Genomic DNA, 71,762 nt, shown 5'->3' on the forward strand with positions numbered 1-71,762 from the left:
TATTTAAGTTTCCTCAACAATTTGATTTTTAACAATTACACGACCTAATCCTAAAATTAAAGGCCATATTCCAGGGTATTATAATGTCTCCTTCAAGGCTATGGGTAATTGTTTTGAACTTTTATAATCCTTATTTTAATGCATAAAAACCTTATTTAAAGAATTACAACACCTCCTCCAACCCTTAGCCAACCTACTTTTATAATCCTTATTTTAATGCATAAAAACCCATATACCTCACTTGACATTTGCTAAAGTACATTGCGTATTATATGCATTAGGCAGCCTACTTCATGAAATCAAGAAACCAATTTTTACCATTAAAATGCTTACTTAAATGATAAATTACTTATAGAATGATTTTTTTTTAATTTTTGAAAGGAGTTCCCAGGAGCAAGACATAGTTTCTTTATGGCATTTGATGAAAAATAGAATATCTCGTTTTGGATCATTAAAATCAAATTCGATGTGTAAAGATGATTTCAACAAGTGCTTGTACGGATGCCAAAATCCTGAAGAATTCCAAACATGTTGGGACAATATGGTGTCGAAGTATGATCTCTAAAGTGATAGTAGCTTCTTCAAGTGGTTTAACAGGCTATACAAGATACGAGACAAATGGTGTACTGCATTGGACAAAGACTTGTTCTCTACGGGGATTTTATCTTCACAGAGAAGTAAATCCACTAACAATGCAATTGGTTTCGAAGTAAAAAAATGCACTAGCCTCACCCTTACCAAATTTTCAAGAGGGCTATTGCAAGATGGAGAAAAAAAGAAATAGATGATGAGTTTTACTGTTCTAGAACAAAACCAACATCAACCTTTAAACTTGTTCGTTTGTTAAAACATGCAGCTGAGGTGTACAATACCTCTCTATTCAGAGATTTTGAAGAGGCGTTTAGAATGGCAATTGCGTGTACAGTGTATCAAATTTCTTCATAAGAAGCAGCAACTGAACTGTACAAAGTATCTGACTCTGAAGTATCATGTCAAATAATAAAATATATCAACCATAACGGATTAATTAGCGTGGTTTGTACTTGTAAAAACTTTGATGTTATGTTAGTTCCATAAAAGCTTAAAAAGGCTAAAAAACGCAACTTGGCACGTAATTTCAAGCATATGCCTATTTTTTTCAATTCTAACCATTTCAAAACAACAATATATACTAGTTAGTTTTGTGTGCCAAGTTTCATGGCAAACAAATCAAGTTTGAACTACTTAAAGCGAGTTAATGCCATAAAAGCTTAAAAAGCCTTAAAAACGCAACTTGGCACGTAATTTCAAGCATATGCATATTTTTTCAATTAAAACCAATTCAAAACCATAATATATACTAATTGGTGTTGTGTGCCAAGTTTCATGCTAAACAAATCAAGTTTGAACTACACTTCACTCCTTTAAGTGTTCCCATGAGATCAACATTTTCAGTGTCAGTGATGATAATATCTTATTTGTTTATGGGTTTCATTTCGGCTTCTACAACAAAAAAATACAATAGGCATGTTACTTAATAGACAAAATTTAGTCATGTGTTGCAATGTAAGTCATAAAATTGACAGCCTAAGTAATGGAAATGTTAGTTTAAGTCATGGAGTTGGATTCTTACTGTTATATATATGCTTTTATTGTTATGATTTGGAATAGGCGATGTAAGTCATAAAATTAACTGTTTAAGTCATGTAAATGCTAGTTTAAGGCTTGGAGTTAGATATTTAATCATTTATATATGTACTTAAAGTTAAACTTTGGAATAGGCTATGTAAATCTTAAATTAGGCATTGTAAGTAATGGAGATAGTAGCAATGTTATACAATCGTGATCTGAATTGTAAAATCGTCCGATTTACGATTCTAGCTATGCCAAACATCTTGAATCGCAAGCGAAATCGGAACTCAACAAAATCGCCCACGGAATTGGTAGAATTGGGTGAAATCGATGGAATCGTGCGAGTTTAGCGATTTTAACGATTCCAACTAAATGCTTAAAAAAACCCACATGGCAGATAACTACTAAAAAAATCCTAAAGTTGCTCCCCATTTTCCCTAAATTCAGACTTTCGTCGATTTTCAGCAGCCAACAGTAGCAGATCTTCAAAGACCTTCGTCCATCATGTTGTTCCTTGTTTTAGCAGTAGCCAGTTCGCTTAATTGCTTTTTAATTACTCGTTTCATCGTGTAAATCATTTAATTACTTTGGTTACTCGATTTTTAGCAGCAACAGCCTGTTCTATTATTTTGGTTACTCATTTTAAATTGAATACTTTAATTAATTCATTTTAATTGATTCATTCTTAATAGATTTTGTAGTAGTATTGATTTATGGAATTATTTCTATTATTTTGAGGAGTATTATGTAATTGATGAGTATTTTGTTATTGATTTATGATTATTTTTGCTCATGAGTATTTGTTTGGTGTGGTTTTTTTTTGTTTAAATCAGTATTGTTCTAAAACTTATACTTGACTTTATTAGTAGATGGTGTAATCTATATTGCTTATCATGTAATGGTGAAGACGTAAAGTCATGATAAAGTAACTACCTTGACTTTTGTATTATTGTAAAACATATTGATAATAGTTGAAATTACGTGTTTCTTTTACAAATAAAATGTCATGAAATTAAATACAAACTTCAAAAATTACTTCAATCTGCAGAATTGTTAGAATTGATCAATTTTACGATTCGGTTTTAAGAGCTGCTTCCGATTAAAAGTAAAATCCCGATTTTAACAACCTCATGGTACTTTAGTATCGGTGTTGGATTCTTAATATTCTGAAAGTGCGTTTGAACTCATGCTCTTGGAATCAAGAATGTAAGTCATGAATACGGTCCTTTAACTCATGCAATTGTTGATTTAAGGCTTGGAGTTGGAATCTGATGCTTAGGAATAGGCAATTTAAGTAAAGAAATAGGCAGTTTAAATAATGGAAATGGTACTTTAAGTACTGGTGTTGAATTTTCAGTTAAATCAATGAAGTATATAATTAGCATATTTAACGACATTTATTATAATTGAAAGAAAAGTTCACAATACCTCCATAAACTTCTAAATTATCCTCATCACACAATTGGTTGATTATCAATCTCTTGCATCACTTTGTCAATTAGAAAACCTTCATTTTAACTATTTAAGAAATTCATAGATGAATCATTTGATAATATCAATATCAGTCAATAGAAAAGATATTAGCGATCAACAATTAAGAAATTCATAGATTATACGCTTGTAAATTCATAGTAATTCATAGATTAGAAGTCAATAGAAACCTCAATGCAAGTTTATAATACCTTCATCCATAAGTAAATTATCCTCATGTAGTACATTTTTTTCTTCATCAAACTCTTGCATTATATTGTCAATAATAAAACTTTCATCCAAAACATAATCATAATCAATTGTTAACTTGACCAATTGGTTGTTAATTCCAGTTAAAACACATAAATATTGAAATGCAAATCAGAGTAAATACCTTGATCAAATAATGTTGATGTTTGGATTTGTATTTGATTTGATATCACATCAAATTCTTTCATCATATCTTCAAAATTCATGTTGTTTGTGAGTTTTTGATTCAATTGAATAAATGTAATAGTTAGCTTTTTAGGGATTACATTTGATGTGGAAGAAGAAGAAGAGTTTTTGGGATGAAGAAACAGATTATCTGTTTTGCTCTGGGAAGGAAGAAAATGGCTTTTAATTGAAGTGGAAGGAAGGAAATAACGTGTGTTGAATTAGGATGTAGTGTGAAGTAGGCTGGGCTGACCCGTCGCATGCATACACCCATCTCACAGGAGACTTTCTGTAAATATATTTTGATGTATTAAAATTAAAATTCTAAACTTATTATTTCAAATTCTAATCATACATTATACTAAAAAGCTTGAAAATTTTCAAATGTCACAATGAAAGAGAGTTTACCAAATGGAACTCATTTATTGGCTAAAGAAAAATGACATGGCATTTGATCTTGACCAATATCTCTACCATTGAAGTATCTTTGACTAACATTTAATTATAGTTAAATTGAGTAAATTAGAGAATCATAAAATTAACTAAAAGGATTGGAAAATTCAACATGTCATCCTCACAAAGGTTTACCACGTGAAATAATCAAATTAATATATTTAGAGTAAATAAGGTAAAGTGAAATTCATTCGATTTCTATATTGATAAATTGATTAAAATAAAATAGTAAAATTTAATTCGACAAAATAAGGAACTAGTATAAGTAACTAGTATAAAAACTCATGCAATGCACGAATTTTTCAATATTAACAAATATAAGCATCTGATATTTAAATAAAGATATAACTATATAATCGATATAATATTATTATAACAATTTGCTATTGGATCATTGTATGTGAACATTGATTCAATTTTATATATATAACTTAATAAAGATATTTAAATACAAAAAAAAAACATTAAATATGTTTAAGTTAAAAATCACATTAGTTTACAATTATTTCTGTTTGATAAATACGTTACTAAAACAAATGATTAAAAATCTACAACCGTTTCATTGGTTAGAATAGAGATTTATGAAGTTAATTTCACCATTTCTATGAATTTCCATATGTGCATAATTTTGGCTTAGACCTTCCAAGTACCTCTCTCTTGTGTAATTTAATTTAAAAAGTTAATAGCCATAATAGCTTTTAATAAGTGATAGTTTAGAAACTTGATTGTATATGACCACATTAGAGAACAAAGATCAAATCTTATAAGAAAGAATACATAAAGTGCAAGTGTAGATGGAAAAGAGGTGCTATTAATTATATAGATGAAATAGGTAATTTGATAATCTAACTCTAGAAAAAGGAGTAATAAATTAGTTACAAAATCTGTATAATTAATTTTTTGGTATGTAAATAACTTTTTTGTGCAGAATAGGTGTACATAATACTATTTATATTTGGAGATATAAATAACGTTCTTAATTTATAGAGTTGTATAATAAAATCTTTCTGAAAATCCAAAATTTAAGTGCAATAATATCACACTATTGAAAACTTAGCTATATAAGAATATTTGAAGCTATTATTTTTGCAATACACTTTTATCCTGTATAAAAGGTATACAAAATACTATTCATATATGAGTATGTAAATAACCTTCTTAATTGTAGTGTTATACAATAAAAATTTTCTGAAAATGCAAAGATTAAGTGCAAACGTATCACACATATTGAAAACTTAACTAAATAAGAATATTTTTATTCTATTATTTTCGAATAATAAATTATTTTTGGGTATGCAATAAACTTTTTTCCTGCATCATTAAGGTCATACCTATAATACTAATTACTAACAATTGGACATCTTCAAATCGCTAATATTTTGACATTTGGACAACCTTCTTAAAAGAGTGCCATGTGGAATTTGACAACTCTTTTAATAAGTTGTATGATATTTTGGTTGTAAAATCTAAACTATTTTATATAGGTAGCTAGCAATGCGTATCTTTTATAATATAAACTATTTCATCTAATTTAAATAATTTCAACATTATACATATTATTAATTTTGTTGGAAAATGACAAATGATATATAAAGAGCTTTGTCATGAATTTAATTTTATTCAGAATGAGTGAATTGTTAGATTATATGGATAGTAAGTTTGCAAGCGTGTCAATTTCGACAAAATTCTTTTTTTCACAAAATCGTTTATACCATAAAAATAGCTGCTTTTGGGCAGAATATATAATCAATAATTATTTATTCAATCAAGAAATAATTATGTTGTTATAAAAACTTATCTCAAATATTACATAATTTTTATTAATATTATAATTTGATAACTATAATATACGATTGCATCTCTTTAAAATTTATATTTATAGGTATTTTCATACTAGCAAACTTCGTGCATTGCACGAGTTTGTATACTAGTTAAAATATAAAAAAAAAATCAAATATCTAATGAACTATGTTTAATTTAAATGGAGCTTATTACATAACATAAAGATATAAACTGCTATAGCATGTATTTATATAAGATAAGATAATTAAATAATTTTATTGTAATGAATATATTTACCTAATTTAATTTCCTTTTTACTGTAAATATTTTTTAAGAAAATCAAAATTAATTTTTTATTCATATAAATCGGTATCATTTAAACAATTGTGAATTTTTAATATCTTCACTTTTAAAATTTATCACAATCAATTTGTTAACATTAGTTTATAAAGAAATTGTCTTTATTTATATGTATATGCACACAATTACATATTCGTGCATTGTACGAGCATATGAACTAGTATAATATAATGCATAATATATTGTTGACAATTTCCAAAATTACAGATTTAATTTATACGTATAACTGTCCAAATTGGTATTTCTACTGCATTATGTATCCGTCTTTATTTTTTTATATCATACGTTTATATATGTTGATACTAAAAAAATCGTGCATTGCACGGATTTCCACGCTAGTGTTCAATAAAAAAAAGGAATTTCTATATGGTAGCATTGTGGTTTGGCGAAACGTGAGTGGTAGCACTTTTTAAAGTTTTTTCCATATGGTAGCAACAATGTTATAATATTACAAATTCCAGCAAAATCCGTCAAAGAACATCCAATTCCGGCTAACGTTGATATTTTTTTATATTTTCCTTTTTTTGGGTTTAATGATATTAATTTTCTTTTTAAAAATGTCTTATTCGTTGTAGGAACTTTTCTTGATTTTTCTCGAGTTGAGAGACTTTTTGTCCGCGCTCTCTTTATGGATATGAATTGTCGCCTTCATTCTCTCCCCAGACCCTATTAGTTTTCTATGGGCGGGATACACTCTGTATGATGATGATGAATTTTCTTTTAAAAATGATATTTTCCTTCAATACCCCACACTGTTCATTCTACACTGCAAAATTTCCCTTAAAATTTTTTTAAAAAACCCCAATTCTCCCTTCCCTCCTCTATCATTCCCGACTTTCTCGTTTTTCTCTCTCCTCCATTGAAGCAGATTAGAGCTCTCTCCTCCATTGACATAGATTAGCGAACTCCCTCCTCCATTGAAATAGATTAGCGAACTCTCTCTCCTCCGTCGAATTGTACTATCGATTCTCAATTGAAGCAGCGACGCGTGTGAGCTTTCACTCCTCCATTGAACCGGCCTTTGAACTTTTTCTTCTCCATTGAAGAAGCTTTTGAGCTTTCGCCTCCATTGAATCAACTTCTGAGGTAGAACTTTTTTAACTAATCGAATATCAATTTCATAATCTAGGGTTTATCTATAATCTAGTTTCTGATTTAATTTCTGTCAAAGGAATCAATCCGAGTCCTTTTAGTTGCACGAAACCCTAACAATTTTCATCTTTTGCTTTTGTTGTGCGATAGCGGAAGCAAGGTCGATTAACAATAATGAAACAATAATAAATTCAATGTAGACAATAAGAAAATGACACGAGAGATTTAACGTGGTTCACTATCAATGTGATAGCTACGTCCACCGGCACCGAGATCAAATAATTTCACTATAATTGCAAAGAATTACAAGATGAATTACAATCACGCTCACAAATTATTGGCTCTCTTCTCCTATAACTAATAAGAGGGTGTTTATATAGTAAACCCTTTGTGAACGATACTTGGGTATCAAAGTATCCAAAAATATCCGACCACAAATAAAGGTAACCGTCAAAAAACCCACGAAAAACAAGATCCGCAAAAAACGTAAAGGAGCTCGCGGGCCGTGCATGGAGTCGCGAGCCGCGACTGTTTTGTATCCCAAAACAGTAGCTTTCTATTCTCCACTCGCGGGCCGTGCATTTCTTCGTGAGCCGCGACGTCCTTGATCCCGAGTTCGAGGCATACTAACAACAATCTCCACGTTGACGAGAACTCGTATTCAGCAAACGATCTCATCAACACATAGTGAACATATCTCAAGCCAAAACCCGATGCAAAGCTCATGCATAAGTCGTACATCCGATAAGTCTTCAAACAAGACTCATCCGGACAAGTCTTCAACCAAGACCCATCACATACTCGTCGTCAAGTATAACAACTTATAATGCTCCACCTGCATCACAAGCCCCGGGCAAGCTCCACCTTAAGGCCAACACGCCTACAACAGGAGCTCCCCAATACCGCCCCTAAGGGCCTATTACATCAAATAGTAATCAATATTTAAGCAAGTCTAAGCAATGTTTGAACTTACTAAATGGAACAGACTTAGTAAAGAAATTAGCTGGGTTATCAGCGGTCCCGATCTTCTTTACCTTTACTCTCTTATCAGTACGCAAGAAATGATACCTGACATCAATGTGCTTGGTCCGATCATGGTATACTTGGTCTTTAGCTAAGCAAATGGCACTTAGACTATCACAATACACCGTAGCAAAATCCTGTGCGATACCTAGTTCACCTACAAGGCCTTTGAGCCATATCGACTCCTTAGCTGCAGAAGTTAAAGCCATGTACTCAGCTTCAGTCGTAGACAACGTAACCGAAGACTGCAATGTAGACTTCCAACTAACCACAAAACCACCCAAAGTAAACACATACCCGGTCACCGACCTCCTGGTATCCACATCAGCTGCATAATCAGAATCACTATACCCAGTTACCAAACACTCTTTACCATTCCCATACACAAGACCAATATTAGCTGTCCCTCTCAAGTAACGAAAAATCCTTTTCACCCCCTGCCAGTGCTCTCTCCCAGGTCGAGCCATAAACCTACTCATAACACTAACAGCATGCGCAATATCCGGCCTAGTACAGACCATAGCATACATCAAACAGCCAACCGCGTTGGCATAAGGGACCCTAGACATATACGCTAGCTCCTCCTCATTTTGAGGTGACATAGACAAAGACAGTTTACAGCTCACAGATGTTGGTGTACTTATAGGCTTCGATTTCTCCATCCCAAAACGAGACAAAATCTTTTCAATGTAACTTTTCTGAGTCAAGAAAAGCTTACCCCTAGCCCGATCCCTGTAGATCTCCATACCCAAAATCTTCTTAGCTGGACCCAAATCTTTCATGTCAAATTCCAAGCTAAGCAACTCCTTAAGTCTAGCAACATCAGATTTATTCTTTGTGGCAACAAGCATGTCATCAACGTATAACAACAGATAAATCATGGAACCGTTATCTAACTTACTATGATACACACAGCAATCATACGAGTTCCTATCAAAACCATGCGAAACCATAAAAGAATCAAACCTCTTGTACCACTGCCGAGGGGATTGCTTAAGTCCATACAGTGACTTTAGCAATCTGCATGCATAGTGCTCTTTCCCTGGAATCTCGAATCCCTCGGGCTGCTTCATCAAAATCTCCTCCTCCAAATCACCATGAAGGAAGGCCGTCTTAACGTCCAGCTGCTCCAGCTCAAGATCATAATGTGCTACAATTGACAATAGCACACGAATAGAAGTATGTCGAACCACTGGTGAAAATATCTCCACAAAGTCAACCCCTTCTACCTGACTGAACCCCTTTGCAACTAGCCTAGCCTTAAAACGAACTTTCTCAGATTCAGATGACCCTTCTTTCTTCTTAAAAATCCATTTGCACCCTACAAGCTTTCTCCCCTCTGGTATCTTCACAAGTTCCCACACTCTGTTCTTGTAAAGAGACTGCATCTCTTCACCCATTGCGACAAGCCATTGCGCCGACTCACTACAACTAATTGCTTGTTTATACGCGGCAGGTTCATATGACTCTACATCATCAGCTACACTCAATGCATAACCTGTCAAATTCTCAACAAAGCAATTCCTTCCTTCCATCTCTTCAATCAACCTAACAGGCTTCTTGATAACTCGTCTAGGTTTCTCAAGAATAGTGTCAGATTGACTAGATGACCCCTGATTAGATTGCTCCACCTCCTCCCCAGAGTTAGGAGAAGATGGAGCAACCTCAGGTTTAGGAGTACTCGGCACTGGAATCTCAGCATCATCATCAATAAACTGCACTCGAGGTAAATCAGTAATGGATGACTGATGTATCTCGAGCATCCCATCTGTCTGTAGCAAGTTTTTCCCTTCCTTCCCCAAATTAGACGACTCCGAGCTCTTCTTGGAATACATGGTGCTCTCATCAAAAGTGACATCCCTACTAAGAATGACCCGACCTTCCGAAGGTGAATAGATCCTAAACCCCTTCACACCATCACCGTACCCAACAAAACACCCCGCCTTGGCTCGTGGATTCAGCTTACCCTCACTAACATGATAATAAGCAACACAGCCAAAAATCTTCAATTTAGGGAAACTAGGCAACTTACCACTCCAGATCTCAAACGGGATTTTGAAGTCAATTCCCGAATGAGGACCCCTATTGACGATATAACAAGCTGTCATCACAGCTTCACTCTAATACCTTCTCCCAAGCCCTGCATTAGAGAGCATGCATCGAACTCTCTCAAGCAGTGTCTGATTAACCCGCTCTGCAACACCGTTCTGCTGTGGTGTCATCCTGACGGTATGATGCCGACCAATACCCTCATCTGCACATAACTGATTAAACTCCTCTTTGCAAAACTCTAGCCCATTGTCTGTTCGTAGCTTCTTGATCTTCCTACCCTGTCGATTCTCCACTAAAGCTTTCCATTGCTTAAAAGTTTTGAAGGCCTCATCCTTTGACTTAAGCAACCTAAGCCATGTGTATCGGGACTTGTCATCTATAAAAGATACAAAATAGCGGAAACCTCCCATACCTTCAACTCTAGATGGACCCTAGCAATCTGAATGGATATAATCAAGCACATCATCAGTAATGTGAGCACCCTTGCTGAACTTTGACCTGTGTTTCTTCCCAAACACACAATGCTCACAAAATTCAAGGTTGGCAACCTTGATCCCGGATAGTAGACCCCTCTTAGCCAATAGCTGCATTCCCTTCTCCCCCATATGACCAAGCCTCATGTGCCAAATCTTGGTCATATCCTGGTGAGACACCGATGCGCAAACCGCAGAACTAGACAGTGTGACACCCTCAAAGACGTAGAGGGTGTTCCTCTTGATACCCTTAAGTACCAACTCCGAACCTCGATAAATGGACAACTCCCCATCCAAAAACACTCCATTGTACCCCAAATCATCCAAAGTACCTAATGAAATCAGATTCTTCCCCAAAGCAGCGACATGCCGCACCCTAGTTAATGTCAACTTTCGCCCATCACTAGTCCTCAATCTCATAGACCCAATACCCGTAACCTTACAAGGTGCATTGTTACCTACAATAACATTGCCCCCATTGCAAGACTCATACGTGTCAAACCAGTCTCGACGCGGACTCATATGGAACGAACACCCCGAATCTAGAACCCAATCATCAGAAAGAACCCCAGACTTAGCAGAACTTACTAATGCCAAGTCTTCCTCCGAATTATAGTTCTCCTTCGGTTTTTCCTCAACTACAGCAGCTTGGGACTTGCCCTTCCTCACTGGACAATTTGCCCTAAAGTGACCCGGTTCCTTACAGTAATAACAGGTCTTCCCCGCAGTCTTACCAGATCCCTCTTTGCCGTTTCCAACACCCGACCTAGTATTGTTGCCCTTGTTAACCCCTTTCTTCTTTTTAGATTTTCCGGACTTAACAAACAACCCACTACCACTCTCCCCGTTATCACCTATAGCTTTCTGACGAAGTTCCCTAGTATGAAGTGCTGCCTTCACTTCTTCTAAGGTCAGTGAGTCTTTACCAACAACAAAAGACTCAACAAAATTCTCATAGCTAGACGGTAGAGATACAAGTAAAATCAACGCAGCATCCTCATCATCTATTTTAACATCTAAGTTACGCAAATCTAGTAAAATAGAGTTAAGTTTTTCAAGATGTTCCCGTAAGGGAGTACCTGACTGCATCCGGAGGCTGAACAACCGCTGCTTCAGCAATAACTTGTTGGTCAGCGACTTAGTCATATACAATGACTCTAATTTCATCCATAATTCCGCTGCTGTAGCCTGATCAACGACCTCCGTGATGATATGATCATCCAGACTTAGCAAAATGGTAGAATGAGCCTTTTCCTCCATTACTGCTAATTGCCCGTCAGTTAGTCCGTCTTCCGACCCCGCAGTAGTACTCTTTAGAGCCAACGGACGCCAGATTTGCTGCTGTTTCAACAGAGCCTTCATCTTTATTTGCCATAGCCCGAAGCTATTTTTCCCGGTAAATTTTTCGATTCTTATTGTAGAATCTCCAGCCATTGTTTCACTCAAAAAACTCTCCAAGGACTTAAACCTGAGCTCTGATACCAATTGTTGTGCGACAGCGGAAGCAAGGTCGATTAACAATAATGAAACAATAAGAAATTCAATGCAGACAATAAGAAAATGACACGAGAGATTTAACGTGGTTCACTATCAATGTGATAGCTACGTCCACCGGCACCGAGATCAAATAATTTCACTATAATCGCAAAGAATTACAAGATGAATTACAATCACGCTCACAAATTATTGGCTCTCTTGTGATCTCTCTCCCAATTTGTGAATCATATCTCTTATAACTAATAAGAGGGTGTTTATATAGTAAACCCTTTGTGAACGATACTTGGGTATCAAAGTATCCACAAATAACCGACCACAAATAAAGGTAACCGTCAAAAAACCCACGAAAAACAAGATCCGCAAAAAACGTAAAGGAGCTCGCGGGCCGTGCATGGAGTCGCGAGCCGCGACTGTTTTGTATCCCAAAACAGTAGCTTTCTATTCTCCACTCGCGGGCCGTGCATTTCTTCGTGAGCCGCGACGTCCTTGATCCCGAGTTCGAGGCATACTAACAACAGCTTTGGAAAATTATTGTGAAATGAATATTGAGGGTCTATCACTCTATAGAGTTGAAAACGATGGCAAAATTTCCTGATGGTTGGTCTCCTTTTTGGTATTGGTTCATTTGTCTTTCGATGCATTGTACTCTACCATTGAATATATACTTGTTAGTTTGTGCTCCAGAAAAGTCAACAATTGATTGAATGTGTCCATGTGCTCCAGAAAAGTCAACAATTGAGTATATTAAGATTAGTATGAATTAATCTCAATTAGCATATGTTGATGGTGGATTACTGATGTGTGTGCAAGTATGCAGGACGGTGCCTAATTTTTATCAGCTAAGTGTCATGCTACTTAATAACAACTTACCACCTTGCTTGCTTGTCTTCCACTTTGTTCCTCCTCAACCTCTTTGATGCCCATAAATAACAGTTCATCAACACTCAAACTCACCATAAATAAAAGTTAGATTGGATTTTATTGTGTATCGATGATTAGTAGTGTTATGTTAGTGTTTGTGTACTCTTACTAGTTAGATATAACTAATTGACATACTTTTAGATGGAAATTTAAGATTTGAAATTCTATGTTTTCCAAACAGTTGTTGGAGTTTGAAATTCTATGTTTTCCCAAACAGTTTTTTGGAATTTAAATTCTCAAATTTCTTTAACATAACAATTCGAATTGAAATTCTAGAATCGAATTTAACAATTTGAAATGAAATCTAAATATCCAAATGCAACTGTAATTTGATAATTATTGATAAAAATTGATATTAATTATTGCTGAAAATGTATATTAATTGCTAAAAATTGGTAATTATTGGGAATATATATAGATTTTCTTGCATTTTCTTGGTATATATATTGAATCCTTCACTGACCTAACCATAGTATTAAACAGATTATTGCATTTTCTGATTTGGTAGCTTATTTATGTCAAGAATGTTGATTATTGGCTGATTTTTCAAGTATAAATTTAAATTGGAGTATATAGTGTATTAAGTGTGGAGTTTGTAAACTATTATTTAGACTTCTAGTTGGTTTATTGATATGTATGATCCATTTACATTTTTGTATTTTTATTCATCAGTTATGGCTCGGAATGGGAATTACCGAAGTGAGTTACGGGAAAGTAGGGGAAATGAAATCAGTCGAATTCCCGGTACAAAGTTTACGAAGTATCCTTTTGGGGATTGTGTGAGAGGTGACGTTGAGTTGCTTGACATACTTCGTCGCTATGTAACTAATCAATTGTCAAGAACCAACAAATTTCGACCTTTTAATTTCACGAGATTCACAATTGGAGATATCAAGAAATATTATTGCTCCAACAATTTGTCTGAGTCCCCGATATTCTTCTTATCTCATTGGGTTTTTCACCCAACGAAGTATGCTGCAACTGACTATTCTCAGCTATTTAGAGATAAATCTGTTATAACATACACCTGGAGAATGGTTCCAAATAGCATGATTGACATATATAAACCCAGTGTAGAGGGTATGGTGAATCAAGGGTATCGGGTGAAGTACCGTCTCTACGAAGCTAATGAAAATGCCTTGGATTTTGAAGAGCATCCGCAAGAAACTGTGTTGTATATGTATTGTTTGTTGGGTAGAGAATATGTTGATCCTGTTATAACTTGGAACAAGGTCTAATTTAGTATTTATTTATATATTTATTATTAACTTTTATTTTGATTAATTTAATCTAGTATTCGTTTATTTATATAGTTATATTGGTTATTTCAGGCGTCAAGTTGGAGTTTGTGTAAGCTGACGGAGGATCGGGAATTCCCTCAACCATGACCATTACCTGGTATGGCTAGTTGCTGTTACACTTTGTAAGCTTTTGATTGCTTTTGCATTGATTGACCATTAATTTTTGTAAGTTTTAATTGGTAAAATAGTTTTGTTGCTATAGGTTATTTTTGCGGCGGTATTTCTTCTAATTAGAGAAAAGAGAAGCTCATGATCAAGCAAAATAAATAAAAAAAGAGATGACAATAACAAAATTATCTTTGTTGCCTTCAACCAAATTTCAAATTTCAGCTTGCAGATGTGTTAACCAAAATCTTACCTTCAGCACAATACAAAATATTGTTGGACAAACTAGGCATGGTTAAAACCTATTCTAGTTTGAGGGGGATGTTAAGAATAAGAATGATCCCATATGAACAGGCTGCAAGTGTTCTGTGTGCTGTGTGCAGCGGCTATGCAAATGAGAAGTCCTCTGTGTGAAGTCCTCTGTGTGCAGCCAAGTGAAGCAATTGTATGTGCAGAAAATATATGCAGTATGCAAGGTGCAAGAAGGAGGAGGAAGTATGTGCAGTATACAAGGTACAAGAAGGAGGAGGAAGCTGATACATGCACTTCACAACAGTAGCTAGATATGGGCTGATCAGAGGCCCTTATATCAGTTGTATTTGTCATAGTGACATTTGTAAATAGGCTGTTATATGTTAATTAACTTTAGTTACCAGTTAGTTATAACTAACTCAAGTTAGTTATTTTATAACAACCTAAACATATCTGTATATATATGTAAAGACCTCCTATGTACAGAATATTGATTCAAGAAATGAATTACACTTTGTTCTCAATCCTTTTATCTTGTAATCTTTGATTCTTTCATAGATTTTTACAATAGTCAGCCTCTGCGCACCATATGTTGATTCTAGCCATTGCTCTGAATTGCGCAAATTACAGGATAAGTGACTGAGGTTGTGTTTGTGGTGGAGTAAATACAAAAGCAGGCCTTTCTGTTCATTGTGGGAAAACTGCCAGCAGCAAACCGTTCAGCACCAAATTCAACAACGGCAGCAACAACAACATTAAGCAGTAGCCGCAGTAAAATAAGATTAAAAAATGCAATTGACACATTAAATCAAATTGTTCAGTGAATGCAACAGCAAGCAATGAGGACAAAAGCTACACCAAAGTGAATCCGACAGGCTATAAAACGTAGAACAGTAGATGTTCTACATTTACGTTTGACCCATGTATTGATGGGACAAAAAAGGTGAATACCTTTACTAACAAACATGATCGATTATGTTGAATTAGAAGAACAAAATAAAAGGACAAAACTGAAGAATACCTGATTCCATGTCGCAAGAGATAATCTTGGAAACAGAAGCGATTAGATTAACATGTATTCGCTAGAGTGACGACCCTTAATGTTATCACTCGTAATTCTCTCTGATAATTGGATGGCAGGAGAAAAGGAAATATGTATATTCTAGGGACCATAACTGCTCTATATATATAATATTTTGTGACTAGTATTCGGCCCATCATAGAACCCAGTCATAAAACGAGTCTCTACATATTTAAGGCCCACAACCAATTGATACATTTAAGCCCAAACCCTTTAACTTTAATTAGATCACTTTAAGTAAGGCATAAAGACAATTTTAATTAATTATAACGACATATAAATATTTACATATAAACCCAACGTTGGACTTTGGTCCAACAATCTCCCACTTGGGCTATATGTAAAAATTGTATAAACTTATATCATTATAAAACCAAATTTGAGTTGAACCATACTGTCAAAAACTGTAATGTATCAGAAACCAATCTCGTCCATCAATCATATTAGCATAGACCAAAGCTGCCTTAGTTATATTTTTTGTAACTAGACCTCAATGATCATAACACCAACACAAAAGAATGACACAGATCATGAAGTGGATGTGTAGCATTGAAACAATGATCTTAACATGTCCATATCCAACTGGTCCACTTTAATAGTGAGATCAAACTATTAAAAAACATAACCATGGTACAAAACTAACTTTATCATAACTTTATTTCAGCAGAAAACTTTATAACCAAAATGTCAACACATGTTCAATAAATTGAATTTACAAACTCCCACTAAAACTGAACATCCTCTGTAGCAGAAACAACACCCATATGATCCATGATCCAGTCGTTCATTTTCATGATCTCAAAGTCTTCCGCCGCCATATTTATGCTTTGTTTTTTCGATTAAGTGGGTATGGAGTAATTAAATAGTTTTTTTTTGATAATCCGTTTTCTATCATTGGAATCAGAAAATTTGGTTTCATAATTATTTTGCTAATATTTATTAAGAAATCAATTATTTCCTTTTATTTCATTAATTATATTTGTTAATGGAATTTGGTTGTTAATGAAATTTGGAATCAGTTTTTTTTCTGGAAGTTATTTTTTTTTCGGTTTTCTTTAAATGTTTCCTATTTTTTAGGAAATTCAGTTTTTTTTAAGTGTTGAAATTGATTAATTGTTCGGTTATTGCAACAATTTAACTAAAATTATTAAGTTCCTAATTTTTTGGTTTATGGTTTAATTATCCCCTCTTTTAATGGAGATATTTTAGGAAATCAATTTCTTATAAGTTTTGAGAAACACGTCTTTTTTTTCTTGGAATTATGAATTATTAATTGCTCTCGTATTACAATAATTTTAATGTTATTGTAAAATAGGATATTCGGAATAATTTAAGTTTAATTATAGTATGGTTTTATATATACTGGAGGTAATTTGATTGAAACAATAAGTCGCCAAAGTGACCTCTTTTGTTAAAATTAAATTATTAACAGTATAAAATGATGATTCATATAAACTATATTATTATCGATCGGCTCAAAAGAAGGTCCCTAATATTATACTTGTGTGAATTTTTCGGGTTGTGATAAACATGTGATAATTATAAGGATTACATATGATTATTTAATCGTCCCAAAGGAAGATTTTATAGTGAACGTGTTATTTATTATCAGTGTTTAATTACTGAAACATGATGTCAATAAGAAGTTAGTATTTTCATCCAAAGATGGAATATTAATGGAAAATTGACGTAAATTAAACTTATTATTATTATTATTATTATTATTATTATTGATTTAAGAATTAAAGTATGTGAACTTATTATGTTTATTTTTTCTTGTTCTTAATCAGCTATGTCTAATCCTGCTAATATTACTTCGAACATCAATTCAATTCCTATATTGAATGGCTCAAATTTTAAAGAATGGAAAGAAAATCTTTCGATTGTTTTAGGAGTTATGGATCTCGACCATGCGTTAAGTGTTGACTCTCCCGCACCAGTTACTGATTTGAGTAGCTCGGATACCACTTGATGGGACAAAAAAGGTGAATACCTTTACTAACAAACAGGATCGATTATGTTGAATTAGAAGAACAAAATAAAAGGATAAAACTGAAGAATATCTGATTCCATGTCGCAAGAGATAATCTTGGAAACAGAAGCGATTAGATCTTCTAGATTAACACGTATTCACTAGAGTGACGACCCTTAATGTTATCACTCTTAATTCTCTCTGATTATGGGATGGCAGGAGAAAAGAAAATATGTATATTATAAGGACCATAACTGGAAAATTTGAAATGAATAGGCCAAAAAATAAAAAAAAAATTACTCAAATAATCTAAGTTTTAAAATTATTCCAAAAATAAGCGTGAAAATCCCAAACCTGAGGTTTGGAGCTGTTCGCAGTTAGTAACTGCGAACAACTATTTTGTCCTTTATGGCTGTTCGCAGTTACTAACTGCGAACAGTAAGCTGCACAACGCAGCAACTTCCTTCCTTTCTCATTTTCATGTTCTTCAAAACCCTAACACACTACTACTCCACACTCTCCACAAATACACTAGCTTGAATCCATCAATTGTTCTGTTTTTCTTTCAATTTAGCACTTCAAAATTCGTTTGGGATATTCTAGATCGATCAAAGGTAAATTTTTATGCGTTTTTTTAGTATATTTATGTATTTTTAGGGTTTTGATGAATTTTGGTTGTTTTGGCAAATATAGGTTACTAGTTGTTTGAATCAACACTCTTCTTAATCATCCATAAATATTCAAGGTAATGTGTAATTGTTTTCATAGCTTTATGTTGTTTTTTGAAGTATTGTTGTTGATGTGCATATTGAATTAGTTAAATTTGATGTACATTATGTGTTATTAGGAATGTTGATGTTTGTATTAGCAATTTTATTTATGAACTTATGAATTGATTTATTATTTGGATTTTATTTGTATTATATAAGTATGAAGTTAGTTATGTTTTGGACTTTGTTAGTTTTTAGACCAAAAAGGATTATAATTAAATGACTATAATTTGCTTGTATGGGCATGAAGTTGTTGATGATGTTGCTTTTGTTTGTATTAATGTAGAAAATGACATCATTTCGCGTGACTATAGTATGTTTTTGGAATGGTTGTATTCGAGAAAGTAGTGGCAAAGTTCATTATGTTGGGGGAAGACGTAAGTTGTTTGCATGCAATTCGAACATGGATTTGAACCACTTTAAACGTTTTATATGTTCTAAGATTGGATTGGACCCCACTAGAAGTACTGTAAATATAAGCTTTAAATATGACATGAGTGGATAATTGATTGTCTTTCCTGTTGAGGATGATGAAGCTATAAATGCTATGTGGGAGCATACAAAGTCCACCCAAATTGCCTCTTTGGAGTTATACGTAAAAGAAGTACCCTTAGAGAATGTAGTTGCTTCTAATCCTATTCCTACCCCTATGCCTATATTAACTTAGGAAACTCCTAATCCTTTCATTCCTTCCGCATCTTGTACTTTTTCTCAACCCCCTACGAATCAAGTTCCAATTGATTCAATGTTTAACTTAGGAGAAACTGTTGAGATGGGACCTTGGGATGATGGAAATGAGAGTAATGAGCTCATTGACGATCCTTCTGAGGACGATGTGAATGTCGATGAGGATGCGCTAGAAAATGACATGACCCTAGACAACATTCCTACAATCATTCCGCCTACACCTTACGCCCTATGTCCACCTTTAGACGAGTATGAGGAGGACAACTCATGGAGGACTTGGGCTTGTGATACCACATACATCGAAAACAGAGAGTTTGAGAAGGGTATGATGTTTGATAGCAAGGAAGCGTTGTTGGAAGCTATCAGAGTGTATCATATTCGCAGAAATGTGGAGTATAGAACGGAGACCTCGAACCAAACTGTCCTTACCTTGAAGTGTAAGCGGGGTTGTTCATGGAGACTTAGGGCTACGTTTGATTCTTATTTATCTTCATGGCGTATTGTTACGTATAAGGGTAAGCATGGTTCTTGTGTTTTGGGTAGTGACAATGTTTCGGCTGGACACATTCACCTGACATCTTCTGTAATTAACAATGTCATTATAAATTGTGTTGCTAAAGACCCATCCATTAAGGTATCTGTCGTATGGCAGATGATTAAAGATCGTTTTGGTGTGGATGTGAATTATAAGCGAGCGTGGTGTGCAAAGCAACAAGCCTTGTTGTCCATATACGGGACATGGGAAGGTTCTTACTCAGTCCTTCCACGCTTTTTAGAAGCTTTGCAACTATCCAACCCGGGGTTAGCACTTGAGTAGTATTTTAAGGAGGACAATGACACGGGTGTATGAGACCTAATATTAGGACCTTCCAACGTGTCTTTTGGGCCTTTAAACCTTGCATTGAAGGATTCAATCATTGTAAACCTCTTATCGCCATTGACGACACACACTTGTATGGTAAATATCGCCATACCTTATTGACTGCCATTGCCCAAGATGGTGATAAGGGAATCTTTCCATTAGCCTTTGCCTTGGTAGAGAAGGAGAATATAAGTGCATGGTCGTGGTTCATGGCTTGTATTCGTAAGCATGTCACACAGAGGATGGGTTTATGCGTTATTTCTGATAGACACGCGGGTATTTTAGCAACCATGGAAGAGCCGGAGTGGCAACCACCTAATGCTTATCATAGGCTTTGCTTACGCCATTTGCTTAGCAACTTCAATCGTGCTATAGGTAATTGTGGGACCCGTACCTTGCGGAGGCCTACACAGCTATTCCCGAGCACTCGGAGATTTAATCAGGTGCATGGAGGGCTTCTGTGCCACTCATATGCTTCGACATTGTCGAAGTACATCTACCAGAGCGCGTTTTGCGCCAATATGGGTTGGTATAGGGCATTCCACCGCCTTGCGACACTGAACGCCAGCTGCACCTGATTTCGCGCAAGAATTAGGGTACGGCGAACTGGATGGAGATCAACTGGCGCCACATCGCTAGTTGGGATCGTAGACTAGAGCTGCTGGCCCAAGGTGCGCCGATCGAAGCCAATGGCGCACCTACTACACCGGACTACATGCTTTGGTTCCTCTCCATCACGCGCCGATGGATGACACCACGTGCCATCATCGCAGCAGCACATTACGCACCTGTTGCGCCTACGATGACCCAATTTGTAAGTCTTCATTTGCATTTAAGTGATTAAGTTGTCGATTACATAATATAATGTTTAATTAACTAAATATTAATTGCAGGCACAAGGTGCGGCAACAGTCATGCAGTACAGCCACGAGGAGGCGATGAGGGAGATTGCGCATGGCATGCTCGTCAGCACGCAGTTCCAGCACTTCATACCGGAAGTCGTTGCAGAGTCCTCACCGACTACCGCCCATACGCACGTCTCATCTCCTGCTTATGACTATCATTTGGAGGAGATGGACCATTCATACCCCGTTGACGTTGCGGGGACCTCGCAGGCTGGGCCATCACAGTACCAGTCCCCTCCAATGCCGGAGCTACACCCGAACGCCTCTTACTAACGTAGGAGGCGTAGGAGACCAACTCAGTTGGATACGGTAGATGAGGGAGGGTCGTGAGCGCTAACGTTTAACTTTTGTGTATTTTGATAGACAATATATATATATATATATATATATATATATATATATATATATATATATATATATATATATATATATATATATATATATATATATATATATATATATATATATATATATATATATATATATATATATACATATATATATATACATATATATATATATATATACATATATATATATACATATATATATATATATATACATATATATATATATACATATATATATATATACATATATATATATATATATGTATATATATATATATATATATATATGTATATGTATATATATATATATATGTATATATATATATATATGTATATGTATATATATATATATATATATATATATATATATATATATATATATATATATATATGTATATATATATATATGTATATATATATATAAACATATATATATATATACATATATATATATATATACATATATATATATATATATGTATATATACATATATATATATATACATATATATATATATATATATGTATATATACATATATATATATATATATATATATATATATGTATATATATATATATATATACATATATATATATGTGTATATATATATATATATATATATATATATATATATATATATATATATATATATATATGTATATATATATATATATATATATATATATATATATATATATATATATATATATATATATATATATATATATATATATATATATATATATATATATATATATATATATATATATATATATATATATATATATATATATATATATATATGTTTATTTAGTTGTATATTTCAAACATTTGTATATATTTTGTTGTATATATATGTTTAATTACTTTATCATAGCCACCAAACTTTCACTTACGAATAATCGGAGTTGTGGCGATGAATCATCCCGCCTGAAACATACATTGACTTGTAATTACTTATTTTAATGTCTCTAATGCAAATACAACAAATAACAACTCAAAAATTAGCAAAAAAAAATATGAACAAGCTGTTCGCAGTTACTAACTGCGAACAGCCAAAATAGGACAAAATAGTTGTTCGCAGTTACTAACTGCGAACAGCTATTTTGTCCTATTTGGCTGTTCGCAGTTAGTAACTGCGAACAGCTCTAAACCTCAGGTTTGGGATTTTCACGCTTATATTTGGAATATTTATAATTCTTAGATTATATCATTAATTTTTTTAATTTTTTAGCCTATGTATTTCAAATTTTCCCATAACTGCTCTCTATATATAATAACTTGTGATTAGTATTCAGCCCATCATGGAACCCAGTCATAAAACGAATCTCTACATATTTAAGGCCAACAACCTATTGATACATTTAAGCCCAAACCCTTTAAGTTTAATTAGATCACTTTAAATAGGGCATAAAGACAGTTTTAATTAATTATAACGAAATATAAATATTTACATATAAGCCCAACGTTGGACTTTGGTCCAACATGTATTATAACAAACCGAAGTAAATTCTGGAAAGGATTTCAAATTGAAGTTGTCTAGAACAAGGGTGAATGTTCGTGTAAGTGTATGTTCGTGTAAAGATTGAGGTCAATTCGAAAAGACAATGCAAGGTCAATTCGAATTTGCTCCATTTAGAGGTGAAACGGATATTCTAGCTTCATTAGTTTACAGAAGGATTGTCACAATATTAAATGTAGCTTGAAGAAATCATCCGAATTCAAAAACAGCATTCCTTTCACTGAATCTGCAAATCACCAACATTATTATCAACATTAGAAAAACATCAATCATTAACATCATTTCAAAAACAGCTTTCCTTTTACTGAATCCACAAATTACAAACAATATGAACAATATTTAGGCTTTGCAAACGTTTTATATTTAGAGGATAAAGTTTTGAGTAGTTTACAAAAATAAAGAGTGAAAATATCAAATACCAAAGGGAGTGCAAATAAAATCGAAAAAAAAGCTCATAAGAAGAAGAAAGTCGAATAATTAGTCCATAATAATCAAATAATTAGTGCAGATGAATATTAAACAAGGAGTTCACAAAACATTGTCTATTGGAGAATCAACAACTCACTTGAAGATGTCACCTAAGGGTCCGTCATGCCAACAATGTTGTTCATTTATCAACTTCCAAGCAAGAGTTTAACGAGGTCAACCTTCCAGAAATGACAAATATTCTTCCTTCTTGAGCATTGTCTCGATCTTTTTGATGAAATAATTATCACCCATGAAGTTATGTTAATAATCTATAATCAATAAAAGCAAAAGGATAATTGAAAAAGGACTACCTAATCAAACCAAGCCACTAAAGTAGCAATGATTAACTTCTACAGCATAAACTCAATACCATGAACCAAATTAATTCCTAGAATACATGCAATTCAGGATAAGGATTAATTTGATAAATTTTAGTAGTCATTACCATAGCTATTAAGATCAGGATTCTACCTAGGATCGTTGAAGGGATAAGATTGAAATCGATAGAATCGGATCGTAGGATCATGTGATCCTACAAATATGCATTAATGTGCTTTAGATTACAAATTACCAATTATATTTGTTCTCTTTTTAAGTTTTAAGGTGTAAATAGAAACTTATTTGACTTCATCAATAAAATTTTGATAAAAAATACTTTTAATGATTATTTTTAAACTGCAAATCAAGAAAAATTTGAATTTCATAAAGGTATTAATATAACTATTTTAAATATACATTTATACGTAAGTGAAATATTTATTATATGATGTTTTACGATTCAAACTAGCGAAGTAGGATCGGATCATTGGATCGTAGGATCGTGTTATGACCCAACCACCTAAATTCTTGAGCTAATAGGATAGCACGATTCTACCGCATTAAGATTCTACCTACGATCCGGATCGGTCCCCTATTTTTAAATCGTAGTAGAAACGTAGATCAGAATCGAGATTCTGATAACCATGGTCATTACTTCAAAAGATCTTCTGTTGATCGGCAAAATTGAGTCTGAAATACAAATTGTAGAATACAAATCCAAATCGTATATTGTAGGTTTTCATCAAAAAGTCTTCGGCCTGTAACTTTTATTCTCCTTTAGATTTTTTCCTTAAGAGAGGTTACCATGATTTGAATCATTCCAACCAAAACTTTTAACTTCAAATAAAATGAAAACTAATCAAAGCTTAACTCAATATTCCATTTCTGTACAGGGCTGTTTTGATAACAAAACAGTGCTGCTTTGCCAGCCCGGAGAAGTCTCAGGGTCCGAAAACACAACCCAAATTGCAGCTTTTCTGTTTTTCTCAAGATTTTTATAGACATACATACATACACACACATATATTATATATCAAGTGAACACCAAATCATTGAAGTAAAATTCAACCAAAAGCATAAAAAATTACAACATTGGTATCAAGTGAACACAAAATCATTGAAGTAAAATTAAACTATATAAACAAAGTATAAACAATTTCTAAAAGACTTAACTAAGTTCCAAAGACTCAAAAACTCAATGATGATCACGGGATCAGACTTGGCTATTCCATGTTAAATCAAACTATATAGACAAATCATTTTACCAAACTATTGAAGGGAACCAAGTATGGCGTGGGAAAGAACTTCAAACATATTCAATACAATAAGTACGTTATGACAAGATTATCAGCCAATTTAAGCAAATAAAAGAGTAAGAAATAAGATGCCATGAATTATGTGGTAGGTTGCTGTCGCGCTCGCACAGTATATACTGTTTTCAGTCACGTCTTTCTCTTGCTCTGGTAAATCTCATCCTCATCAAACTACAATCAAAGTCGAATAGTAAAAAAAGAAAGATTCAATAGAACTCTTAGCAGCCTGTATCAATGAAAATATTGTTTTATCGTAAATATGAAGTATTTCACATGAGCGTTTATCTTTTAATTAATTATTTATGCAAACGATATGATATATTATGAACCAAATAAACGATATGATATATAAGGTAAATATGAAAAATAGAAGCTTAGTCAATTTCAAGCTCAAAATGTTGTCCTCTACTCAAATCTAAAAACCCAGAAAAATTAAAACCTTCCCATTAATCAATCTTAAAACAAAGCTTTGCAAGTAACAATAGAAGTTTTATAATGCAATAAAAGAGTCCAGCAATCAAGTATTTAATGAGCTTAGAAACACTCCTTTGTATATAAATATTCCAATTCCTTTAAAAAAAAACAATTAAAAAAATCAAAACGAACGAAACAGAATTTATTAATACCATGGTCAGGACCTTGAGGTTGTGGAGACGAACCATTTCTATCAGGATCGTCCTAATAATCCGACATCTATCAGCTAACATCCAATCAAACCAAAGGCATTAATTATAATAACGCCTAAAAATTTTCAAAAAGGAGAATAACTAACTTCCCAAAAAACAAAAAAATCAACCCTCTCTATTCTTTTTCTTGATAAATTCACAAAACACAGAAAAATTCGTAGAAAGAACATATATTTACAACATATACTAAAAACTTATTATAATAACCAATGAAAACGAAGCCCCAACAAAATTGAAGATCGAGGGTTAAAACAACCTGAATCTGCAAAATTAACTTGGGAAGTTCAAATGATCTTAGAGATTGAAGAACTGATAAAGAAAATGTACGGATTAGAAGATACCATTTCTCAATTACCAACAAGTTCACAAATTCAAATTTCAATAAATAACCCAAAAAAGCAAACTTAAAAATCACAAAAAAAACAATACAGAGTAAAGAAATACCAAGAATAAGTAAATTAAAAAATCTTTTTATTTTCATCAAGAGTTTTCACTGAACAAAATTAAGCGAAAACTAACTTCAAGATACTGAGAAGCTTCCAAGTTCATTGTAACTATTACTGCAGTTAATCCAATCAAGCCACACTGAAAAAGAATACCAAGAATAAGTAAATTCCCCCATAAAAAGAAATTTCAGAACCAAAAACAAAGAATTAATACCTTTTAATGAGTAGTGTTAAAATATAGTGACTCGAACAAGTCATTATATGGGATGAAGATTTGGGAAATGGATAAAGCAGGTCGCCAGGCAGAAGGTTGTGCGCGGGCTGCGGAGTTTTACGCGGGGCGCGGAAAAGGTTCTGCCTTGGGCAGATTGTTGGGCACGGGCCGCGGAGTTCTACGCGGGGCGCGGGGCATTGCGAAATTTTCGCAGGAAGTTGGTTTTGGCGCGTTTTTGGCCGGTTACTCTTAGTTTTTGACGGTTTCTTTTGTATTTTCTTAACCCTAATTTCTTTTTGTTATAAGGTATACTATATAAAGGCCCATGTAATTAGAATTATGTGATGTGATGCAAAACACAAAGTGAGAAACTAAGAGAGAAAAGCTTGAAAAGCTATTGTTGTGGTGTCTCGTATTCATCTTGTAATCTCCCAGTTTATAGTGAAACTTTATTCTCAGTGCTGATGGATGTAGATTGATAGTGAACCACGTTAAATTTCTCGGTGTGATTTTCTTTATTGTTTGTTTGAATCTTTATTGCTTTCCGTTATTATATTCGAGCTTTGCTTCCGCTGTCGCACAAGTAGACTGAGGGGAAAAGGTGAATTCATCAGTCGATAATCGTCTACTGATAATTTTAAGAAACGTCAATGGATGAGAGGTGTTTTTAGGGTTTTTCTGCGATTTTGCATCCTCGATTCTACTGATAATTCATCAGTTGAAGGGATCGAAGGGATTTTGCTTCCCGTTACCTCTTTCAATCCTCTTCTGTCTTGGATATACAATCAATGAGTTAGTATATTAAAATATAGAGAAATAAAACAAAAAAGAACAATTAGCGTAAAAGAATGTATATCTTCATGAGGAAAAGCAAACCTTGCATTCAAATCCAGAAACTAAAATCTTCTGCACAGATACAAAATAGAACTACATGTAAGAACAATTAATATTCAAATCCATAAACTTAATCTTATACAAAAAGTATCAAATTCCAATCTTTGCATATCATCAAATATGCAATAGACAAATAAATCAAAGTTGAAAAAAAAAACTAATCAAATGACAAAATAAAGGAAATCAGAGCGAATAAATGGGGAAATTGAGGGTGACACATACAGGTAGAAATCAAATGTAAAACTAAAATGAGAATCAGTCAATTGAAAAATCAAAACTAAAATGAAAATTTGATGAAAATAAAAACTTAAAAAAAAACCATTAAAATTTATTTAGCTTCATCAATGAAGTTGGTAGGACAAATTTAACTGGTTAATCAAACCTGGTTTCTAGATCATAGCTGAACCATAAATCAAAAAACCCATGAGCCAAAAATCCTCCAACTCTCAGCATCCTATCACCTTCAAGAAGAAAATCAGAAAAAAATTAATGCCACAACAAATCAATTAAACTCATAATCAACAAACAAAACCGACACTAATTTAGAAACAACATAAAAATTCCATATCAGCACAAGAAACAAAACTAAATTCAGTTCTACCTGATCAGTTGAAGATAAACCTAAACAAAATGGGAAAATCCTAATTCCCAAAAAAACTAAATGCATCCCTCAGAAATCCAAAAACTTGAAATCAGGAAGATTAAAATGAAAAGGGAAAAGATTGGAAAAGAGAAATTATACCAGCAAAAAAGCAAATTGCCATTTCGCCATTCGAGGAAAAGTAGAGAAATGAGGAGTAAAATGGGAAAGAGGATACTTGATGAGCTGCCTAAAATATGGAGCAGCCAGAATTAAATGAAGAGAGAAGTGAGGGAGTGAATAAAATTAGCTAATGGCCAAATGGAACACTATTCAGCAAAAGCAAAGCACTATATTTCAAAAAAAAAATAAAATTAGCAAAACACTATTGATTTGTGAATAATAATGAATAGCGAGGGAGTGAATAGTGATGAATAGTTGATGTCTTAGCCACTTTTATATAGGGAGTCCACATGTCATGAGTTTGCATGTATGTTATGTTGTAAAATATGTTACTTTATTTATAAAATACACAATATAATAAAGTTATAACTTTGTAAGAGAAAAAACAAATTACATTTAAGAACCATGCTTATGTATGCCGTCGAGATCTTTGAAAAATCGATTTTCAAATCCGAACAAAATAACAAGAAGATTTTGTTTGAACTTGATATTAATTCTAGGCGAAATGTTCTTTCTTAAAACATCATTTTCACCCTACTATGGTGCTTGGGAATAAATCGGAAATATGTTCTGAGATATAGAGAATTACACTAAATTCCTAGCACACGGAATTTAGAACAATGTAAGGAAAACTTAGAAGGATGAAGATACGGAAAATTACAAACGATGATTGCTAGTTCTCAATGTAAAGTGCTTGAGAAGAAAAGAAATCAGAAATTGCATGTGGAGAAAAACCACACAAGCATTCTATATTTATAGAATAGCTCACACCACTTCACGAAGCAACATGTTATTTCACGAAACACGAGATTGGTTCACGAACTAACGTCGTCTTTGAACCAAACCATCCCAATACATATGGTTAATATAACCATAATTAACCGTTGGAAGTTATATTATAACCAACAAAACGAGAAACTAACTTTGCAAAGGAAAAATCAGAAAACAGTGGGCAACTCGCGAGCCGCAACCTGTTGTTCCACCAAATCAGTAACTTTTCCTTCCTTCCTCGCGAGCCGCGAGTTGTTTCACGATCCGTGACCACTACTTTTGCTCAAAACATAAACTTTGCAACCTTGGGATATTATCAAATTAATTTATTTAATTTATTTAATTTAATTTCCAATGACCATTATACACTCTAAATGACAACAATCCTCCCCCATTTAGAGTGTATAATCCTTTTCTTCTTTCGCGATCCATAATCTCCAACCCATTTCATGCATCAATGCCAATGTCCTTCGGATTGAATTGACGCCTAGTACCACGCATCTTACAATTGATCATATCCCTTAATGTCCTTCCGGATTGAATTAAGCAAATATATCCAACCAATTGAAGGAGTAGTACACATGAAATAATTCATTAAACTCACATCTGTGACACGTTAAATGTCATGTGTCCATATTTATTCATAAGTTCAATGAGATCATAAGTATGCCCCTTGATTTCGTTGAGGCGGCCAAACCCCGAACTTATATAGGTAGCTTCTCCTGGTTACCATGCTTTCATGAATAAAGCACTCAATCTAGAGATCTTCTAAACTCTAGAAATTGGAGACCTCGAGGGACTACTCTACTACCTCGTTTTTAACATCACAAACAAAGCTAGTAAAGGGTCTCAAAATTGCTTCCCAACATCTAATGAGCGATCAATCCACATTGAATTCAAGACTAGATGTTTCTTCTAACGTTGAATTGGGTTTCGCTCATGGTGTTGAAGATGGGCATATTAAACCAATTCCTTGAGCCGAAAACTCAATGGAATTCCTACTCAATGGCTTAGTAAATTAATCTGCCAAATTGAGTTTAGTATTAACATAGTCAACAGAAATGACCTTTCTTTGATAAGACCATGCACAAGACTATGTCTTATAGCAATATGCCTTGACTTACCATTGTATGTTTGACTATACGCTCTGTTCAAAGCCGAATCACTATCACTATGAATAGCCACCGGTGAAATTGGCTTAATCAACAAAGGGATCTCATACATGAGATTTCTTAACCATTCTGCTTCCTTGCTAGCAGATGCTAAAGCAATAAACTCAGAACACATCGTACAATCAGCAACACATGTTTGTTTCTTAGAAGCCCATGAGATGGCACCTCCCCCAAACATTAATACCCATCCACTTGTAGAATAATTATCCTCTTTATTGGATGCCCAAGTTGTGTCAGAATATCCTTCCAAAACAGGAGGATCTCCACGATAAAACAAACCATAATCTTTGGTTCTAATCAAGTATCTAAGTACTCTTCTCACAGCTCTCCAATGGGTAGGACCAGGTTTTTGAGTAAACCTACTTAACTGACCCACTGCAAAGCTATATCTGGCCTTGTACAGGTCATTGCATACATCAAGGATCCAATGATCTTTGAGTATTCCAATTGAGAAATAGCTTCTCCTTTATAAGGTAATAGTTTCTCGCATGGATCCATGGGAGTGGAAACTGTAGATTTATCAAACATATTAAATAGTTTGAGAATCTTCTCAATATAATGAGATTGGTTCAACATAAGACCTCCATTATGTCTTATTATCTTAATGCCTAAGATAACGTCAGCCTCTCCCAAATCCTTCATAGAAAAGGATGATGACAAAACTTCCTTTGTCATTTCCACCTGCTTTATACTTGTACCAAATATGAGCATGTCATCGACATAAAGACAAATGATAACCCCATTTCCTTTATCATCGAACTTGCTATAAACACATTTATCGGCCTCATGACAACAAAACCAAAAGATAACACGGTGTCATCAAACTTTTGATGCCACTGCTTTGGTGCTTGTTTAAGTCCATAGAGAGACTTAATCAATTTACACACCTTTTTCTCTTGTCCTTTAACAACAAACCCTTCGGGTTGTTGGATATATACTTCCTCCTCCAAATCACCATAAAGGAATGCTGTTTTGACATCCATTTGATGAATCAACAAATTGTGGATAGAAGCTAAGGCAATCAAGAGCCGAATAGTAGTAGTTCTAGCAACCGGTGCATAAGTATCGAAATAATCAGTACCCTTCTTTTGTCTAAAGCCTTGCACCACTAATCTTGCTTTAAATCGAACCACGGACCCATCAGGTCTAAGTTTAACTGTAAATATCCATTTACATCCAAGTGGAGTACAACTTGAAGGTAGGTCAGTTAAGATCCAAGTGTTATTCCCCATGATGGAATCCATTTCATCATTAATAGCTTCTTCCCAAAAAGGCTTATCACGAGAAGACATTGCTTCTTTGTAAGTTGATGGATTGTCCTCCACATTTAAACAATAGGGTGTGGATGTACATAGAGAATCTCTTGTACCCTCTACTAAGTAGACTTCAAAATCTGGACCAACAGATTTGGCAATCCTTCCCCTCTTACTTCTCCTAAGAGAAATCTCTACATGTTCATCCTTTGATGAACCATTTTGAGATTCAAGTTGATCTTCATCAATTTCTTGAACATTGGTACTAACTTGTAGGTCTTTAGGCCTACCAATTGATGAAAATCGAGTTTCATCAAAAATAGCATCTCTAGACTCAATTATCGAATTAATTGATATGTAGTCATTAGATTCTATTACATAGAACCTATAAGCATGACTAAGATGTGCATAGCCAACAAAGACGCAATCGAAACCTCTTTCTCCGAGTTTCTTCCTTTTATTACCGGACACTCTTATAATTGCCCTACATCCCCAAACTCGAAGATAGTTCAAGTTTGGTTTTCTCTTGTACCAAAGTTCATAAGGAATAACCTTATTCCCTCTAGTGGGAACCCGGTTAAGGATGTGACACGCAGTCAACATCGCTTTACCCCAAAATCCTTCACTCAATCTTGAGTAGGATAACATGGAGTTAACTATTTCTTGTAATGTCCGAATTTTCCTTTCGGCAACACCATTTGATTATGGTGAATAACCCGCCGTAGTTTCATGGACAATTCCCATTTCTTGGAAATAATTAGGGTTACAAAAAAAAGTACCAGCTTTTTTTTAAAAACAAAAGTAACATTTTTTTTGTCTAAAAGTAACACATTTTCAGTAAAAAAGTAACACATTTTTATCAAGGAGATTGGTTCTCACGGTTCTCATATAAGCTTGGTTCTCACTGGAACTTGACCCTATATATATAAGTTTTACAATGCGGTCGATGCGATGCGGTGCTACCTTGTTTTTACACTCTGATCACCGCCCTGGCTCAATAGCTCTCTTAACCACCTTCCACCTTCACTCTACCTTACCACCACCATCAAGCTCACTCATCTCCCCACACAAGTGAACCCACCACCACTTGGTCTTGCTACTATTCAGACCAAATGCAGCCGAACATGAGGGGAAGTCACCAAAATTGTGAAGATAATCAATTACGACAATATTTCATTATCCCAATACCATAAAGTCATAAAGTCGATATCATCTTTTTGGGGTCAAGTGTACTCAATCTTATTGTTGTTTTTTTTTATTTATCCTTGATTATAAAAATTTAACATTCTGACGAGGAAGCAGGTGAGCTCTCTTGCAATTTTCTCACTATTGGAACCTTTTTTTGATTCGATTTCTCAGTCAAGGGATTTGCTGTGATCAGGAGAACGAAGGCTTGAAGCTGGTGCAATGGCTCTTGCTGATCGTGGTGTTATATGCATTGATGAATTAAGAATTTGGAGTTTCATCACATTCCATGGAACCAAACCGGAGTATTATGGTAGAACTAAGGAGGCATTTCGAGCAGGTAAATGAGATATACTAAACCCGAGTTTTATGGTAGGTAGCAAGTCAGCGTCTGTAGTCTATAAACCCGTATCTTTTACTCTCTGAAAAAAATGTGATAGTTAATTGCCTAATTATATTGCTTTCGTTGTATCATTTGTTGCTTTGGCGGGGAAGAATTTTAAAAGCTTGCTCACCGTTTGTAGTCTGTAGTCTATAAACCCGTATCTTTTACTCTCTGAAAAAAAGTTTGCTGGTGCTGCTGGACTTTGCTGCTGTTTGATTTGCTGAATGGTGTTCTTGTGTGGGGTGTTGTGTAGCTACAGTTGCTGCCTGATTTGTGTTTCTGTTGGTTGCACAGAGAGCACTGCAGAATTTTGAAATTGGTGGGGAACCAGGCGGCCTTCCAGCATTAGAATTCGAAAGCCAAGGAGGGAGCATCATTGTAGTCGAAGGAACAGCAGCCGGAGCAGTCACCAACGGAAGAGGATGATCACCGCCCTGTAAGAAGTCTCCATTAGAGGCTGGCATAGGCACTCGTTCTTTCACCAACTTCTCAGCAGAAGTTTCCAAAATATGATCGTATTTTCCCTCGTCGATAGGCTCTAAGCACTTAGCAGTCTCTTTGTTAGCCCTTTGTTGTTTCTCCTTGTACACCTCCCACCACTTGCCTAGCCTTTTAGCAGTACGACCAGGCACCTCAGCAGCGATCTTCTTCCATTTATTGCCGTGCTTAGCTTGCAGACGGATTAAAAGACGCTGCTCTTCTGCAGTAAGTGAGCCTTTCTTAATGCCAAGTTTAAGGTAATTCTTCCACCTCTCTAAACAAGACTTAGCATCTCTATCAAGGTGTGTGTTTATTCGCCGCGAAACAAGATGCCATTCTCTTGGACCGAATTGCTTAACATATGCACTTAGAATCGAGTCTTCCTCAGCAGTCCAACGCTGCCTCTCCTTCATCTTGTGGTGCAACCGACATTGCCCATTGCATCCAAATCTCCATCATGCACCTAACAGTTGCTGCATCAATTATTTTCTGCTACACCAATGTTTTCACCAACAGCAGAAAATTTAAATACCAAGCTAGGAGAAACAAAATCCAGTATCAGTAAATCATAAAAATCAAAAACTTATTGATAAAAAATTAATTATAAACACATCAGAGACTCCAAGAAAACCAATTAAACAATGGTGAAATCCTCCACATGGTATATAAAGCAATTTCCTTAGTTATGATAGTTGGGATATTGGAAAAGCAGCAATATTCTTGTATCTGAGAAGCAAAGTTTGTATACTTTTCCCCCTTCTGATGCTTTGGAGTTAATAATATGTTGAGTTGTAGTTATTTATCATTTTGGAGGTTATGACATGTGCTTATTATTGTATTTCATCCAAAGTACTTGCAAGCTTCAACTCATTTCACCTTAAAAAAGCCATCTTTAATCACTTGATCTATTTCTCCTCCCAAAAGGATAGAAACGTCAGAAACTAAAGTGATCTCTCTCCAGCTGTGCAGCAAAAATTGGAGAACCAGATAAAGGATGTGGCTGCAGCACAGGCTAAAGAGGTACCTGTATTATGGATTGGCATGGCTGAGGTAAGAAGAAAAATTCACCTGCACTTATTTGCTTTGACTTAATGGTATTGGTTTAATGGAATGTTGTTGCATTCAATTGCTTTGATGATGCCGAAGATATGATTCAACAGAACTACATGATACAATATATAACCAAGAACCAACATGCGAAAAAATTCCCATTTGTTATGTAATGTGAACTACATGATACAATAAATATTGTATAGCTGACTTTTCATGTTTTTTTGACTATGGTTTGATAACTTCTTTTTCTTTATGTTTTTAATAGATCTATTTGATGATTAATCATATGCAAGAGGCGCTTCTCAGACAATTCAACATCGTTTCGAATGAAGTATGAACTTCTCATTCAACCCTATTTGGTGTATAATTGCTTTTCAATTGATCAATCAAGGCTTTCTCTGGTCTGTACTCTCCTACAACTACAAGTCCGCATTAAGATTAACAATTTAACTCAAACTTTGCATTTTCTTCATCCTTTTTATGATTAGTTTTAGTTATGATAATGTATTAACTAAGTTATTTTATGAATTCGGATATTTGTATTTCGATTGGTGTTCAAAATGTATACAGTTTTATACCAGTGGGTTCCATTTTTGTTTAGACTTAAAATTGGTGTTTCGTAAGAGTCTTGTTCATTTATGAGTGTTCGGGAGCCTTGGAACATGGTAATTTCATAAACTACTCTTAAACTCAAACCATGAATACCTATCTTGATATTTAGATCACACAGGATGAAATATTTAGTTGGCTTGAGATAAAATTAGACTTCTCTCGACAGCCAGCAAACTCATAAAGGTATTAGCTAATACCTGTTCGTAATTTTCCAGGCATGAAATCAGCCCCATATCGCCTGCAGGGAAGAATTCAGGTTTTTCATTTTTCATTTCAACTGATACTGTTTATTGAAGCATTTCAAGTAAGCAAGCTTACCCAGAAGACTTGCAGCCTCAAAATGTTTTGCCTGTCAATCTTTCAACTACAATCGCAAGTCGCTTTTGCCACCGGTTCCTGGTTTTTTCGCACCTGAACGATGTGCAGGCCTTCCTTATGATCAACAAATCAGCAACCCAATTCAAGGAATTATGATTTGGATTATCGATCATATCCTTGTTCTACAGAAGGATTCTCTGCTGACTTAGCTGAACCTTATGAGTCTAACTTGCAATCTAGAAGCACCGTGCAAGCAGCTGCAAAATCGTTACATTATGGTAATCAAAGTCAATTTTCTGCTCCTGTGAAAACCTTTGGTGGTCCGTGTAGTAATTACTCGGGAAGTGATCACAATCAGCAGCAGAAGAATAAATTATATGTTGATTTTGCAAATTCAGAAAAGTTTCGGTTTTTGCTACTACTAAATTGATAATTATGTACTGAAACTGATCGATGTTCCTGCACTGATGTCTCTCACTCAGTGCAAAATGCAATGTTCATAACTCTTTAAAATCGAGTAGAATTTCAATCAAAATACAGAACTATGTTTGTGTAAGTCTTATATTTCATTCATTATTATTGTTCACTTTCCTCCCTTCTTTCACGCCTTTTACTTCTATAATCCTCTTCCTCGCTATCTTCTAGCATTTTGCTTTGCTCATCACGATCTGATCTCCTTTCCATCTTTCTCTTTCTTATAACTCATCCTCATCCTTTCTTTCCCGTCCTCTTCTTTCATGCATTTCTTTTTCCTTTTTCTCCATTTTTCTCCGATCATAGTCCTCTAGCTCCGTTCCCGCCTTCCTCCTTTCTTGATCAATATTTTCCTTCCTTTCTCATGCCTCCTGGGTGAATTTTCTTTTTTGTCATGCCTTCTCCTTTTACTATCTTCTTCCTCAAGCCTCTCCTTAACTTTATGTTCATGCCTCTCTGGCTCCTTTCTGTCAGTTGTACTTTTTTGCTCTTGCTCTGTTCTGTCCCTATATTTACCTCCACTGCCCTCTTCTTCCCGCCTTTCAAACTTACTGCTTTCCAGCTCTTCCTCACCTCTCCTTTGCTTTCGGCTAAAATACTTGTCTTCATCTTTCTTTTCCCAGTTCCTTCTTTGCTTACCATCATCTTCCCTACTTTCTCTCTTCCTTACTCCTTGTTCACTCTCTTCCCTTCTTTCACGCCTTTTACTTCTATAATCCTCCTCTTCCCTATCTTCTAGCCTTTTCCTTTGCTCATCACCATCTGATCTCCTTTCCATCTTTCTCTTTCTTAACTTATCCTCATCCTTTTTATTCCGTCCTCTTCTTTCATGCATTTATTTTTCCTCCTTCTTAATCTTTCTCCGGTCATAGTCCTCTAGCTCTGTTCTCGCCTTCCTTCTTTCTTGATCAATTTTTTCCTTCCTTTCTCATGCCTCTTGGGTGAATCTTCTTCTTTGTCATACCTTCTGCTTTTACTATCTTCTTCCTCAAGCCTCTCCCTAACTTTACGGTAATGCCACTCTAACTCATGTCCGTTAGTTGTACTTTTTTGCTCTTGGTCTGTTCTGTCCCTATATTTACCTCCACTGCCCTCTTCTACCCGCCTTTCTGAGTTACTGTCTTCCAGCTCTTCCTCGCCACTCCCTTACTTTCGGTTAAAATGACATTCTAAAAATGAATGTTGCACTAATAAATATGCAATATCAATATCCATGAAACAAAGGATTAGATTTTGTATTGTATCTAATATATAATAGATGAATCATGTTAGTGCTTGGCACCCAGCTGCGTATTCTAAAACTCATTATGAAACTTTAATTCGATTGTAGAAGTGAAATCTCTCCCCTATGCCACTTTTTTTTTATGTTGTACATGATCATGGCGAACTTTGGTCGAGAGAGATGAACAATATGCCAAATGCAATCAAATGTTAGGCAATCATGCAAATGTCATCAATCACAAGAGCAATTGTGCAAATTTAAAATCTTTAATAAGTTGCTAGACAGCTCTACGCAGCTCCTGATTCAACACCAGAACAACCTTTAACGCAGGCCAAAACATCACCTTCATAGCCCCAAAACAACCCTGTATCGACCTATATATAAGTACAATGCACACCAAATTTGCATCCCCTAACACAACTATGTAAAACCGCACAGAGGCATCCATACAGATAAGTTTTGCAGCACACATATTGAAAATTTAGTTATTTAAAATCTTATTGTTTTCATTGCAATACATTCCAGTACTTTATGAATTGACATTGATCATTTGTAGATGGGGTTAGGTCCGAAATAAGCAATTCTTATCCTTGTGATAATATAAAAGTTTTTCTCAATCGACCCTAGATCGCAAATATCATTTGCATCTTTGACCCTCTAAACTTCCAAAAAAAGGGGAGAGCTATATTTAAGAAGGTTAAAAGTATAACGAACAATAATCTTAACATGACTGTTTTCTATAAGATAAATCATCTTAACTGAAAAAGTCAACTATTACGAACTAAACTTAATAACATATCAAGATAACATAAAAGATGTGAAATAGAATTATAAGATAATATAATTAAATAAAAGTTCAAGGTAGCTGAATAACAGATCAATGAGAAGACTGCATAGTATGCTGTTTCACATGGGATCTGATGGATTACTTTACAGTTTAGATGCAGAGTTTTCACATGAAAGAATTCTGAACAAGAAATAATTAATGTTTCTTACCAAAATTGCCCCTGGAACTGTTTTGGAACTACGAATTGAAGACTGCATAGTATGCGCCAACTGATCTGAACTATCTTTATTTGGTTCCCTTGTAAGAAGAAGAAGATACGGTGATGGATCATCTAGGATGTTTCTAGAAATAGTGGATTGGTTTAGAGCTCCATAAGAGGCCCGAACCATCGTACAAGTCATAACTCCTAACTAAACCTAAAAAAATTTAGTATAAAACCCATTAGGACTAACAGAAGCAAAATAGCAAGGTCCCTAATTCAGTCAACTTTACTCACTGTTTCTAGAAAAGGGTGCGATTGAATGTTGAGTCCTTGGCCACCTTTTCTTGGGTTTTTGGCCTTGTTCGAGCTCCTTTACTTTATCTTTATGGCATTGTTTGGATCTTGATTTCGAGAGTTGATGTTTAGGTTTTACAATCGTCTTTTCTGCTTTAAAACCAGAGTCTTCAATATCATTGTTCCCGAAGTGTCTACATTCTTTACTCATTGGACATACAACACATTTTGGATTTTGATTTGTGCAGAAGACCTTTACAAAAACATTAGTAGCTGCTGATAATTCAAACTTGATAAACAAAGGAAAACAAGATCAGAACTTTTATATTATCTCATAAACTTGATATACAAAGGAAAACACACGAGAGTTCAAGGTAGCTGATACAAATTATACTATTTCTAACTTGAGAAATTTAGCACACTGAATAACAGATCAATAAGAGGAAAAGTAGCTGAAAATCAATGAAGTCAATTCAAAGTACGATAACCCAATTAATTTTCCTTCTCCCTTTAAGCTGCCTTCCTTTTCAAGTGGGCTTCTGACTAATAACTCTAGCCTACCAGGGGTAGAACAACAAGGATCAGCTTCACTTACTAATATCAAGACGAAGCTGCAATGACAGTGAATGCTCAGTAACTTGCTTCAACAAGCTTGAACTTGCAAGCATCAATACATATGGTGTCAATGCATTATGTAAAATGTACTGGCATTGCGGAATTTACTTGGTATTCATCGAAAAACATCTCAAAGTATTCTCAGCACGAGTTCTTTCAGCCGAATCCTGTGAATTGTATAGTCTCTCCCATAATGCCTCCAATTTAAGAATAATTACAGAAATAGCATACAAAATTTGTTTACAATCCCAGTAACATCAAAAAAAAATTATTAGAACCTTACACCAATCAACTAAATGGAGGAAAGTGACAATCAACTAAATGGGGGAAAGTGACTTCAACTCATCAAAAGCTATGGATCATATAACATGATTATATTGCAAGCTTTTCTGCAAGCAATCAATCTTATCTGAGCAATCAATATTCATACATAAAAAGGCATATCTTATTGAATCAACTTAACATTCAGCTAAATTTCATTGAACCAAAGATGATAAAGCCAATAAATTCAATCACCAAAGCAAAACATGAGACCTTAATTAAAGCATCCAAGCATTATTTAAAGAAAATGTAAAAATGAGAGATTAGTGAGTCATAAAGTACTAATAAAGTTGGTTTCAGAACAATATTAATGATATCCATTACAGATCACAATGGTGTAACTATAAAGCAAAACCATCATAAACTGAATTCTAACCCTACTTAATTAACTTTTATCTTCTCTTGGATTCTCAAAAGCTAAAAATCAATATGCTAAACTATGCTAAAAGAAGGGGGGTTAGGACTACATTTAGTCAGCTGCACTTATGTTACATATCACAGATTACACATAATTTCTTTCAGGTTTTTTTTCCATACTTTTCTTGTAAGAACTGTGCATTTGCTTTCTGCTGAATCTCCATTTGAAGCGTCCCGGGAGAGGCATATCATTCTTGATATCATAGTTGTACCTGCAATGTCACAACGAATTTAACAAAATTAAGTATATTATTATGCCAATAGCTGCGTATGAAGACATCATCATCATCATACCGAGCGTATCCCGCTCATAGCAAAAACTATGATTAGGGTCTGAGGAGGGGAGAAAGATGGCACCTCATAACCATAAAAGAGAATGCGGTCAAAGAGTCCCTCATCTGTTGTATGAAGACACTCGGAAAAATGCAAATAACGAAAGATAATTACTTCTCAAGGAAATTAATCTGCTGGCTATTTTCAAAGCCAGCAAAGAACTCCTCCATATTTGGGTTTGTCGGTATTGTTCTTTGTGTATTCCTAGCTCTTCGGTTCTCTACATTGGAGCATGATGGTCTGGTAGTTGATCCAGGCGTTGCTATGTTTTCCGAGTCTCTAATCAAGGTGCAAGGAGTGCTCTCTCGGGTGCTCCAGCAGTTAACATGCGCAAAATTTTAGACACACCAACAGATCCGTAATCCTAAAACCAAACCCTACCAGATAAATTTTAACGTTAAGAGTACAAAGACAAGAGCAAATTCATGCAAGAAATTGAAGGACACGGCCTTAAAGACCAGCAGAAAGTTGCATAAAGGAAAACACAAAGGACATCTGCATCTAATTAATGGCATTTAAAGATAGAGTGAATATTTTTTGTATATACATAAGTACATTTTCAGATTTGGAACATGGTCCCCAACAAGAAGTTGATTCATTTTGAACCAAAAACACATGGCTAATGAGTTATTGCCAACATATCAAGCTATCAACAGAAATGATCTTTCTTCTCGTTCAGTCTTCAACACCATTAAAACCCTGTTAAGGATTCATTAACACACACCAAAACATTTTGAATACTACCAATCAACATTAACATGTTCGGTCTAACCCTCTATTACAGAAAGAAAGGGTTAAAACAACATTCAAAGCATAATCAATTCTACTTTCTAAATAAATGTAGGCTACTTAAAAGTCTCTAATACCCGAAAAGACGAGCATAATTTCAGTTTGTTTGCACCAAAAAAGGTCTCACGGTTTTGGTCAGAGTGTTACAAACAAACTAACACGGAGGGGTCTCGATCTTTTTGATGAAAAAATTATCACCCATGAAGCTCTATGTTAATAAAGTATAATCAATAAAAGCAAAAGGATAATTGAAAAAGGACTACCTAATCAAACCAAGCCACTAATGTAGCAATGATCAACTTCTACAGCATAAACTCAATACCACGAACCAAATTAATTTCATAGAATACATGCAATTTAGGATAAGGATTAATTTGCTAAATTTTAGTAGTCAATACTTCAAAAGATCTTCTGTTGATTGGGAAAATTGAGTCTGAAATATAAATAGTAGAATCAAACACTTGAATTACTATCTTTACTCAAACACTTGCATTTAGATGTAATTACATTGTTAAGAATCAACATCCAAACACTCATTACTACTCTTTCTTAATGTTGCTAAGAGATGGAGTTTCGAATCCGAAATGGGTGTCCAATTTGTTCTCATCCCTGGACACTGAATACTTAGTCTTCCAGGGCTATTAAAACCTTGTGCTTTTAAACAAAGGTATGAACCCTTAATTGTAAGGCTCTTTTCAGGTGTGTAAGTCCTAGTGATAGGATTCTAAACAATTTCCAAGTTGAACTCCCATCACTGGTTTTCTTTGGATGCAAAGTCTTGTTGAAGGGTGATATTGAGAAAGTTCAGGGGGTGGCCTTGATATGTTCACATGTAGCGGAAAAACCTTGGGGCGTTGGTCATCCATAGACAACATCTTATCATTACGCTTTATATTGCTCAAATTCAGAGAAAACAAGAAACTTGAATTAGGCAGTAAATTTCTACAAAAACAAAATAAAAAGGGATTAGAAATACCTAGAAAGATTTGGATATTCATGGTTTCAAATTGATGTGCAAATTTGAAGTTATTTAATCAGCATTTGATAAAATTTCATACCTAAAATTTCAAAAACATCAACCCAAAATCAAAAGTCTTTGTCTGAAAATTTAAATCCAAGTAAGATGATGTTGGCCCTCTTAGATTTTGACGATTACTTCACTTTATATAAATAAATGTGTTTTAGAGATTGTTTGTAGGACCATATCCGATTTTGTTATAAATCGTTGATGGAGCCTAAAACTTGGTCCATGGAAGTTGTACGTGTCAAAATTATAAGAAAGTCAGATAAAGAAGATTGCTTAGGATGTTAGATGTAGACAAGAGGTCTACTGTTCCCAAGTTTGATGATTTGATGAAAATTGCTGATGAAGATAGTGCAGTGTTCCCAAAACTGAAGTCTGGAGAAGACGTCAGCTGAAAAATAACGTAGATTTTATTTTCTATTTTTAGCTGATGTAATGGTTAGAAATTAAGTAGGTTGCATAATTATTTGATGAGTTAATTGGTAAAATAACCACCTAAAAATAACCGTAGAATAATTCAAGTGTTGAGAATAAGTCTCCTTATTTCTCTCCACAATAATAGGAGTTTAATTTGGGCTTTAATTAAAATAAACCTAATTGCCTATTTTTAGTAAAAAATAACCGAGTATTTTGCTTGGCTTCCAAGCATGTGATCCACTCTCCTAAATTTTAGGATTAAGGAGAGAGTGGGGAGTTAGGTTTGTCATTTGCTACGGTTGCTCCTATATAAAAGGAGTGACTTTGTCAAACGGTTTTGGGCGTGTCCAAGGGAGTCCATACGAGAGATAAAAAATAAGAAAAATATTTTACAATTTGTCAATTAACTTGTAATATTTTTCTTATGCAACTTCTCAGTTTTTATCCTTTTTAGAATATGGCCTTGTAAAGGGTTTTTGAGTGTCTTGTTGTAACTAGACTTAGAAAAGTCTAGGGGAGAAGAGAAAGCTTAGAGTAAAGCGTGAGAAAGAGAAAGAGAAGGAGAAAGAGAAGGAGAAGAAAAGAAAGAGAAGTAGGCCTAGTATTGTTTATTGTTTTATGTAATTGTAATTGATTGCCTAAAACATAGTAAGAGAATTTTGAAATCCCGAGGGGTTGTGATTTTTCCTTCTTTTAGGCCAAGAAGGTTTCCACGTAAAATCATTGTCTCCTTTGTCTTTTTCATTTTAAGTTTAAGTTTTTATTTCCGCACTATATTCTGCAAAAAATAGAACTAAAATTCTTAAACTTACAATACAACAATTCTGTGATGAGAGTGCAATAGTGCAACCAGCAGGTAGCAACAACTGTTTGGTTCAATGGCATTCACTGAAATAACTGAACCCTGAAAAAGATCAGAAAGCTTCAGAAGCAGTTAAGAAACATTACAAAAACCACTAACTTTGATGACAACAGCCTCAAACAGATGTTGTTCTAAGATCAGAAAGCAAGTGTGCATGCATCTGTTTCAGAGGCAGAACAGCAGGTCATTGTTGAAAATAGAACCTGCAGAGATTCTACGTCAAGTCTGCAAAGACTCATGAAACTCATGCTTCATGAACACTTCAAAATAGAAGAGTAAGACCAAACCACACAGTGAGTATGATTTCCTATGAACTTCAGAAATAGAATACAAAGCAAATGCAAAAATTAGTCCAACAAATGATATCTGCAGTTCCAAATGAATATCTATGCAGGCCATTTAGCACACTGACCTGATGATCTGTGCTATGTAGGGTACTCTGATCAGGCTGATTCTGCTATGCATTTTGTTGCTTATGAATTCTGCAGATGAACGAAAAAACAAAACCTATCAAGAACACACTAAAAAAATATGGAAAGAACAAAGGAAACATTGAAAATAAACACAGCAATATGGACATTGAAAATAAACACAGCAATATAGACATTGGTGAATCACAATGCAAAAAAGAATTTTGCATATGGTGCATTAAATAAGCATCATCCATCAAAGCCATCATATGAAAGAGAGTATGGTGCATTAAATAATCATCATCCATCAAAGCCATGATATGAAAGAAAGCATGATGAAGAGCCGCCCATAAAACATGGAGCACGCACAAAGTACACACAACATTAATGAAGAGATAGGAGACTTACTCACCCAAGCTCAATAATAATGCAAAACCGGTTGTTCACTTGTTCATGAAGGATGCCAACTAAGCCAACTAAGCCGCCAACTAAGCATGAATAGTAATGAATAGTGAGGGAGTAAAGCACTATTCATTTGTGAATAGTAATGAATAGTGAGGGAGTGAATAGTGATGAATAGTGGTGAAAGCTAAGCCACTTTTATATATACAATCAAAAGCATAAACCAATGCAATGGTAATCTTTCAAACGTCGAGTAGTCTACACAATGTTCAATACAATAGTTGAGAAGTGCATCCATACATGGGTAGTTTTAGGCCCGTGCAGGGTCCCCAACCGCACAGGGACCCAAAACTTGAAGAGCCTCAAATTAAAAAATTATAATTATGGAACAACATAAAATTGAGGTGAATTGTTGGTAGGAGTCTTACTTAACAAATCAATGATCATAAGTTCAATTCCTTTTAATTACATTTTTTTCTCTCCTTTTTTTATCTCTTTCCAAAATAACTCTTTAACTTCTAAACATTTTCTCTTACATCATTTAAGTTTTACACATTCATCAAGCATCAATAGGGGTGGTTGGAGGCACCTTATTCATATTTTAGACTACTGATTTCCTCTTTGCATACCTGTTGGTGTTTTTGTTCTCTAACTTTTACTCGTTTCTATCATCATTATTATTATTATTATTATTATTATTATTATTATTATTATTATTATTATTATTATTATTATTATTATTATTATTATTATTATTATTATTATTGTTATTTTTAATTTTTATTTTTATTTTTCCCTCTTATTCACTTGTCCCATATACTTTTTGTCACTATTTAACCACTTTTAGTTTGTACTTTATTCTTTATTTATATGCTAAAATATATTCAAGTGGAATCTTCTTTCATTCGTCTCAATACAAGGATTATTAATATTAATTTTTCATAATTTTTAATTATGCATAATTAAAGATATTAAGTATTAAAATATAACCTCGATAAGTGTGAAAAAGTAAATGAGACAAGTAAAATGAATATGAGGGAGTATTATTAATATTGTTTTTTTTTTACTTTATGTTACTTCATTTATGTACATTTTATTTATCTTCATTTTATGTTTAAGGTGCAGGCTTGTGTGATAAGGTGCAGGCTCGTAGAGTTAGCTTCAGCCCCACTCGATCCCGTTCGTGGCAAAAACTTCTCTTATTCTTTCTCGAGTCGAGGGACTCTTTGGCCGCACTCTCCTTTATAGGTATGAGTTGCCTCCTTCCGTCCGTCCCTAGACCCTGACTATATTTTTCTGTGGGCGGAATACACTGGGTATGATGATGATGACGACGACATTCATCAAACATCAATTATCATTAAATTAAAAAAATAATCAACAATTTATTTCTTAATTTTTCAACCCTTTAAATTTTTACTCTATTTATTATCAGTTATCAATCTGTTAGTATTATTTTTTCTCTTGCATTTTAACACTAGATTTGAAAGTTTAATTTTCAACAACTTAATTTAAGAATTTTTATAAAATCAGTATTTATAAAATTAGAAATTATGTTGAGTTTTTATTTAACTCTAGTACTAAAAAATTAAAATTGTGCTGAATTTTTATTTTACTTTGAGAAGATATCTGTTTAATTATAAGGGCGCCAATTTTAAAAATTTATGAAAAACAAACAAGACCTCGAAATTATTTGCTCCGCCCCTGAAGGGCACTTTTACTTGTAATCTCATAGGGTGTACCGATTTAAAAGTACTTACAAGTCATCACTCACACAATAAAGCAATGAAATTAACAACGAGAAGAAACACAATAATCCAAAAATACACGGAAATATGCGAAATAGGAATTCAAAAGACCCCATTTTCTGAAAATATGCAAAATATAGTAACAAAAGTAAAAAAAAATCCAGAAATAAGAATACTTATACCAAGAAAATAAGATTGAGGAACTTTATTTACTTGATTCGAAACCCTAATTCAAAACAGAGTAACAAAATCAGTAAAAAGTAGAAAAATCATTAAACAATGAAGTACCTACTATTTCAAATAAGAAATGACGAGATTTGCACAACTCACTACAAATAATTTTGTATCCACCCACACTTATCTATCCACACTTAATTAAGTGTGGACATAATATTTAATTTAGCCACGCTTACTAAGTGTGGGAAAATATCTTTACTTATAAGCGTGGGGAAAAGCAAATCTAAAGACTAAAATACAAGTATACACTAAAATATAATCACGCTTATAAGTATGGATATAAGTCTAATTAACCACACTTATAAGAGTGGGTATTTGTCTAACTAAATATAATTATTCAAATTACATGTTTTGAGCCAATTATCCTCAAGATTCTCCATCCTTTCACGCAAAACACGTATTACAACAGTTAGGAAGCAAGACAAATTCATCTTCTATACTTGACCTTCAAACACTCTCAAGTGGTTTTCAAACAGCAAAAGTACTACTTGTTTGCGATCTGCGGCCTGCCGCCACTCTAGGTTTCGGCCACCGACTCACCGGCCACCGTCAATATGCCGCCTTCATGTATATATATATATTTTTATTTCTTATTATTAAATAAAATTTTAATTTGTGCAATTGTTATTGATTTATTTAAACAGATTTTTTTGAATGTTAATTGTTAAAACATTGTTTGTTGATTCATGATTGATAATTATACAATACCCCAAACCATATTTGTTAATCAATTTAGGGTTTTTGGCTTATTTGGGGGTCATTTATAAATTTAGGGTTTTATATTTAATTCTACAACTGATTTAGGTGTTTTATTTGAATTTCTTGATATAAGTGTTTAGATATTTGATTTAGGGTTTTGGAAAGAAATCGAACTTCAACCTCAACTCCTAATGTTGAAGCTAATTTACTGTGCACAACGTTAGGTTTGGGGATTGGACAATCCAAACTATTTTTAGCCTTTTCATGATTCATAATTGAATGAATTTCTTGGGTTTTGGTAAATATCTCCCGCTCGACCGAGCGAACCCCTGTTCTGGTCGAGCGACCTCTCTGATGCGCCTAGGATGCTGATTTTGGCTCTTCAAATGCATGGGGCTATTTCATTGTCATTTATTCATTGCTTTAATGTACTTAATGTTGCTAAGTGTGATCTCTCCTATAAATAAAGAGCTCATTTGCTCATCCAAACACATCCACAAATAACCCAAGCCAAACACTAGCCTAATATCTCTTCTCTAATTGTAATTCTCTATACTTGAGAGTTTTTTGAACTCCTTCTTTGATAATATAAGAGATACTACACACCGGAGGATGTAGACCAAGTTGGGTGAACCTCGTTAAATTTTTGTGTCGTTTATTATTGTATTGTTAATTCCTACAAACATCGATTTATTGTTAGCATAATTTGTTTCACATAAGACTTCGCACTTTCGATCTTGGTGATATTAGAGGTTCAAACATGACGTTTGATCTCTAATATAGCATCATTTTCAATTGGTATTAGAGCCAAGTCGTTATTATCGTCATTTAGAGGTCGTATTGGTGCAACATGGCTACAATAAACTCGATATTGAAAAGTTTGATAGGAGCGTGAATTTTGGCTTATGGCAAGTCAAAATGAAAGCAATATTGATACAAAATGGAGTGCATAAAGCACTTGATGGTAAGGAGAAGATGCGCGAAGGCACAAGTGAGGCGAGATGGGAAGAAATGGATGCGAAGGCTCTTTCCGCCATACAACTTTGTCTCTCTAATGAAGTTTTGAGAGAAGTTGTAAAGGAGGAAACTTCTAAAGGCATTTGGGAAAAATTGGAATCACTCTACATGGAAAAGAGTGTTACCAATCGACTTTTGTTAAAGAGTCGTTTTTATAATCTCTGATTGTAAGAAGGAAAGCCGATGAAACCGCACCTTGATGAATTTTACTCAATAATTATGGATTTGCAAAATATTGATGTAAAAGTGGATGATAAGGATTTGGCTATCTTATTGTTGGTTTCACTACCACCTTCATTTAAGCACTTTAGGGAAACATTGTTGTATGGAAGAGACACGTTGAGTAGTGAGTATGTTAGAAAGGCCTTAACTCAAAAGGACCTTATTGATTCTCAATTTGCTCAAAAGGAGTCCAAAGATTCCAATGATGCTCTGTTTGTGAAGGATTCGAGTAGGAACAAAAGAAGCATGACTTGCAACTTTTGTAAGAAGAAAGGCCACCTCAAGAAAGATTGTTGAAAATTAAAAGCCAAACAATCCGATGAAAGCAAGTCCACAAAATTTATTGCCGCCGAAGCAAGTTATGTTGAAGGTGAGGAATATGATGTTGGTGCTCTCGTTGTTACAAGTGAATACAAGGGTGGTGATTCTTGGATTTTGGATTCGAGATGTTCGACACACATGACTTTTAACTCTAATTTCTTCTCAACTTATCAAAAGGTTGATGGAAGGAAAGTCACTATGGGCAATGAGGCTAGTTGTCCGATAGTTGGTATTGTAGATGTTAAATTTATCATGTTTGACGGTGTTGAAACAACATTGACCGGAGTTCTTCATGTTAGAGGTATGAGTAGAAAATTAATTTCCCTTAGTATTTTGGATAAAGAAGGTTATAGACACATTGGTGAAGGTGGAGTTTTGAAGGTCGGCAAGGGTCCTAATTTGTTCTTGAAAGGATCCATTAATGATGGCTTGTATATGCTTGTGGGTTCAACCTTAATTAGTTCGGCATGTGAGTCCACTACTTCAACCAAGCATGAAAATGATGATGTTACTTCTTTAAACAACGAAGGATCGAGAATAATTCCAATATACCCCAATGAGTCCATGGGATATATGGATTTGATTGGTAAATGAATTCATACTCTTTTGGGAGCACTTTGAGGGCATTTTGGTGCATGTGTTATGTTTATTGTAACACCCCGTGTTTTATCGGATTTTAAAAAAATAAACTAAATAAATAGATATTATTAAATTAAATTATTTACATAGATAATTATAAGAAACTAAGTTAAATTTTAACGGTAACGCGTTTTATCGTGTACGTTGTTATCGCGTAGCGTTTCTTTTCTGTTTTAACAAAAAAAAAATATAGACAATTACTTAATTAATTAATTAATTTAAAAAAAAATTATGTTGTGGGAGGTGAAGGGGTGGCCGGTTGGTGTTGTCATGGGAGGAGTCTTGTAACTCCTCTCATAATTGAGCATTATGGTACATTAAGTGAATTACCTTCTTAATGGCCTTTTAATCCCATAATCCTTCACATTTCTAACTTTCAAAGTGAACAAAAAATTCAGAAAAAAAATCTTCCTCTTTTGCTCTCTTGTTTCGGCATCTCAAAGAAGAAGAAAAAATTTTTTTTGTTCCATCCAATCTTTAGATCAAAGGGGTAAGTTTAGTTGAATTGTTAATTATAGATTTTATATATAAGATTTCTAAGATAAATTATATTTTATGTATGATGATATCCTATGACTTCTAGGAGGATTGAGTATTTTATATATATATATATATATATATATATATATATATATATATATATATATATATATATATATATATATATATATATATATATATATATATATATATATATATATATATATAATTTTCTCTAATAATCCTTTAATAAACTTTAATTTGTTAAAAGGATTAAGTTATGTTTCTTTCAAAAAAAAAAAAAAAACTTCTTGATCTATATTCTTTAACAAAGTTTAAATTTGTTATAAGAATTAAGAATTTAGTTTATATTGATATTCAAATAAATTTCTTTTATGATCTACATTTCTCTAACTAAATTTCAATTTGTTAGAAGAAATTTAAATGGTATGGATCAAATAATGTAGTCATCAAAGAATTTATAAATCCTTTAGCAAAATTTGATTTGCTTGAAGGATTGTGTTTTTATATATATTGTCTTGATTTAAAAGGGAGATTTGGTTTTGTGATTCTATACAAAATTTTAATTTGTTAAGAGAATTAAGTATTTAATTTAATTATCATAATTTATGAAATTTTAAGTTTCTTGAAGGATCTTGTGGATAGGCATGTTTCTTTTTATTTGATGGCTTTTATGTTTTGTTGATGGGGTTTTGTGTATTAATATATGTGTGGAAATATCAAATGGTTGTGTGATAGAGAAATTTGTCTTGTTTGTTTTATCTTAGTAGTTGTGAAATTGGTCTTGTTAGATTTATTTTGGTCATGAGATTTAAAATAGTTAATAATTTGAATAATGTATAAATAAAAAAAAAATAATAATAGTAATAATAATATAATAGGAGTTTTGGACAGCAGCTGCTACCTCGGTATTGGCGCCGATCCGAAAATGTTAGTCGTGTTCCGTTGTTGTTTTATGTACCCGATGTGTTAAAAACTCGTTAAACGCTTAAAATGATTAAAAAAATAGTAATTTGATGTTAGAAATTATGAAATTTGGTACCCAAGGTAATTGACGCGTTTCAGACACAGTGGCGAAGTCGGATTTTTCATTTGAATTTTCTAAACTGTCCGAAATGGCCATTTAAGTTTCTGGTTAAAATTTAAAGTTTGGAACTATTGGAAATTGGATGAAAACATTTAAAATTATCAAGTTTTAGTAATATCTTAGTAGTATGGAGTGGATTAAATGTGTAAACACGTTCTAATACGTGATCGTTTGTGTGTATGTTATTTAGGACCTCGATTAATAAGAGGGTGAAATTTCTGTCGTGCTTAAACATATCGTTTGGTTGCAGTGCTTAAAGGTACACGCTTAGACCATACTGTTTATGTTGGTTGTGCAAGTAGTGTTGTTTTATTTCTAACCGAGCATTGTAAATCACATAAGGATTAGACATCTCAAATAATTTGAAAGAAGTTAACTTGGAATTGAGGATTTATGTGTTTGTTACCCAAAGGGGTTAACTTTTGGTTTGGATTATACAATTTTGTTCCCATGGCAGTTTTGGATCATTACGGTCTCCATGGAGGTATGCATACTTTACCTCTGACGACCCGCACAGGACGGGCAACGTCTTAGGTCGGTGGTTGCCTTGGGATTAGCTCTCCCAAGTGTATTCCTCCAAAAGGATTGGATTTTTACTTGAACGACCCGAACAGGACGGGCTACGTTACAAGTTGGGATTATCTAGTAATGAATGTATTAGAGCCTATGCATGCTAGGATGAACACGTTGCTTGTATTCAACCTGTTTGACATTTGTATGAAGTCTCTGACGTGTATTGGAATTGTGCTTTGAAACTTGCTACTTGTTGTCATACGACGACTAGCAGGTTAATTGCAGGTGGGGACTGGAGTGAGGACTCGACTTAGAACCCGTAATCATCGAGATTATGTTTTCTTTTATAATAAGATCATGAGTAGAAATAACTCCGAATTATGTAACAAGAGATTGTGTTGGTTTCTTTTTCGTTTTCGTCTATTTTCTTTAGTTTATCTAGAGGCCATTAGGCTCTCGAGTTGTACATAAGAACTTCCGTTGACTTGTTTCTGTCGCTTTGGCACTGTTTTCTGCTTTATTTATATTTCTTTATCAACGGAACGTTGACGATCCTAGAGGAGAGTTTTCTCTAGAGTCCGAAGGGTGAACCGGAATTTGTATTTTCATATAAATTTCCGGGTCACCTAAACCGGGTTGTTACATTTATGCACATTTTTGTTTTGTTTTTTATTTTTATTTTGAGTATGTAATGGTGTAAGTGGTTATATTATGTTATGGAGTGAATTAGAGAATTCCATTAACTTGGTGAACTCAAGTCAAGGTGGAGATTGTTGTGATTAAATGGTGTGACTTGAGTGCACCAAAAATAAATCATGTCCATTAGTGTGATGGAATCTTATGAAGAGTAGTGAATGGGTTTTAAGTTGGTAACTTAATGTATGTGATTGAATGTGATGGTTAAAGCATGAATTAATGAGGTAATGAAGTGTGGGAGTTATGGGACTTAATGAAGAAAGGTTTAATGTAAAGATGCTCTACTATGCAAGTCGAGCAAAAACTGTCCAGGAGGGACCTGATGGTCTCTCGACCCCCGCTCGACCGAGTGGACTGTTCTGTTGGGTCTAGCAGCAAGACAGAGTGTATCCAGAAGCTACTAATCTCCCGCTCGACCGAGCGAACCCCTATTCAGGTCGAGCGACCTCTCTGATGCGCTTAGGATGCTGATTTTGACTCTTCAAATGCATGGGGTTGTTTTATTGTCATTTATTCATTGCTTTAATGTACTTAATGTTGCTTAGTGTGATCTCTCCTATAAATAGCGAGCTCATTTGCTCATCCAAACACATCCGCAAATAACTCAAGTCAAACACTAGTCTAATATCTCTTCTCTAATTGTAATTCTCTATACTTGAGAGCTCTTTGAACTCCTTCTTTGATAATATAAGAGATACTACACACCGGAGGATGTAGCCCAAGTTGGGTGAACCTCGTTAAATTTTTGAGTCGTTTATTATTGCATTGTTAATTCCTACAAACATCGATTTATTGTTAGCGTAATTTGGCTCCAAAGCTAGGCTTAGTGTATATTCGCTGTTATTAACAACGAATTAAAAGAAATGGTCAAAAATTTAGTCAAGGGTAAAATAGCTGTTACTAACAGCGAATTAAAAGAAATTGTCAAAAATTTAGTCAAGGGTAAAGTCGTTGTTACTAACAGCGACTTAAAACGAAAGAGGTTGCCACTTTGCTTTACAACAAAATAGTTCAAGAACAATTTATCCTGAAAAGTACACTGCTGATGGCTCCAACAAGAATAATAAAATAAAATCTGAAGATGCCAAAAAAATAATCATTATAAATACCATGGAAAGGAAACAGAAAATACATTATCCCTTGCTAACAAGTGACAGCTAAGAATAAGAGGTTTCTAAGATCCATAGAGCAAAAGAATCATCACAGCTAGAAGAACAAGGAATCCAACAAGTTTGAAATGAAACCCATCAAAATAAGGGGAAAAAGAAACAAAAGGCAGAAGCATAAGATCTGGCTTTCAGTTAGTTGGAAAAAAAACACCAACTAATCCTACAACATCAGATATAATCTCCAGCATCTTGGAGAAAAAGACATGGGAATGAAAAAATAGCTAGACGGAGGGGATCAGAGCAGCTAACAAGACATGTGTTTGGTTTTAAGTCGCTGTTAGTAACAACGACTTTACCCTTGACTAAATTTTTGACCATTTCTTTTAATTCGCTGTTAGTAACAGCGACTTTACCCTTGACTAAATTTTTGACCATTTCTTTTAATTCGTTGGTAGTAACAACGAGTATACACAAAGCCTAGCTTTGGAGCCAAAGACGTTTATTTTGGGAAAAAAGTTTGAACGAAGCTTTTTTTTGAATAAAGTTATTAAAAAGTCTTATTTTTTCAATCCATAGAAGAATATGGCAGTTTTCCATGTTTAATTTTTACTTTTGGGCCTCGGTTCTTGTATATTTTGGGCCCTAAGGTTAATTTTTGGTATTTTAAAATACTAGCTTAGGCCCTTTCTAACCTTATTTTCTGATATGTAAAACGGGGCACTGGGCGGTAACCCTTTAGGCCTACCCTCAGGTTCGGGCCTGTTGATGCAATGGGTAATAGAGATTTTTGACAATCCAGGGAGAAGAGAGATATCATTTTAGGGAGTTGTTGCTTATAAGTATGAGATCAGATTCGAGGATCAGAGACCCCTTGATTTCTATTGTTCTGTTGTCCTATTGCTGCTAAGCTATGTGCATGGTGGCTTGCTTATGGATGCCACAGCTAATGTCTACTGCTATGGTACTATATTTAATGAGTTTCTGATGTTGTGCTACTCCATTATGACGATATATATGCAACGTTTGATGATATTAAGTATTGGGTGCTACTACCCTAGCTTCTTAGCGGCTCGTTAGTTGAGCCTTTGAATTTAAAACTTTAATGTATAGGCTTGTATTAGATTTTGTATAACCTTAGGTTTGTTTTTTTGAGGTCCCTCCTCATTCTGTGCTCCCAACTTCATTAGATTGCATGCCGAAGTTTGGTAGGTCTGCTAAGTTTCGAATCGTTTTGTATTATTATTGTTATTGTTATTGTTGTTGTTGTTGTTGTTGTTATTATTATTATTATTATTATTATTTTTTATTATTATTATAAACCGTATTTCATTTCATCGAAAGAGACTTTACAAGAAGTTGGTGAGGAGTCAAGCAACAAGTTGAGCCCCCACACCCTTTTATTATTAGCTGTTATTCCTAAATCATGGTTGAAGAACCTAATTAGGTTACACAAAATATGTGTGAAATTATACTGCAACCTTTACAAGTCTGTAATTATACTAAGAACCAAAATTTAATAAAGTGATTACCATTTAGTATATATTGTAGTATAATTGATTTTAAACTTCTTGGATAACCAAATTAGGTTTATACAAAATATGTGTGAAATTATACTGCAACCTTTACAAGTCTGTAATTATACTAAGAACCAAAATTTAATAAAGTGATTACCAATAATAAGTGATTTTAAAGTAGGCATTTATCATGTTACTTGTATATATTGTAGTATAATTTCACATATATTTTAAAAAATATATGTGAAATTATACTACAATATATACAAAATAAGCAAGATTAATTTGGCATAAATTACACTAAAGTGAACTTATTATACGTCATCATCATCATACCTAGTGTATCCCGTTCATAGACAGACTATGGTCAGGGTCTGGGGAGGGAAGATAAACGGCAACTCATACCCATTAGGAGAGTGCGGTCAGAGAGTCCCCCGGCTCTAATGGGTCTTCAAAGAGAGAGGATCCAACAACTATCTGAAAGCCTGCAACTTACACCCACGTTAGCCAGTCATAGTAATCAACATATACACAAAAAATAGAATACGTACAAATAACTAAACAAACGATAATGGAAAGAGAGGTGGTAAAGAGCGATTAGTAGAGGCAAAGAACACCAACAAACGGTGGTCAGGAGGGACATGTCTAGTAATCTAAGACGTGGATAAGGCGCCGCCAACTGGCCCTATTCCTGGTCAAGTCCTTAGAGAGGTGGAGTTCGCACAGGTCATCTTTAATCTGCTCCTCCCACGTCCTCCTAGGTCTTTCTCGTCTTCTCTTACCCTCCACTATGATGCATTCGATCCTTCTTACTAGGGCGTCATGAGTCTTTCTCTGCACATGCCCAAACCATCTCAACCTGTTATCCCGCATCTTTGCTGAGAAAGGTGTGACTCCTAACTTCTCCCTGAACTCCTGGTTTCTTATCCTGTCCATCATAGTTTTACCACTCATCCACCTCAGCATACGCATCTCTGTTCGAAAACCTTCTTTACAGGCCAACATTCTGTTCCGTACAACAAAGTCGGCCTAATAGCAACGCGCTAAAACTTTCCCTTAAGTCTACTACGGAATTTTTATCACAAAGCACCCCGGTCGTTGCTCTCCACTTAAGCCATCCCGCCTATATACGATTAGAAACGTCTCCGTCAATCTCCCCATTACTCTGAATCACCTAACCCAAATATTTGAACAAAAAAATTAATATCAATCAGCTCAAAACTTAGGACGAACCATAATCACGCCGGGCATGCTTTCAAAGAACTCATACCTACAATATCAAGTTTACACTTTAGTAGCTATTTGAATTTGAAATGAAGGCAAAAACAAGCGTAATACAATGGACCAAAAGGCCTTACCCTTTATCAGTAAGGAAGGCCTTCACTGTCGTTGGAATCTTAGCCACTCCATGACGACTGTGTTTTCCTACGCTTAACAGTTAAAATTTTTAAAAATTAGTCTCACAAATGCAAAAGTACTTTATTATAATAGAGTATAGATTATTCATTAATTTAGTTGACATATCGAGAGTGAATAGCATTCAAATTTAAATCAAATGTGAAAATAAATAGATACCTATAATAACTTTCAAACAAATTGGTTTTTTATTGGAACTAGTGGATGAAGCAATTATTATTTTTTGGTTGGTTTCAATCATACTGAGACGTTTTCTTGTTGCCTCAATTGCTTCAGATGGATGAAGACCATGCAAGTCAATCTTCATTAATCCATTTTGTTGGTTTATTATTCTAAAAATGTTTTCCGCGGCCACTTCATGTAGTTTATCCACAGTTTGCCATGCCCATTTACTTTCTTAACAAAGTTGTTTTGCCAAGATGTAATCACGTTTTAGAGAGGCATTTTTAAAATCTTTAGATAAACGTTTTGATATGCTGTTAAAACAAGTTCAAAACATTGTCAAATCAAATGAAAACATAAGACTATTCAAAATTTGTCGAAAATGAAATCTACAAGTATAGAGTGGGTAAACACAAACCTTGTCATTTCAAATGCCTCGTTTCTATATCTCAAATACAAATCATTTTCAAACAAGGATGACGACTCTTTTTTCTTATTATCATCAACATTATCGTTCTTTATAGAGAGTAGGTTGAGATTTTGAACATTTTATTCAAATAGAACTTCACTATCGTTATAAGTGTAATCTAGGACATTTTCGTTAATTTTGTTCTTATTATCCTTTAGTAAGAAGGACTCTTTTTCCTTATCAGCATTAGTGTAACCGTTTTCTAAGTAGAGCTGATTGAGGTTATGAATATTTTGTTTAAATATAATTTTAGGGACGTCATTAGAAATTTCAAAAATTATATTATTATTTACACTTTGAACAAAATCTTGGAGACTTTCAAACATCCTGATCTTGTCTGTATCTTTCAAGAAAAACTCTTTATCAATTCTTTCGTAATATGGATCAATGTTTACAAAAATTCGACGACATTGTTCATCGACGAAAATCGATAAAACCATGGTATTGTTAACAAATACAAAGAAAAGGCTTAAGAAAATATAAATCTTCGATATCAAATGAAAGAAGAGAATGAATTGTGTTTATAAAAATTTTAAGAAAACTAAAATGTTTGAATGAAATTAAAAGGAAGTGAGGGTAGTACTAAATGAGAAGACTGGAGGGAGCACTACAAGAAAATTAGTTTTTAGCAATAAGTTTTGACAACAACTTAAAAAAATTCGTTGTAAAATATACTAGTCGTTGCAAAAAATAAATTTCGTTACTAATTTATTGTTGCCATATCTGAAATTTAATTTCCCTCCATCAAAAATAAGCGCGGGCTTTGAAATAATTAATATTTATCTTTTGCAACGACACCACTCGTTGCTATAAAGTTTAATTAGATATCGCAACAACACAAGTCATTGCTAAAAATTATTTTATGTATTGCAACAACAAGTGCCAAAAATAGAGGTATATTTATAATAAAATGTGACAACACAATAAACCTAATTTCATTTCACCCGACACTAAACCCGCCATTCTCTTGGTCGTTGCTCTTCCTCCGCTGTCTCTTCTTGAACATCGTCGGCTTCCCGGCTCTTCTTGAACATCGCCGGCTTGCCGGATCTTCTTGAACGTTGCCGGCTCTGCTCATCTCCACCGTCATCCACCACGCAGTCCACCGAACTCCTGCCACCATTGTTATTGCTCAAAGTTTGCCAGCTCTGCTCCTCTCCACCGTCATTCTTCGCCTCTACCTTCCTTCAGTTTACCGGCTCTCCTCCTCTTTTAAGGTAAATTTCAACCTAATTTTATTGAAAGTTTTGGTGTTAGTGATTGATAATAGTGCTGGATTGATATTTTCGTTCTTTGGATCAATTGTGGAAGTCTCATTACTCTCATATATCTCCAAAACTACGTTTATCACCCAATCCTTCATCAATGGCTATAGAACAACCACATACCAATAATGAACCCAATCTCAAATCGAAAGTCTTCTTCGGCATCAACTTCTCCTGCACCCCACATCGATTCCCAAAAGAAATTGGATGTTTATACGAACCCACTGATTCTTCGCAAATGTCAATTGAAATGAATTATTTTGTTGCTTGGTGCTACATTTTTTGATGAATCAGTTTATATTTTGTTGCTGGATTATTTTGTTTCTTGTCCATTTGATGAATCAGTTTATACGAACCCACTGAATCAGTTTATACAGGCATCTCTTACATACTGCTGGATTGATATTTTAGTGAGTGATGTTAGTGTTGGGATTGATATTTTAACCTAAATTTTAACCTAATTGTAACCAATCATTGATATTTCAATGATTGATATTAGTGCTGGGATTGAAATTGTGATTGATCATAGGGTTGGGTTTTACTGATTGAAAATGCTTTGTTGGTGCCATTTCTGCTGACTTATTTGTGCACTACTGCTGCTGTTTTGCTTGCTGTCTGTGCTATGCTGTTGCGTTGTTGTTGCGTGGATGCTGCTGCCTAGATCTTACCTTCTGATTGCTGACTGTTCCTCTGGCTGCTGCTTTTGTGTTATAGCTGGGGGTTTGGTTTTTTTGCTTTGTGTCTTATACCAGTTCAATGGTTTTGTGTAGCTTTTGTAGTTTGCTATGTATAGCTTTGGATCCTTTTTTGCTGACAATTGCTATGTGTAGCTGGTTTTTTGCTTTTGTAGTTTGCTATGTATAGCACAATGTCTTATTTATGCAAAATTTGTAGGATCGGTCGATTCTACGAGCCGATCCTACGATCCAGTTCTGTGAGCCGCTTCCAATCCAAAGTAGAATCACGATCCTAACAACCTTGCGTACTCATTGATTTTGATTCTTAAATTATCCATGTCATTGAAAAAATATTCAGTAATTGTTATCAGTTTGTTTCTCTTAATTATTGTTCTTCGCCTTTTCAATTGCAGTTGAACAATTGCAGTTAGTTTGTTCTCAGTTCACCTCCGCTTTCGTCCGCCTTCAGTTCTGCTCCTCTTCTCTGTTGTTGCAGCCTCTTTTAAAGGTAAATTTTAACGTAATTTTAATCAGTGATTGATATTAACCTAAGTCTAGTGTTGGGATTGAAATTCATAATTAAGCAAATTAATTTTAACCTCTAAGTGTTGGGATTGATGTTTTAGTGAAAGTTTGGGTTTTGTTAGCCTAATTCTAATCAGTTTTGTTTCAATTGTAATTGTAGTTGTAATTATTACTCGTTGATCTTGATTCTTAAATTATGCATGTCATTGAAAAAATTCAGTAATTGTTCTTAGTTTGTTTCTCTTAATTATAGTTCTTCAATTGCTGTATGTTTTTAATTCAATACATCATAAGTACTAATTAAATAACCAACAAGGATTAAAAAGACATTAGCAAATACAATGAATTTTATTTAATCCTCAAAAACCTTCAACTGCAGTAGGTTCTTCAATTGTTGGTAGATACTTGTTCTTATTCTTGTTGTAGTAACTTAGTTCTTCAAATTTCTTTTTTTTGGTATGTTGGGTAATTAGGTAACTAACACTTTGTTTGTTCGTGTTCTTGTTGTAATAAGTTAGTTCTTTAAAGTTAGTAAATTTCAAACTTTTATTCTGATTTATTCACTTTACAATATTCGGTTAGTTCTTGTTCTTGTTGTCGTAAGTTATTCAATGTCTTTTATAATTATACAATACAATTTATAAATATTCTTTGGTGTCATGTTTATCAATTGTTACATTTTGAATTTAGGAAATGAATTTGAATAAGGAATGGGTCAAAGTAAAAGATCGTTCATCCTCCTTTTACGTAAATGGTGTCGACGAGTTTTTAATATTTGCCCTTTCTAATGTAAGTGAAGACGACAAAGAGAGAGCTACTATAGGTGTCCTTGTAATAGTTGTCGCAACATATTTTTCAAAACAAAATGTGATGTAAGATTAGACTTGCTCAAGAAAGGAATATATGAGAAGTACACTTTATGGGATCTTCATGGGGAAAAAATAAATGACTCAAGTGACAAGGAAAATTCCAACAAGTTTGATGACACTGATAATGTTTTCACAATGTTGCAAGATGCGTGCGGAGTAGGTGGTATGAATTTTGGGAGTAATGAAGAGGTTTTAAATAATGTTAAAGAGTCGGAGGAACCTAATGAAAATGCAAAAAAGTTTTTCCAAGTGTTAGAGGAGTACCAAGTTCCATTGACAATACATGGCACAACAATGTCCAAGCTGTCATATATTGTTAAATTAATGCATTTAAAGGTTCTACATAATTGGTGTGATAGCTCTTTTGACAGTTTACTCCAGTTAGAACGCCAAGGCTATGGAGCCAACCTTCCAACTTCCTATTATGAGGCTAAGAAACTCATTAATGACTTAGGCCTTGATTATAGTAAGATTGATGCTTGTGAAAATGATTGTATCCTTTATTGGAAAGAGCATGAAAAGTTAAACGAGTGTCCTACTTGTGGTTTACCAAGGTGGAAAGAAGAAAAAGAAGGTTCGTCAAGAGCGGTGAAGGTTTCTAGAAAGGTGTTAAAGATATTTTCCATTAAAGCCTAGACTTTAAAGATTGTACATGTCTAGAAAGACAGCTAAAGACATGCGATGGCACAAAGAAAGGGATGCCAATGAAGCACTAAGAGTGAATAACTATGATAAAATTATTAAGGATATGCTCTTTCAATGGAGGACGATGAAACGTTTTTAAGGGATGATGAAACATGTTTGGTGGATGATATAATGAGGCATCCCGTAGACTCGTTTGCATGGAAATCATTTGATGAGGAGTATAGTGACTTCGCTAAAGAGGTGCGAAATATCAGACTTGGTTTAGCTAGTGATGGATTTCAACCTTTCAATAATTCAAAACATAGTATTTGGCCAGTGGTTCTTATTCCTTATAATTTACCTCCTTGGTTATGTATGAAACCCTATTCATTTATGCTATCTTTACTAATACCTGGCCTACAAGTCCTGGAATGAATATAGATGTGTATCTCCAACCACTTGTTGAGGAATTAAAGGAACTTTGGGATGTTGGCATTGAAACCTATGATGCTTGCTCTAAAACAAATTTCATCTTGCGTGCAACTCTATTGTGGACTGTTAGTGACTTTCCTGCGTATGCAGATTTGTCAGGATGGTCTACCAAAGGTCATTATGCTTGTCCATGTTGTCATAAAGAAACTAAACGAACATCATCGATGCATAAGGGAGGTTACTTAGGTCATCGACGTTGGCTTCCAACCAATCATAAGTGGAGAAAAAATGCAAGATGTTTTGATGGAAAAATTGAAAAGGGGTTGCACCCATGCCTTTAAGCAGGGATGATGTATTGCTACATCATAGTCGATTTTCACAAGAAAAATATGGGAAGATTGATGGGAAGAAGAGAAAAAGAGATGCTTCTAATAGTTTGTTTGGGTGGAAAAAAAGAGCATTTTCTTCACCTTGCCTTATTGGAGTAAATTGAAAATTCGTCATAACTTGAATGTTATGCATATTGATAAAAATGTGTCAGATAATATCCTGGGTACTTTAATGAGCATACTAGGTAAAAATAAAGATACTTTGAAGGCCCGCTTGGATTTAGTGAAAATGAAAATTAGGGAGAAGTTGCATCCTCAAGTGGTTGGTGATAAGGTACGTGTTCCTGTGGTCGTATATTCTTTGAGTTCATTTGCGAAGGCAGCCATATGTCGTATGTTTGCAAAAATAAAATCTCCAGATGGATATCTATCAAATATTTCTCGATGTGTTAAAGATAATGGGAAAAAGATATCATGTTTGAAGAGCCATGACCATCACGTTTTCATAGAGCAATTGCTTCCTCTAGCACTTAGTGGGTTTTTACCAAAAGACGTTTATGATCCTTTGGTTGAATTAAGCTTTTTTTTCCGAGACCTTTGCTCTAAAAACATCAGTATTGGTCAAATAGAAGCACTAGAGAAGAAAATTCCTTTCACCTTATGCAAGTTGGAGATGATTTATCCACCAGCATTTTTTGATGTTATGGTACATTTGGTTATACATTTGGCTGCTGAGGCAAAAATTGTTGGACCAGTTCGATATCGATGGAATGTATCCTGTTGAGAGGTATCTAATTTATTTTTGAACTATGTTCTTTTGAGTTATTTTCTACAATTTTAAACATAACAAATCATGTTCAACTAGGTATCTTCGAACATTAAAATCATATATTCGAAATCGAGCACATCCTGAAGGTTGCATTGCTGAAGGTTATCTAACAGATGAGTGCTTAACATTCTGCTCTAGATACATGAGTGACATTGACACTAAATTCAACCGTAAAGCGAGAAATGATGATGAGGATATTGAAGAGGGTACTTTGAAATCTAACCTAGAGATATTTAGACCACTTGGACATCCAATTGGGGGGAGTACACCAATTCATCTTCATTTTCAGGAGTGTGACCAAATCCATTTTTATATACTTCAAAATTATGATCCACTTGTTAAGTTTGTACAGTAAGTAATTTGTTTTTTATTTCTCATAGATTACAATTTTGAATCATATAACCGTCTTTTGTTCTAAACTTCATTATTTTTTACTATTATGTCTTTCCTATAGAAAGCACAAAAAAGAATTGGAAAAAGAATGTCCACGAAATATAGAACAGAGGCACAAAGAACAATTTTCCAAATGGATACAAAGTCGTGTAAGAAAGTTGTTGATTATTTACTTTAGTAATTATCTACACCTTTTTATAAAATAAAGGATTTTAACATGCAATGTGTTCAAATAGGTACGAAAGATTCATGAACTTAAATCTTGTGATGAAAACTTGTATAACTTGGTATGCGGTCCTTCTAGAGTTGTAAGGCGCTACACTGCATACATAGTGAATGGTTTTCGATTCCACACCAATGATAGATGTGAAAATAGGGACACACAAACTTCCGGTATCATGGTGTGCGGTGATGACTCTTCATCTAAGGAGTACTATGGTGTTTTGAGAGACATATTTCAAGTGCACTATCCTGGAGGAAATCATGTTTTTGTGTTCAAATGCAATTGGTTTGATATAGAAAACTATGGTAGAGGGTATAAGGTAGATGAACATGGATTGATTAGTGTGAATAAGAATAGATGTTTGAAGTCAGATGAGGTATATGTGCTTGAATCACAAGTGGAGCAAGTGTTTTACATTGAAGATGAACGAAATGAGAATTGGCAATTTGTTATAAAAGCATTTGCGGTAGCCGGTGATAGTATGTTGAAGGAAATACAGGTGGTTTTGGTTTTTTTGCGATTGAATATTAATGATGAAGCATTCTAGTTTTATGCTTTTAGTTTAACCTTACGCTACTTACATTTTTTATAGGATAAGTTCGAAGTTTCTGAATCTAGTGATTACTTACGAATGCACATGTTCATTTTGGAGACAATGCAACGTTTATACAGATTATACAAGTGTAGATTGCACTACTACTACAAAAGCAAGAAGTGTGGAAATACCGATGATGAGCGAAAAAAGAATCCTCCTCCTGACTTGCCTCAATCTCAATGGGAATATCTCATCAAATATTATGGCTCCGATGAATTTAAGGTATTCACAATAGATTTAAATATTTTTATGTGAGTGTAACAAGAAGAAATAAGGTATTAATTGCATTATCATCTTGTAGTTAATAAGTGCAAGGAACTCTAAGAATCGAAATTCCGACAAGAGAGTTAAGCATACAACTGGACAACTATCATTCCCAGAATCAGAGGATGTATTGGTGGTTAGTTTGACGTAAATACTTTATAAATACTCACTTTTAGTATTCCGCAAGAACATCAATAACGATCTTGTTTTTACAGACAAAAAAGAATCGAGGTGTGAAGCTAAGTGCGGATAAAGCTTGGCTTATCCAGCACACTCGAAAGAATGATGATGGAAAACTTGAATAGCTTCATGGTGACACACGGTCAAAAGAAATTCATGTGCGTACAAAATCATTTTACAACTTATTTTGAGTTTTGTGAATTACTTTTGTAATAGAAGTTGAAAAATGTTGTTGCTTCTATAAATTACTTTTCTAATAGGAGAAGTTGAAAAATGTTGTTGCTTCCGTTGGTGATTCAATGACTCATAAAGAAATTCTGATGCAAGTTTTGGGACAAAGGTCGGGATACATTCGTGGGAAAGGGACGGGAGTACGTGCATATGTTTAGGGAAAGGCCGCAATAGAACAACGTAAGATTGTGGAGCAACAACAAGAGAAAATTCAACTGCAAGAACAAAAAATAAAAGACTTGGAGGGAAAAATTGAAGAATACAAAACACAACAAGAGGCAATGGAGGCTTTTAGACAGAGCATATTGCAACTACTCCAAGTAACTATGCCATGAATGCCAAGCAGGTAACCGTATCGTATTTGAATATGGTGCAACTTTATATCCGTGTAACTACAACTAACTAGACCCATGCACATCAAATGACAACAACCCACACACACAAAATGATAACCACTTGGTGTAGCACTGATGTAAACCTGCTGCTAGTCTGATCACAACAGTTCTGCTCAACTGATGTAAACCTGCTGGTCATAACTGCACTGATTTTAATCAAGGAAATCAGTGGTGTCTTGTGTTACAACCCCTTGGTACGTCCTTGTATTGATCTTGCTCTGAAAATACCCCAATGTATGCTTTCTTGATCACAAACAATCTCAATGACTGATTGTGGGTTTTGGATCAAGGATGTCTGACTTCACTTGTCAAGGCAATCCTCTTTCCTGGCTTCTTCCTCCTAGGTTCACTCCCTAGATTGAAGAATCCTACAATCCTCGAATGTGGCTTCACTCACACACGCCCAAGAATTGCTCACTTCCTTTGTTGATGCACAACTGAAAATGAAGAGAAATTTTATTCACAACTGAAAACTGTCTTTTACAAATGTAGGACCTCTTATTTATAGACCTATGACATGAGGAAATAACTCTAAGATGATCAAAGAGTCAGCTAACTAACTTCTAACGGCTAAAATGAACACGTGCCAAACATGTGCACACTTTAAAAGAACAAAACAACTCAGTGTAAGGCTGATAGCTATTGACAGACAAAACCGCTGACCACACAACCTTCGGTGCCACTTCTTGGAATCTTCTGTTGTTTTTTAGAAGAGTCCTTGGATCTTGGTGGAAGTATTCAAGTGTAAAAATTTCATTTCTACCCTTCGTGGCTCTCAAGGATCTCAGGCTAGCTCTGGCTATGATCTGCAAGGTCTGCTGCTCAGCAGTTTTGGCCAGAGACTGGATTGCTTGATTCTGTGTTGATGGCTTGGTGTGCAGATGTGGTAGACTTATAGTTACTTATTGCAGATTAATTTAGTAACAATGTGATCATCTTTCTTTCCCTGAGTCCGTGCATATCTTGGTTTATAAGTTCTTCTATCATCTTAGTTGTAGTGTCATCTGGGATGCCTTGTAAGTTTGCCTTTGGGGGTTGTGGTTCCTTGCTGTCCTCAGAACAATCCTTCATGGGTTGTGATGCAAGTCTTCCTGAATTGGCTTGTATGGTGTGGCTTGATGACTCTGCTTGTATGGACTGACTTGATGATTCTGCTTGCATGGTTTGCTTGATGAATCTGCACCCAAATTTGGTGCAATAACTAAACTGATCAGATTCTAATTGTGCACATAATTCCTTGCTGTCATCATAATCGTGCACATAATTCGTTGCACAATGCTACTGTTGTACACACTCATCTGCACAGTACTTGTTCTTAAATGTTGATTTGTGATGCTGTACAAAATATTTTTTATTCTGTTGATACAGGATGCACACACTTGTTTGGTTCAAATCTTCACGCAATTGAACAGGTTGCAGTTGTACTTGCTAGCCTTGTATGTATATCAGCTGAATTTCGAAACCTTAAGAGTTGGTCAAAAATGTGTTGAAAACCTGCACCATATCAAACATGGTGAAAAAACTAACCATCATTGTGAACTAATTTGTCGAACACTAAAAAATTAGAGTATATGAAAATTAGCACTATAAAATTAGAGTATATGATATGAACAAAGTTTTGAATCTAAGGTTAGTCAATTCAGTGTCTAAAAGGATTTATTTAATTTAATGCAGGTATGCATGATATGATGATGTGCAGTTTTTGATTCTTGATCTCGAAGCGGACATCTACTGTGAAATTTGATGGCCACTATCCAATATCTATGAATCTCTTTTGTGGTGAAATTCGATGTGCACTATGCAATATATATGAATCTCTTTTGTAATTAACAAACTTATAGCATTCATTTTGGGTTTTAACTGCACATGTAGTTTTTGGACTATAAATTAACAATTGTAGTTATGATTTTGGACTATAAAGATGGGAGACTCTTTGATCGCACTCTCCTTTATGGGTATAAGTTGTCGTCATTCTTTCCTCCCCAGACCTTGATTATAGTTTTTTATGAGCGGGATACACTGGGTATGATGATTATGATGATGATGTTTAATATATATATATATATATATATATATATATATATATATATATATTTTCTTCTAAAAGATATTTTTTTCTTCCAAACGATATATACTTTTTAGTTAATTGTATAATTGCAATTCTGAAATTATGCTTTACATATATAATTAGCAGCGTCAGAAAGTAGTAACAAATAACTAACCTAAATTCATGATTTACCCGATTTAGCAGGGAAATTAGTTTTTTGTTTTAATTAATAAAATAAATGTTGAATTTAAATAATTAAAATCCCTCAAATCACTAACAGCTGGTCTTGGCTGAGACCGTCTCAAATTGAGACTAAGAGTGGGCCGGCTCAATTCCCGCGTGTATCAACCTCACATGCTTTCTCTCGTTTTTTCTATTTTTTGGGCATTTTTCAACTTTAATCTTAAAGGTATCAATCTTGACCTTAAAGGATATCAATTTCAACTTTATGTAAACTTTAAACAGATCAATTAACATAAAAATTCAATTTTAACCTATTTGTGATCAATTTTGACGTTAAACTGAACAATCTCTACCTAAATATGGTTCTGTTTTACAATTTGAGAACAAAGTTAATAAAATGGTATTATTTTATCATTATATGGATGAATATTAAACAACAAATGAATGGTCAATAACACTATTAATAATAGTGTTAAAACTATCAAATAATAGTATATCAACATATTAGAGATAAACAAAAGGTAAGCAGCACCAACAAACAAAAAATTCAGAGGTATCATCAAACATGATAATAGCACTTACTGAGTAAGTTGGTCCACTGGATCACTGGGTGCTCAAGTAGTGTCCTATAACAAGAAAAGCTAACATAAATTAGAGACGCTTGCATTGACAAAGCTCAAGTATCTCGTTCATATGAGTCTCAAATTAAACCCACAACATATCTCACAAAGATGTGTGAATAAAGACAAACTCCTTACACCATTCATCTTAACTTGCATCTCTTTCATTCTATGGAAGGTGCAAATTATTTGTAAAATGTTTGCTTTTGGCTATTTTAGTATAGTTTTTATTGACCATTAATTGTTGTTTGAAATTTATTCATAGAATGATAGAATAATACCATTTTATATAACTTCGTTCAAAAATTGTGAAACGGAACCATATTTAGGTAGAAATTGATCAGTTTAACGTCAAAATTGATCACTCATAGGTTCAAATTGAAAATTTTACTTTATTAGATATGTTTAAGTATTACTTTACGTTGAAATTTAAAGCTTTAAGGTCAAAATTGATAAATGCTCAGAAAATGGAGAAAACAAGGGAAAACGTGTACACGCGCGAATTAGGCCGGCCCACTCTTGGTCTAAATTTGAGACGGTCTCGGCCAAGTTTCGGTGAATCACTAAATATCCGTTCAAAATGAAATAGCTCAAGATTTAAGCCAAGAATAAAGCCTTGAAAATAGGCCAATAGTTTTTGGTAATTTTTGAAAAAAATAAGTTTTTTACAACGTTTTTCCCAAAATAAGCTTTGTTCAAACTTAATTCTCAAAATAAGCGTCCGTACATCCGAAGCTAGGCTTGGTGTATTGTCGCACTTACTAACAGCGAATTAAGAGAAAAGCCAAAAAATGGGGCAGAGGTAAAGTCGCTGTTACTAACAACGACTTAAGGCTTTGATTGGTCAAAGCTAAGGTCGTTGTTAGTAACAGCGACTTCATAGCTGTTATATTTTTCCGGTTTTCCTTCTTCCTCATTTCAGTTCGTTCTTCGTTCGCAATATAACCTAAGAAAATCTCCCTCTTCTTTCCACCATTAAAATCAACTTCAATCCTTCAATTAATCTCATCAAATTCCAAGTTTCTACTATTAATTAGTTCTATCATCTTCCTACGTTTACTCAAGGTAAAAAATTTTTGTGTTTTTTTCTTTTTTCGAAAATTAGGGTTCACAAAATGCTAATGAATTTTGACATAAATGTAGGTTCATAAACTTGCAATTTACTGCTTCTTATTGATCTACAGCTTATTAAGGTACGTTTTTAGTATAAATTTTTACTTGTTGTTGATTTTAAAATGTATGACGTCATAGTGGTTATTTACACTTAAACTCTATGAATATGTCAAATGTACTTGTTATTTGCAATGATCTTCATAATGAGGTTGTTTGTTCATGAATTTAATGTAGAAAATGTTTGAGTTTAATGTAAAGATTGTTTGAATGCAAACCCTAAATTTGAGTTTATTTTAGAGAATGTTTGAATGTAAACCCTAAATTTAATCAATGTTGTTATATATGTATATATTTATGAACTTGATGGTGATGATGATTTCGTACGTATTGTTGTAGAAATGGCTTCATTTCGTGTGACTGTTGTATGTTTTTGGAATGGTTCAATTCGATCAAATGGTAGCAATGTTAAGTATGTTGGGGGAAGACGTAAACTGTTTGCATGCAACTCAAACATTGATTTGAATGAATTTAAACATCTTATATGCTCTAAGATTGGCATTGATACTACAAGAAGTACTATTAATGTAAGTTTTAAGTACAATATGAGTGGAGAATTGTTAGCTCTTCCGGTTGAGGATGAGGAGGCTATAGATGCAATGTGGGAGTACCGAACTGAATTTAAACATCTTATATGCCTTGTTGGACGCTGTTAGGTTGTATCATATTCATAGGAACGTTGAGTACCGAACTGAGACTTCAAATCAAACCGTGCTCACCTTAAGAGAGGGTGTGCTTGGAGGCTTACGGCTAGGAAGAGCTCCTATTCACCTTCATGGGAGATTGTTACATATAATGGGAAGCATGGGGCTTGTGTATTAAGTACTGAAAATGTGTCAGCTGGACACATTCATTTGACTTCTTCCGTGATTAACAATCTTATTAGAAACTGTGTTGCTGAAGACCCATCAATTAAGGACTCCGTGGTGCGACAAATGGTCAAAGACCAATTTGGTGTCGAAGTGACCTATAAGCGGGCATGGTGTGCTAAACAGCAAGCCCTTGTTTCCATCTATGGGACATGGGAAGATTCTTTTCCTCTCCTTCCACGCTTCTTGAAAGCAATGCAAGTTTCTAACCCCGGGACTGTAGTTGAGTGGTTCTTTAAAGAAGATAATGATGTTGGTGTGTACGTCCGTCCTTGTATTAGAACTTTCCAACGTGTGTTCTGAGCTTTTAAATCTAGTATTGAGGGGTTCAAGTATTGCAAACCCCTTATTGCCATTGACGGAACACACTTGTATGGTAAGTATCACCATACACTATTGACCGCGATTGCTCAAGATGGGAACAAGGGAATCTTCCCGCTTGCCTTTGCTTTGTTAAAGAAAGAATGCATAGCCGCGTGGTCTTGGTTTATGGCGTGTGTTCGTAAGCATGTGATGCATAGTCCAGGTTTATGTGTTATTTCTGATAGACATGCGGGCATTCTAGCAACCATGGAGGAGCCGGAATGGCAACCTCCAAATGCCCATCATAGGTTTTGCTTGCGACATTTGTTAAGTAACTTCAATCGTCAAATGGGTAATGTGAAGTTGAAGAAGATGTTTGGAAGGACTGCAGAGCAAAGACAACCACATAAGGTCATCGAGGGATTGAAGGCTATTGGTGTTGCTAATCGAGAAGCTCTTTTTTGGATTGATCAAGTTGGTGATATGTGTAAATGGTCTATGTCATGATGGAGGTATAGGTATGGTGTGACTAATACCAACTTAGCCGAAGTATTCAATAACGTGATGAAGGGTGTTTGTTTCCTGCCTATAACTACTCTTGTGGAGTTCACCTTTTACCGTGTGAATGATTACTTTGTTAAAAGACGCGAGAATGCAAATGCATGGCTAATTGGCGGAAGTAAGTACACTTCACACGCCACGAGAATTATCTCCCATAATACTGAGAAGGCAAACTATCATGAGATCGTCGCATTTGACTACAGACGAGGCCTTTTTCAAGTTAAGACTGGACATGGTAATAGAGGATCCGCCAAGGGTGGTAAAATACAAAGTGTTAATACACGAGAAATGAAATGCACTTGTAACAAACCCTCCATATATCACTTACCCTGTTCTCATGTTCTTGCCGTTTGTATTAAAAGACACTTATCGTATGATCCTTTTGTGGACTCTTGCTACACTACCCAGAGCTATGTTAATACATACGAATCTATATTCATGTCATTGATTGATAAGAGGACATGACCTCAATATACCGGTGTTGAGGTGATACACGATCCAGATCACATTCGTGGTCTAGGAAGACCTAAGTCAAGCAGGATCACCAACGAGATGGACGAAGGATCAAGGAGACGCAACGCTTGTCGACGGTGTGGTAGTGAAGGTCACAACACCAGAACTTGCACGTCAAGTTAAACAGTATCTGTATTTGAGTATTTAAACATAAAGACTACGGAAACAAATAAATAACATAAATAAACAATTTGAGTATTTCTTAACTCTTTTTACGTATAATCATAACAGTGAACTTAGTATTTTGAATGTATACGCCTTAATACTTTAATACTTTAATACAATTTGCAGTAGAGATGGATCCAGCAGCTCCAGGCCCTCGCAACCCTAGTGTGCTGACAATGCAGGCAGATCATAGGAGCAGTGTACTATGGGATGTCCAGGTTAGTCAACTTAGTATTTTGAATGTATATGCCTTAATACTTTATGCGAGTAGTAATATGTTCTTTGCGTTCAGGTGTCCGACATAGAGTCCATATACACCAGACATCCCCACTCTCCACCGTGGGAGATTGACGCACAGATCATCCCCTACCTTCAATGAGCGAGGTTGTACGACTTTCACCTCATCGCTTATAGGAGGGTCGATCGGGCGCTAGTCACGGCTTTAGTCGAGCGGTGGCGCCAAGACACCCATACCTTCCACCTACCTCTAGGTGAGGCTACTATCACTTTACTTGACGTAATTATGCTCACACGGCTTCCCGTTGAGGGACATGTCGTCTGCACCGTTGGACCCCAACCCGAAAGTTGGTAAGATATGGTGCATCGGGTATTAGGAGTCCGACCTCCCACAGAGGTAGCCAAAGGGAGTGCGTTGCGCGTAACATGGCTCGCGCAGAACTTCTCGCACCTTCCTGAAGGTGCTGATGAGGCTACCGTTGAGAGATACGCTAGAGCGTATCTCTCATATCTGATTGGCGCTGTCTTGTTCTCTGATAAGACTGGCAACAGGGTACAACTTTTGTACTTGACGTTGCTTGATGCGCTATAGGAGGTCATCTCCGGTTACAGCTAGGGTTCTGCAGCCCTAGCCTATCTGTACAGAAGACTTTGCGACGCTTCACACAAGAACGTGAAGGAGATCACGGGGCCACTGATTATCCTCCAGGTAACACTAACTTCACATGTTAACGCTTTGTTTCTTAATATGTTCTTATGTTTCGTTTACTTACTTATATTTGTAATTCATAACTTTGGGCGTGGGAGCACATTCTCATTGGGGCGTGGTGCATTTGCGCCACCAGCTCTTCCACCCCCACATGTGCCGTATGGATCGCGGTGGTCCTTTGACAGACGCACAAGGACCCACACTGGATCTGGCGTGGGGTTCTACCGCGATCAATTCGATCTATTTCGAGTTGACCAGGTAAAGACTGCACTTACTATATTTATAACTATCATATATGCGTACCTATCATTTATTAATTACATTTT

At 34.5% G+C, this 71,762-nt stretch overlaps 6 protein-coding genes and 1 long non-coding RNA gene across 17 annotated transcripts; 2 read left to right on the plus strand and 5 right to left on the minus strand.

Moving 5' to 3' along the window:
• The first annotated feature begins 6,875 nt into the window (after window positions 1–6,875).
• On the plus strand, window positions 6,876–15,351 carry LOC130826328 (uncharacterized). Of its 4 annotated transcripts, none has more exons than XM_057691954.1 (4): window positions 6,876–7,197; window positions 13,842–14,401; window positions 14,501–14,567; window positions 14,659–15,351. In XM_057691954.1, exons 2-3 carry the CDS (start codon window positions 13,844–13,846, stop codon window positions 14,555–14,557), a joined length of 615 nt encoding a protein of 204 aa, XP_057547937.1. In that variant the 5' UTR covers window positions 6,876–7,197; window positions 13,842–13,843; the 3' UTR covers window positions 14,558–14,567; window positions 14,659–15,351. The 4 variants fall into 4 exon arrangements, with proteins under 4 accessions (XP_057547937.1, XP_057547936.1, XP_057547935.1 ...); XM_057691953.1 differs by having other exon boundaries at window positions 14,673–15,351; XM_057691952.1 differs by lacking the exon at window positions 6,876–7,197 and adding an exon at window positions 10,409–12,845.
• A 7,585-nt stretch (window positions 15,352–22,936) lies between these two features.
• On the minus strand, window positions 22,937–28,312 carry LOC130826330 (uncharacterized). Of its 4 annotated transcripts, none has more exons than XR_009047058.1 (6): window positions 27,919–28,312; window positions 27,700–27,778; window positions 26,424–27,329; window positions 25,704–26,348; window positions 23,544–25,248; window positions 22,937–23,204 (listed from the first exon to the last, which is right to left on the minus strand). It is a non-coding gene; the product is annotated as an uncharacterized LOC130826330 (long non-coding RNA). The 4 variants fall into 4 exon arrangements; XR_009047059.1 differs by having other exon boundaries at window positions 25,704–25,777; window positions 26,283–27,329; XR_009047057.1 differs by having other exon boundaries at window positions 25,704–27,329; window positions 28,060–28,312.
• Window positions 28,313–32,109: 3,797 nt separating this feature from the next.
• Window positions 32,110–38,444, minus strand: LOC130826331 (transcription factor AS1-like). Of its 2 annotated transcripts, XM_057691955.1 has the most exons (4): window positions 38,289–38,444; window positions 38,002–38,208; window positions 35,310–35,566; window positions 32,110–35,229 (listed from the first exon to the last, which is right to left on the minus strand). In XM_057691955.1, the coding sequence occupies exon 4, from the start codon at window positions 33,737–33,739 to the stop codon at window positions 33,011–33,013; it is 729 nt and encodes a 242-aa protein (XP_057547938.1). In that variant the 5' UTR covers window positions 33,740–35,229; window positions 35,310–35,566; window positions 38,002–38,208; window positions 38,289–38,444; the 3' UTR covers window positions 32,110–33,010. The 2 variants fall into 2 exon arrangements, with proteins under 2 accessions (XP_057547938.1, XP_057547939.1); XM_057691956.1 differs by lacking the exon at window positions 38,289–38,444 and having other exon boundaries at window positions 38,002–38,288.
• Window positions 36,094–36,618, minus strand: LOC130825007 (uncharacterized). The gene has a single exon (XM_057690033.1). The coding sequence runs from the start codon at window positions 36,616–36,618 to the stop codon at window positions 36,094–36,096; it is 525 nt and encodes a 174-aa protein (XP_057546016.1).
• A 17-nt stretch (window positions 38,445–38,461) lies between the features above and the next one.
• Window positions 38,462–41,300, minus strand: LOC130825008 (uncharacterized). Its single transcript, XM_057690034.1, has 6 exons — window positions 41,271–41,300; window positions 41,162–41,196; window positions 40,530–40,593; window positions 40,356–40,423; window positions 40,089–40,310; window positions 38,462–39,853 (listed from the first exon to the last, which is right to left on the minus strand). The coding sequence occupies exons 1-6, from the start codon at window positions 41,298–41,300 to the stop codon at window positions 39,727–39,729; spliced, it is 546 nt and encodes a 181-aa protein (XP_057546017.1). The 3' UTR covers window positions 38,462–39,726.
• Window positions 41,301–54,589: 13,289 nt separating this feature from the next.
• Window positions 54,590–55,153, minus strand: LOC130825009 (uncharacterized). The gene is made up of 2 exons (XM_057690035.1): window positions 54,862–55,153; window positions 54,590–54,666 (listed from the first exon to the last, which is right to left on the minus strand). The coding sequence occupies exons 1-2, from the start codon at window positions 55,151–55,153 to the stop codon at window positions 54,590–54,592; spliced, it is 369 nt and encodes a 122-aa protein (XP_057546018.1).
• A 2,003-nt stretch (window positions 55,154–57,156) lies between these two features.
• LOC130825374 (uncharacterized) lies at window positions 57,157–66,090 on the plus strand. 4 transcript variants are annotated; one of them, XM_057690559.1, is made up of 11 exons: window positions 57,163–57,445; window positions 58,584–58,678; window positions 59,386–61,736; window positions 61,815–62,129; window positions 62,233–62,320; window positions 62,408–62,893; window positions 62,987–63,211; window positions 63,291–63,400; window positions 63,469–63,591; window positions 63,694–64,010; window positions 65,734–66,090. In XM_057690559.1, exons 3-9 carry the CDS (start codon window positions 61,648–61,650, stop codon window positions 63,488–63,490), a joined length of 1,335 nt encoding a protein of 444 aa, XP_057546542.1. In that variant the 5' UTR covers window positions 57,163–57,445; window positions 58,584–58,678; window positions 59,386–61,647; the 3' UTR covers window positions 63,491–63,591; window positions 63,694–64,010; window positions 65,734–66,090. The 4 variants fall into 4 exon arrangements, with proteins under 4 accessions (XP_057546541.1, XP_057546542.1, XP_057546540.1 ...); XM_057690557.1 differs by having other exon boundaries at window positions 63,291–63,389; window positions 65,734–66,089; XM_057690558.1 differs by having other exon boundaries at window positions 57,157–57,445; window positions 58,584–61,736; window positions 63,291–63,389; window positions 65,734–66,089.
• Window positions 66,091–71,762: the final 5,672 nt, after the last annotated feature.

This window comes from Amaranthus tricolor, chromosome 10, assembly GCF_026212465.1.
Source record: "Amaranthus tricolor cultivar Red isolate AtriRed21 chromosome 10, ASM2621246v1, whole genome shotgun sequence".
Taxonomy (NCBI): Eukaryota; Viridiplantae; Streptophyta; class Magnoliopsida; order Caryophyllales; family Amaranthaceae; genus Amaranthus; species Amaranthus tricolor.

Excerpts from the sequence above, each read along its gene's own strand:
- LOC130826331 (XM_057691955.1), bottom strand. The coding sequence starts at position 33,739 with ATGAAGGAGAGGCAGCGTTGGACTGCTGAGGAAGACTCGATTCTAAGT.
- LOC130826328 (XM_057691952.1), top strand. Across the intron at positions 14,402-14,500 it reads CTGTTATAACTTGGAACAAG|GCGTCAAGTTGGAGTTTGTG; the intron begins GTCTAATTTAGT and ends TGGTTATTTCAG.
- LOC130825009 (XM_057690035.1), bottom strand. The coding sequence starts at position 55,153 with ATGCGTATGCTGAGGTGGATGAGTGGTAAAACTATGATGGACAGGATA. Across the intron at positions 54,667-54,861 it reads CTTGACCAGGAATAGGGCCA|GCTTTCAGATAGTTGTTGGA; the intron begins GTTGGCGGCGCC and ends TGTAAGTTGCAG.
- LOC130825007 (XM_057690033.1), bottom strand. The coding sequence starts at position 36,618 with ATGCATGAAAGAAGAGGACGGAATAAAAAGGATGAGGATAAGTTAAGA.
- LOC130825008 (XM_057690034.1), bottom strand. The coding sequence starts at position 41,300 with ATGAGTGTTTGGATGTTGATTCTTAACAAT. Across the intron at positions 41,197-41,270 it reads GGATGTTGATTCTTAACAAT|ACTCAATTTTCCCAATCAAC; the intron begins GTAATTACATCT and ends TTTATATTTCAG. Across the intron at positions 40,424-40,529 it reads CATGTTCCAAATCTGAAAAT|GCCGTGTCCTTCAATTTCTT; the intron begins GTACTTATGTAT and ends CTGGTCTTTAAG.
- LOC130825374 (XM_057690558.1), top strand. The coding sequence starts at position 61,648 with ATGTTATGGTACATTTGGTTATACATTTGGCTGCTGAGGCAAAAATTG. Across the intron at positions 61,737-61,814 it reads GGAATGTATCCTGTTGAGAG|GTATCTTCGAACATTAAAAT; the intron begins GTATCTAATTTA and ends ATGTTCAACTAG. Across the intron at positions 62,130-62,232 it reads CCACTTGTTAAGTTTGTACA|AAAGCACAAAAAAGAATTGG; the intron begins GTAAGTAATTTG and ends TCTTTCCTATAG.